Source organism: Nelumbo nucifera, chromosome 6 (genome assembly GCF_055504915.1).
Source record: "Nelumbo nucifera cultivar China Antique chromosome 6, China Antique-T2T, whole genome shotgun sequence".
NCBI lineage: Eukaryota > Viridiplantae > Streptophyta > Magnoliopsida > Proteales > Nelumbonaceae > Nelumbo > Nelumbo nucifera.
In genome coordinates, this window is record NC_142654.1 from 62141693 (window position 1) to 62202640 (window position 60948).

At 40.4% G+C, this 60948-nt stretch overlaps 2 protein-coding genes, 1 long non-coding RNA gene and 1 pseudogene across 10 annotated transcripts; all 4 read right to left on the bottom strand.

Annotated features, from left to right (window-relative positions):
• Positions 1-869: 869 nt before the first annotated feature.
• On the bottom strand, positions 870-1782 carry LOC104604316 (plastocyanin B'/B''). Its single transcript, XM_010268612.3, has one exon. It carries the CDS (start codon positions 1676-1678, stop codon positions 1178-1180), a length of 501 nt encoding a protein of 166 aa, XP_010266914.1. The 5' UTR covers positions 1679-1782; the 3' UTR covers positions 870-1177.
• Positions 1783-19070: 17288 nt separating this feature from the next.
• Positions 19071-27637, bottom strand: LOC104604317 (Zim17-type zinc finger protein). 3 transcript variants are annotated; one of them, XM_088890763.1, is made up of 5 exons: positions 27340-27635; positions 27168-27259; positions 26770-27027; positions 26483-26673; positions 19071-19315 (listed from the first exon to the last, which is right to left on the bottom strand). In XM_088890763.1, the coding sequence occupies exons 1-4, from the start codon at positions 27452-27454 to the stop codon at positions 26506-26508; spliced, it is 633 nt and encodes a 210-aa protein (XP_088746889.1). In that variant the 5' UTR covers positions 27455-27635; the 3' UTR covers positions 19071-19315; positions 26483-26505. The 3 variants fall into 3 exon arrangements, with proteins under 3 accessions (XP_088746889.1, XP_088746890.1, XP_010266915.1); XM_088890764.1 differs by lacking the exon at positions 19071-19315 and adding an exon at positions 21350-23101; XM_010268613.3 differs by lacking the exon at positions 19071-19315 and having other exon boundaries at positions 26365-26673; positions 27340-27637.
• A 10048-nt stretch (positions 27638-37685) lies between these two features.
• LOC104604318 (uncharacterized) lies at positions 37686-44961 on the bottom strand (annotated as a pseudogene). The gene is made up of 5 exons (XR_016077864.1): positions 44525-44961; positions 42737-42988; positions 40972-41115; positions 39921-40673; positions 37686-38475 (listed from the first exon to the last, which is right to left on the bottom strand). The product of XR_016077864.1 is annotated as an uncharacterized LOC104604318 (transcript).
• A 1951-nt stretch (positions 44962-46912) lies between these two features.
• Positions 46913-51012, bottom strand: LOC104604319 (uncharacterized). Of its 5 annotated transcripts, XR_736386.2 has the most exons (6): positions 50401-51012; positions 49008-49083; positions 48638-48732; positions 47532-47619; positions 47369-47446; positions 46913-47083 (listed from the first exon to the last, which is right to left on the bottom strand). It is a non-coding gene; the product is annotated as an uncharacterized LOC104604319 (long non-coding RNA). The 5 variants fall into 5 exon arrangements; XR_736385.2 differs by having other exon boundaries at positions 47382-47619; XR_736383.2 differs by having other exon boundaries at positions 47369-47619.
• Between the last annotated feature and the right edge of the window lie 9936 nt (positions 51013-60948).

Here is a 60948-nt window from a genome sequence, read left to right on the forward strand (position 1 = left end):
ATTGTTGAAACCTCCCCTAAAGTTTTTGGTTGTTGTTGAAACCTTCCCTAAAGTTTGGTAATTGCAATCACCTCTCCTGAACTTTTTGACATAGTTGCAAGTAGACCTCTTTGGTAGAATTAATTTTCTTAAAAAAAAGGCATGAAAATGTCCAAAATGCCCATGCAATTACTTTTAACAAAAATGTTTATTTTTCTAATCTTCTCTTCATATGAATCATTGCCTCAAACCCTTACAATCTCTTTTTTGAAATTGATTTATTCTCCAAATTTTCCTTCCATATCAATCACCAAAGCTGCCATAAATTCTCTTTATTTTTCTTGTTCATAAAGTTTGTATTTTTTTAGGAACCAGCCTTAATAGTAACTCTGCACGGGTATTTTAGAATCTCTTTTTTGAAATTGATTTATTCTCCAAATTTTCCTTCCATATCAATCACCAAAGCTGCCATAAATTCTCTTTATTTTTCTTGTTCATAAAGTTTGTATTTTTTTTAGGAACCAGCCTTAATAGTAACTCTGCACGGGTATTTTAGACTTTTTCATGCCTTTTTTTTATAAGATTCTACCAGAGAGGGTCTACTTGAAACTGTATTCGAAAGTTCAGGGGAGGTGATTGCAATTACTAAACTTAAACTTCAGGGGAGGTTTCAGCAAATTACCTAAAATAGAAAAAAAAAAGAACAAGGGGGTATGCCCACTTGACAGTCCAAAGCTGAAAAACAAAAAAATTATCCAAACAGAGCCTAACAAATTCTTCCAAAGTCCTAGCACCCCCACCCCACCCCACCCCACCCCACAAACTGTAAATGGAAAGGAAGTTGAAATTTTTCTTTTTTTTTTTTTCATTCAAAGCAAAAGGACATGGAATTTGCAAACAGGAGTAGTAGTATTAGATATACATAAAGGCTTGATATAAGAACAACACGAAATCTACAAGTTTAGATGGAGAAAATGAAATTACAGGTAGAAGGTGCTTTGAACTTTGATTCATCATTTCATATTCATTCATCCATTCTCTCCCTCAGCCCTCAGAATTCTACTATCCGAAAAGAAATAGAAACGAGAAAACAACAAAGCCCATGACCGACCTTAATCCTTAATTGAGTAGTAGTAGTAAAAAGAAAAGAAAAAAAAAATGAGAGCTAGACATCCTTACAAAAGGCATCCATGATGACTTAGTTAACAGTCACTTTGCCAACCATGCCAGCTCCCTGGTGAGGAGCACAGTAGAAAGTGTAGGTACCTTTCTCTCTCAACGTCACGGAGTAGGTCTCGCCGGGGCCATTGAGAAGGTTATCCTCGGACATGGAGATGGCACCGGCGTCGACGCCGGAAGGAATTTCGTCCTCGTCGAACACCACATTGTGGGGGAACCCAGCATTGTTTTTGAAGACGATCTTTTCCCCAACGCTTACACTGAAGTTGCTGGGCACGAACGCCAATCCTCCATCGTCGCTGCCCAGAAGGACCTCGATGGCCATGGCGTTGCTGGCAAGCACTGCGCTGGCAGCGGTGGCGACGACAGCCACTCCAACCTCTTTTAGCGAAGCCTTAACACCGACCATGGGGGCAGGAGAAGCAGCCACCTTGGAGGCACCGCAGATCTTGGCGGTGGCGCCGGCCTTTAGGCCGGTGAATGAGGGGATGGCGACGGCAGCAGAGGTGACAGTAGCCATTGTTTTCTTCTGGGGCGTAACGCTCTTGGCTGTGGCCTGTGGGTGGGGAAGGAAATCAAAGTATAAGATAAGGAGAGGAAGATTTTAATAGAGTGAATGTAAGGATGAGATGAGGGCTTGAGTTTGTGTGGTTATAGAATTGATGGGTGAGTGATTGGATAACGGATTGACAACAGGAGGGCGAGAGTGAGAGGGTTATCTTCTGCGGCTTCATCCCACTGGCTGGGATGGAATACTATCCGATGATGTGGCACTGATGGTTGAGAGTGCGAAGGAGGAGCTCACCACCCCACCCCACACCACACTAAACGACTGGAGGAAATAAAAACCCACTTTCTTTTTCCTACCTTACTCAGTCCTCAGTCCTCACACAGAAGAACCAAGGGGCAATTGAAAAAAACGTCCACAAAATCAGTATCGGGTCTGACCCGTATGATTTAGACCAAATTACAAACACCCCCATACTCGATGACAATTACCTCTTAATCTTTCATTTACGATAAAGATCTCCTGATTTTTTACTTTGCAACAAATACCACTTTCGTTAAAGTTTCATTTCATCAATTAAATTCTAGAAAAAAAAAATCTCATTCAGCTGTTTAAATTTTTTTCAATCCCCAAACTATTATTTTCTTATTTATTTGAATGCTTTATAATTTGATTAACTTTCTATATATAATATTGAAATCCTCTCAATTGTTCAAATGGATCCTTCAAATTTCTAGCTAGACTCAACATTCAAATAAAATGGTAGAGATTGCTTTTTAATAGGTATAAAGTTAAGGTTTCATTTGTTCTTTTTTTTTATTTATTGGAGAAAGGAGTACATATTTTTTTATATTTTAAGATGAAGAGACATTCATATCAGTGAAATGAAATAAGAATTTAAAACATTGTTTTTCTCTATCATTGAAATGATTCTTGTTATTCTAGCTAATTTTGTTTGGGAGAAAATGAAAGTATTTTTGGGTCAATTAGGGTTTAAGAAAAAAGGGTAAGAAAAAGAAAATAAAAAAAATCATGTGAATATTTTGGTAATTTGATGCACTTTGTCATCTAACTTAACAGATGGGGTATTGTCAAAAAGTGAAAGTTTAAGGTGTAATTGTCACTGATCCCATAATACATGGATATCGGCTTTCATCAGGGCAAACCTCTCCCCATGAAATAAAGCACATAAGTATGGAGGTATTCTCAATGCAAGGCAGTAAAGGATGCTCGAATGGGCTTTGCCCTGACTAAAGCCTAACTCTAGTACATGGGGGTGATGAAGGAAGATTTGGCCCGACCTCGTAACCACTCAACACGTGGCAGAGGCAACAGCTCGGCACAATAGTACGCCCAAGGCGCGAGCTCTAAAAGGAGGAACCAGCGGTCTAAGCTCCCCACAAGGAGCCTGAACTCTCCCTTTGACCCCGGGCTTTACGAGGAGCACAAAGGGCAATAACCCGAACTGACCCGCCCCAGGGCAGTTCGGGCCACACCTCTATCCGAACTCAAGACTTCACCTTGCACACCACTCTAGCACTTCGCCTCCAGGACACCAAACTGAACAACCGTACCTGACCTAACACCAAAGGAGTCCGTATCCTGAGGCGGCGCACCTGACTGACTTAAAATTTGACACTGAACAGCCGCACTTCAATGGCCACCGCCACCTCCAGTCACAGAGACAGCTCCGATAAAGAGAGCAGTGGCGGTTGTCTGCCCCAGTAGAGGTGATGACACCTGAACTGGCAGAAGTGCAGAGGTAATGATACCCGACCTGACAGGAGCTTGGGAGTGAATGCGCGAAGTGGTTATAAAAGGCTCCCTTCCCCCCCAAGAAGGAGGTATGTGATAACTTTGCGCCATCTGGTTTTTTATCTTGCCATTGAGGAAATACTAACTTGAGCTTCGGAGCACTCTCATCGGGTTCTTCCTCGAAGATTTCTCGCTTTCTCCTCTGTTTCAGGCACCTTTTGCTACAGCCCGAGGCAAGATCGTTGACAGCTAGGACCGGTCGGATTGCACACCATCAATTGGCGTCGTCTGTGAGAAACGCTGCTAAAAGCCTCCCTCTAAAACTCTCATAACCCCTTTTTTCCAAAAAACCCCAACACTCATGGCTTCTTCCAGCAATGTCGGACATGGCACGGAGATGAACGCCACCAGGGAACAACTTCAAGTCCCCGTGGTGTGCATCGGACAGTTCACCATCCCCCTTCCGGTGGATGGGATCCCCAGCTTGAGTACACCACGAATAGTGGCGCCCGTGAACCTTCCCGTCATGAACGTCCCCCTCCCTCCTCTCCCTGTCGAGACAACCTTTACCGAACCAACTGTTGTTCCCCTAGCGACTAGCTAGAACCAGTTTGATGACTTGATGTAGTGCATGTGGGCAATGCAAGCCCAAATGCAACAGTCCCAACAGCATCAGCTCCAGCAGCACCAAGTACTGCACCACATCTCTCAGTATCACTATCAACAATAGTTCCCCCAACTGCCTCTGAACCAACCACAGCTTCCACCTTGGCACCCTGCTCCAAAGCCGGTTAAGCCCTCCCCTCAGGGTGGATTCCATCACCGAGGAGAAGCCTCCCAACTTTAGAACCCCCCCACGAGTCAGGCCTCATCCCCGGGCCGGGGGGAAAGAAAAGTCGCCCCCGCCTCGCAGCTCACTGACGGGTCGGGAACCTCGCCCGCCAAGTCAGCACCTCGGCACTCCAAGTCTGAGCTCCCGCCCACAGAGAACCGATTCAGCATCCTAGCAGTGGACTACCAACAGTCCAGGCCCATTGAGCTTGGCAACACAGAGGCCAGCAGCGCCAGTACCAGGACCACTCAACAACGATGACGCCGGCGAAGTCACCGAACTGCCACCCATGTCCTGCCCGAGCTCCGAGGTAAAGAAGAGACAAGCTCGGATGAGGTAAAAGCTGCCCCTATTCTCTCAGTTCCTTCCCCCCTCTCATCGGAACTCCTTGCAGTCCCCATGCCCAGAGATTTCAAACTCCCCCCTTTAGACAAGTATGATGGGTCCTTCGACCCCAACGACCATGTCGATGCCTTCCAGTCCCAAATGCACCTAGCAAGGGCCAGTGAATCATGCATGTGTGTGGCCTTCACCACCACCTTCAGGGGGGGCCCGCACCTGGTACAGGAACCTGGCCCCCGGGTCAATAAGAAGCTAGACCCAGTTCGTGCAGGTCTTCACCGCACACTTCATTACCAGCAAGCGGTGCCCCAGAACCGAGGAAAGCGTCTTCGGAGTAGTCTAGAGGGAAGGAGAGTCCATCCGGGGCTACATCAAGCGGTTCAATGACGCGTGCTTGCAGATACCGCGGCTGGACCCCGCGGTGCAGCTCGCGGCAGCCAAGAGAGGAGTGACACACAAGGAGTTCAAATGGCACATGGTAGCTAGCCAACCCGCGACCGTAGCCGAATTCCTCAATCTCGCGGATAAGTTCATGAGAACAGAGGAGGAGATCAACCAAAGGATCGAAAGCGGGATCGAGAAAAGGAAGAGGGAAGGCGAGCCCTCCAACCCAGATGACAGAAGAAAAAACCTAGCCCGGGAGATGAAGTCGAGCCAGCCGTTCCGAGCTCCCTTAGCAGCTCAGACGGACTACACACCCTTAAACACGAAGCGGGTCGAGATCTTGATGACGATCAAAGACGCCCCGTACGTAAAATGGCCACCTCGCCTAAAAGGGAACCCAAACGAGAGGAACAAAAACTTGTACTGTAGTTTCCATAGAGATCACGGTCATAGTACCGAACATTGTAATAATCTTCAGAACGAGATAGAGGGACTCATCCGCCGCGGCTACTTGAGAAATTTTGTACAGCATAATAATAATAACAATAATAATAAGACAGGTTGGCAAGGGGAGCACGGTAGGGATGCCCCCGAATCCAGTAGCAGGCCGGCTGAACCGTCGCAAAGACAACCTCTAGAAGAGAGGCCAATTCGGAGAACCATCCACGTGATAGTGGGAGGTTCGGTGGTAGCAGGTTGTACTTCGACAGCGGCCCGGGCATCAGTTCGCGAAGCTGCCCGAGAAGAACAGAACTCTCCGAAGAGGCCGAAGACGGAGGAACCGATTTTCTTCACGGAAGACGATGTGCGAGGGGTCCACTACCCCCACGATGATGCGCTTGTCATAAAACTAAGGATCAGCGACTTCGAAGTCAGGCGCGTACTTGTTGATTCAGGCAGCTCGGCGGACATTCTCTTCAAGTCGGTGTTTGACCAGCTTCAGCTGCAGAGAAGCGAGTTGAAGCCCGCGAACACTCCTCTGGTGGGCTTCAGTGGAGAGAAAGTCAGACCCCTCAGGAAAATAACAGTACCTGTGGAAATCGGCACATGGCCCTATGCGGCCAGACTCAACCACGATTTCCTGGTGGTCACGACCCCCTCCCCATACAATGCCATAATAGGGCGGCCAATCACTCATGTCCTACGAGCAGTGGTCTCCACCTACTACTTGGCAATGAAGTTTCCTACAGACTTCGGTTTGGGGGTAGCACGGGGCGACCAGCTTGAGTCCTGCAAGTGCTATGTTGCCGCCCTGAAGGGAAAAACCAAGGTTGCCGACGACCTCGAACTAGAGCGGCCACCGAAGCAAGGCGAGGAATGAGCTTCGCCCACAGAGGAAACGGTCGCAATCTCAACTTCAACTCCGGACCCGGCTCAGACGCTACAGATCGGTGCTTCCGTCCAGGAACCTCTATGAACCGAACTGGTGAGTTTCTTACTTCAAAATTTAGATATTTTTGCATGGTCCGCGACCGATATGCCCGGTATTGACCCCAGCCTTATAACTCACAAACTTAATACTGACCCTGTAGTCAGACCCATTAGACAGAAGAAACGCAACTTAGCCCCAAAGCGCTGGAGGGCAGTCGACGAGGAGGTCGAAAAGCTCCTCGCAGAAGACTTCATAAGGGAAGTTCATTACCCGAGCTGGGTAGCCAACCCAGTGCTGGTAAAAAAGGCAAACGGCAAGTGGCGCATGTGCGTCGACTACACCGACCTGAATTGAGCTTGCCCGAAAGATTGCTTCCCCCTCCCCAGAATTGACCGCCTAGTGGACGCGACCTCGGGACATGAGTTGCTAAGCTTCTTGGACGCCTACTCGGGTTACAACCAAATCAGGATGGACCAGTCCGATGAGGAAAAAACCACCTTCATAACCGAGTTCGGCCTGTACTACTACAAGGTCATGCCCATCGGACTGAAGAATGCTGGAGCGACCTTCCAAAGACTTGTGAATAAGTTGTTTCAACCCTTAATTAGCACGAAGATAGAATGTTATGTAGACGAAATGGTCGTCAAGACACAGTTCTCACATTAATTAATACAAGACCTAGATTTTGTCTTCAAAATTCTGCGTCAATTTAGCATGAAACTGAACCCAAACAAGTGTGTCTTCGGTGTCACCTCGGGTAAGTTCCTAGGGTACATCGTCAACTGGCGTGGTATTGAGGCCAGCCCGGACAAGATAAAGGCCATCCTATATATGAGACCACCCCGAAAAGTAAAAGAGGTTCAGAGGCTAAATGGCCGCATAACTGCTCTGAGCCGCTTCATGTCCAAGTCGGCAGACCGCTGCCTGCCTTTCTTTAAAGCAATCAAAGGCAAAGGGTTCGAATGGACCCGAGACTACCAGCTCGCGTTCGACGAGCTAAAAAACTACCTCGCTAGTATGCCGATCTTAACCAGGCCCGAGGAGGGCGAGGTCTTAGAACTGTACCTCTCAGCAAACGACGAGGTGGTCAGTTCGGTACTAATAAAAGAAGTAGATCGGGTCCAACGACCCAACTATTATGTTAGTAAAATTCTGCAGGGAGCAGAGACGAGATACCCGCAGATAGAAAAGTTGGCATACACACTGATAATTGCAGCTCGGAAACTCCGCCCATATTTCCAGGCTCACAATGTCATCGTCTTGACTGACAAACCTCTGAGGCAAGTCTTACTCTAGCGCGAGGTTTCCGGTTGGCTGACGAAGTGGGCCATCGAGCTCAACGAGTACGACCTCCAGTATAAGCCACGAACTGCTATTAAGGCCCAAGCCTTAGCAGATTTTATCGCCGAGTGCACGTTCAGCCTCGAAGTCAATAGGCCGGTTGAGCCCGAGATCCCCAGTTCGGGTGAGCCCGGAGCTCCCAAACCAATAGAGTACAAACCCCGTGAAGTAGCAGCCAAGGTGGCATCTTTCCTAGTTAGGCCAAACGCGAACTGGGATGAGGAGCCATGGATCCTTCACGTAGATGGCTCATCGAACCAATAGGGCAGCAGGGCTGGAATAGTGCTGCGCGGCCCGAGTGGCACGAAATTGGAATACGCGCTACGCTTTGAGTTCACGGCATCCAACAACGAGGTGGAGTATGAGGCATCGATAGCCGGGCTGAACCTAGCGCAAAAGGTAAGAGCAAAACACATAGTTATCTGCAGTGATTCCCAGCTTGTGGTCAACCAGGTTATGGGCGAATACGAAGCACGCGAGCTAACTATGATCGCCTACTTGGCAAAGGTAAAGGAGGCTCTGCTCAACTTCCAGTCACACTTCATCAAGCAAATCCCGAGGTCAGAGAACACTGAGGCCAATGCCCTGTCCCGATTAGCCAACATCATTCACAACGCCATGAGAACCGTGTACATAGAGGACTTACCTCGGCCTAGCATTCTCGGTGGGGCAGAGGAGGTCGCTCCCATCCTTGAAGCAGAGCCGAGCTGGATCGACCCACTTGCGAGCTTCTTGCTAGATGAGACCCTCCCTGTGGACCGCAATGCAGCCAGAAGGGTGCAGCGCCAGACAGCCAAATATGTCATAATAGACGAACGGCTGTACCGACGGTCCTACACGCTCCCTTACCTGCGTTGCTTGCGACCTGCCGAAGTCGAGCTCGTACTCCGCGACACTCATGAAGGTCTGTGCGGCGGACACTTGGGGGGCAGAGCCTTCGCCCAAAAGGCACTTCGACAAGGGTACTACTGGCCAACGATGAAGGCAGAGGCCGTTGAGCTTATCAGAAAATGCGACAAATGTCAGAAGCATGCCAATATCCACCATCAGCCTGCCGCCGACCTTAAGTATCTAACCAGCCCATGGCCCTTTGCGCAATGGGGCATCGACCTCCTGGGGCCATTCCCGCCAGCAACAGGTGGGAGGAAGTTCCTAGTGGTGGCGGTAGATTACTTCACAAAGTGGATAGAAGGTGAACATCTTGCAACAGTTACAGCTCAAAACGTACAGAACTTCTTTTGGAAGAACATAGTATGTCACTTCGGGTTACCTCGGGTACTGATCTCCGACAATGGCAAGCAGTTCGAGGACATCAAGTTTCAGAAATGGTGCCAATATATTGGGATTCGACAGAACTTCACACTGGTCGCGCACCTGCAGGCAAACTGTGAAACAGAAGTAATGAACAGAGTTATCCTCTGCGGACTAAAAGCGCGACTAGACCGAGCTAAAGGGTTGTGGGCGGACAAGCTACCAAGTGTAATATGGGCTCACCAAACTACGGAAAAAACCGCCACGGGAGAGACCCCCTTTAACCTCACCTACGGCACTGAAGCGGTAATCCCAGCGGAGATCAAAATACCTACATTGCGACTAGAAGCATATGACGATCAGACAAACGGAGACGAGTTACGTACCAACCTCGACCTACAGGACGAGGTAAGAGACATCACGTACATCCGGACCGCAACTTACCAGCAAAGAGTAGCTCGGTACTACAATGCCAAAGTAAAAAAGCGGAACTTCTGTGTCGGCGACCTGGTTCTCCATAAAATCATGGCACCTGAGCCCGACGTGGGCAAACTTGGACCGAATTGGGAAGGGCCCTACCGAGTAAAGAGAGTGCTCGGGGGAGCATACGAGCTCGAAACTTTAGAGGGCAAAAAAGTACCCCGAGCGTGGAACGTCGTTAACTTGAGACGATACTACCTATAGATCACCAAGCAAAGTGGACTAAGTCACTACCAAAGCCTAAGGGCTAGAATGCCGAGCTAACAAGGACCTCGGCATGGGCAAGCAAAGGCAAAAAATGTCAACCAAAAGCTCAGGCAAAGTGCTAACAACGAACTAATAGGGACATCGGCAATTCGGTCAGTTTGGAAGAAAGAGTGACCAACACTTAACCAAAAGAAAATCATTCCATTGCAAAATACTTTGTTTACATTTCCAAAAAAAACAACAGAAGCGAGCTCACAGGCCCGGAGGTACTTCTTCACCATCATAAGGCACTTTAACGATACCCGAAGGTCCTGCCTCGTCCTCAGAATCCGGTTCACCGTCAGCAGCGTTGGCCATCTCCTAAGTAATGCGCGAAGTGGTTATGGCACTAATATCGAGCTCGGGGTACGTATTTCGGATCATCCACCGGCTCAGTTTAAAGCCCCTTCTGTACGAGCCCACCATCAGGTCGTCAAAGCGCGGCAAGGCGATATAGTCCTCGACTGCCTTCTTCTTGGCATCCTCGATGCCCTGAGAAAAAATCTTTGTCCTCTCCCTAATATCCTCTCGAAGGTATTCAACTTGATGCTGCAAGTCCAACCTTAGGTTCGCCATATGCTTCACCACCACTCCCATGGCCTCGGTGTCTCTCTGAGAACTCGCCAGTCTGGCCTGTGCAGCACGAGAAGCTGCTTCAGTAGCCCGAGAAGCCGTCTCGGCAGCACGGGAAGCCTCTTCGGCAGCTCGTGCCCGCCTCGAGCTCCTTTTCGCTTGGGCCGCTAAGGCATGGATGGAGGAGTTCACCTACCAAAAGGAAAAATAATGTATTCAAAAGAGCAATAGCAAGAAAGGTAATGACAAGAAGCCCGATAAGAAAGTCGCTAACTTACCACCATGACATGAGAGGCAGCACGCCCGGCTACATGGTTCAAAGGAAGCTCGGTCCACGCCGCGACCTCCTCAGGGTAAATGGCCTCCCTACTTTTTTGAAGAGCATAATTCGGCGACGACACGCTCCTGAACTCGTCTTGGCCTCCCGAGCCTAAAGGCCCAACTCGCGTATAAGCAGACTCGGTGTAAGCAGGAGCCCCCGTATAAGCAGCCTCGGCGTAACGGGTCCACTGACGGGTAGCCCGGTACCTCAGACTCCACATCCCGGGGTAGTTCGGCACGAATCCGTTTGGCGACTCGCTTCCTCCTCTTCATGACATGAAACAGGTTCCCACCGCGAGTCTTCTCTACGTCCATCGCACCTGCAAAAAGAGCTCGGCATCAAGAAAACGACAGATAGGAAAGCAAAACAAAAGGCAAGCCTCTGAGCAAGGAACCTACCTAAACTCAGACCGGGCTCGATGAGCTTGGCCTCCGTCAGATAATGGTGGCATTTTAGCCCAAGTCGTGCCCATTCCCGGAGGCCCTTCGCCGTCTCCCTATCAAGCGTAACACCGGCATCGGGGGCAGCCGTCCCCCACCTGGTTTGAAACGGCCACCCCATTTCACTTCGCACTCCGAAGTAGTCCCGTTTTCACGCCGGGACCTTGTTGGGTAAATCGTTTAAAAGCTTAAACCACGGGCGAGGAGACAAATAGTACGCCTGCCTACGCCCGAGAAGGGGACCCGCTTGCTTCTTAAGCATTAGAATGGAAGAAAAGATCTCCAGGTCTAAAGCCAAGATCTGTTCGCAAAAGAGGGAAATAGTCCCCACCAAGTTACGAATAGAATTCGGGTGAAGCTGGCCGACGGTAACGCCGAAGTGGTTCATAACCTCGACGATAAGGGGGTGGAAAGGTAGGCGCAACCCAGTGACGAGCTGCTCCCGGAATATCACGATCTCAACGGGACCGTGTTCCCAAGGGAAGTCGCCCGAGGGTATGAAGTAAGTGTACTCCCTAGGCAAGTTGAACTGAGTGATGAGGGAGTAAAGCCCCCCAGGCGTCATGGTCGAGGGCGCAAACTTGTCTAACGTCCGGCCTCAATGGGAGGAAGACGCCAAACTACCCGAGGCGACTCGGCCTACGGGTTCGAATTCTTCCTCGAGCTCGAGCTCTACCTCGGGTTCACTAAGGTTGTCGGGGGGATACAACTCGGTTCGTAGAACCTGCATCTGACCCCCTCGAAGTACTGTCTGACCTATCCGAGCTAGACATCGGGAGGAAAAGGATACCAGGAAGAAAGTAGACTCACCCGGAAAAAAGGCAAACGGACTACGAAAACTTGGACGCGAGATAAAAAATTGGACGCGAGCTCAAGAAGCAAAACCCATGAGAATGGCAATGAAAAGCGACTGGGTCCCCCACTATTTATACCCACAAGTGACCAAAAACCGACGGTTCTGATCGAGGCGAATCCAACGGCCCACGATCGCGCTGATCGCACGTCTCCTAAGACCGAGACGTGACTGGTCGCACGTCTTTTGAAACTGAAGCAGCGCCGACGCACATCTCCCCGCATTAAAGGCGGCAGTGGCGTGTTTTTTTCAAATTTGAAATAACGCCCGCTGTCACGTCTCCCAGCGGCGCATTTTTTTAAATTTTGAAATAAATGCACGTTGTCACGTCTTCCAGCATTTATAAACGGATTGGCGCGTGTCCTGGCTTTTTGGCACTCGAGAAACCCAAAAATCTCCTGACGAACGCGCACTTCGCGCTATCAGTCAAACCAGTCTGAAGTACGGGTAAAATCCACCCGCCACCTCGTGAACTCCCCGTGCCAAGGCAAGCCCCTTAGCGCGAGGAGTGGGGGGCAATTGATGAAGGAAGATTTGGCCGACCTCGTAACCACTCAACACGTGGCAAAGGCAACAGCTCGGCACGACAGTACGCCCAAGGCGCGAGCTCTGAAAGGAGGAACCAGCGGTCCGAGCTCCCCACAAGGAGCCCGAACTGTCCCTTTGACCCCGGGCCTTACGAGGAGCACAAAGGGCAACAACCCAAACTGGCCCGCCCCAGGGCAGTTCGGGCCACACCTCTATCCGAACTCAAGACTTCACCTTGCACACCACTCCACCACTTCGCCTCCAGGACACCGAGCTGAACAACTGTACCTGACCTGACACCAAAGGAGTCCGTATCCTGAGGCGGCGCACCTGACCAACTTAGGATCTGACACTGAACAACCGCACTTCAACGGCCACCTGCCACTGCCACCTCCAGTCACAGAGACGGCTCCGACAAAGAGAGCAGTGGCGGTTGTCTGCCCCAGCAGAGGTGATGACACCCGAACTAGTAGAAGTGCAGAGGTAATGATACCCGACCTGACAGGAGCTTGGGAGTGAGTGCGCGAAGTGGTTATAAAAGGCTCCCTTCCCCCCCAAGAAGGAGGTATGTGATAACTTTGCGCCATCTGGTTTTTTATCTTGCATTTGAGGAAATACTAACTTGAGCTTCGGAGCACTCTCACTGGGTTCTTCCCCGAAGATTACTCGCTTTCTCCTCCGTGTCAGGCACCTTTTGCTCCAGCCCAAGGCAAGATCGTTGACAGCTAGGACCGTCCGGATTGCGCACCATCAGGGGTCTTTGTAATTTACCCTTGATTTTATTTCCTATCATGATGTTGTGACTATCTCAAATGCTATAAAAATGATTTGACTTTTGACACAAAAATGATTTGAACACACCACATTTGGGAAATTTAGTTTGATATGAATACACCACAGGTGATTTAATTTGATATAGCCACACCACATTTTGCATTCCATGTACATGGGGAATTGATGGAAAATTGGAAACATGAGGAAGACTTTATTATTTGAGGCAGTACTACAAATGGATGATAGATAGACTTGATGAGGGCGAATTTGGCCCTCTGATGATCTTGTGACACTTGGCACCTCAGAATAAGTAGGAGACACCCGGGAACACTTTGGCAACAACTTGCCTTTGCTAAGTTGATGGTGTCCCACCAGGCATAGCCTAGCACAGGCGCGGCCTAGCACGGGCGTGGCCTGACACAGGTGCGGCCTGGCACACGCACAACCTAGTGGCCTGGCCCTGGCGCAACCTGGCCTTGGCACCAACTGGCAACCTGGCGGCCTGGCATAGGCGCGACCTGGTGTCCTGGCTCAAGTGCGACCTGGCGGCCTGGCCCAGGCACCGACCTGACAACCCCGATGAGCTCACCATTGTACCCCGCATTTTACGGGATTGTGACTCGTAACGGCTATATTATCTCACCCACTCCCCGAGTCAGGCGGGAATGGGCAACTTTACCAGTTGGTGGCTTTATCCCCACCTAACACGAAAATAGGTCCCATCACAGTGGGAATCCAGGAACTGCTCCACCTAACCCATGAGGACTCTAGTATATAAAGACCTCACCCCCCAGAGGGAAAGGGGGGATGGATGGTAATCTCTGCTCTCTAGCTCTCTCATTCTCTTATATCATCTTCAAGCTCTCTACTGCTATGCAGTGCTAACTTACCCATCGGAGTGTCCCCACCGGGTAAGCCACCCCGGGTACTCTGACATTTGGTTCCTTGCAGGCCTCTAAAAGAGCAACAAAGCTCATCAAGGAAGCTCACCACCAGGGAGCTCGGCATCAAGGTAGCTCACCACTAGGCAGCTCGCCACTAGGGAGATCCACTTTATCCTCCGAGTCACCGACCACATGGGAGCAGACGAGATGACGACGTACTTAGCCAAAAATTGATACATCACAAAAAAAAAAAAAAAAAAAAAACTGATACGTAACCAGAAACGGTTACATCATTTGGCATCGTCTGTGAGAAACGCTACAAAAAGATAAGTTCTCATCCTACAAAAGCTAAGTCCTCTTCTCCCAGAAAGCTAAGTCCTCACTTTTTAGGAACTGAAGCTCTCGCTTTATGGTTTCCATTTTTTATGAACTCAAAGACTATGCAGGGAGCTAACAGACTAAGCAGCTCTACCAACTTTACTTTCAATTTGGATAAAACCTCATCACTTTTTAGAAACTGGCGCGACCAGGTACAGGCACAACCTAGTGGCCTGGCCTTGGCACGAACTGACGAACTGATAAAGACTCCCTCATCACTTAAGACCCAGTTGCCTCTTCGGCATGGGCAAAGTCCAAGAGTGGACTACGAGTCGCTCCCAAAGCCTAAAGGCTACAATACTGCACAAGACCCAGCCGCCTCATTGGCATGGGCAAAAATCAACAAAAGTGGACTATAAGTTGCCCCCAGAGCCTAAGGGCTACAGTACTGAACTGGTAGAGACCTTGGCACCCGGTCAGCTCGACACCTCACAGGAAGCTCAGCACCCGGTCAGCCCGACACCTCACAGGCAGCTCGGCACCCGGTCAGCTCAACACCTCACAGGCAACTCGGCACCCAGTCAGCCCGACACCTCACAGGAAGCTCGGCACCCGGTCAGCCCGACACCTCACAGGCAGCTCGGCACCCGGTCATCTTGACACCTCATAGGCAACTCGGCACCCAGTCAGCCCGACACCTCACAAGCAGCTCGGCACCCGGTCAGCCCGACACCTCACAGGAAGCTCGGCACCCGATCAACCCGGTCAGCCCGACACCTCATAGGCAGCTCGGCACCCGGTTAGCCTGACACCTCACAGGCAGCTCAGCACCCGGTCAACCCGACACCTCACAAGCAGCTCGGCACCCGGTCAGCCCGACACCTCACAAGCAGCTCGGCACCTCACAGGCAACTCGACACCTGGTCAGCCTGACCCCTCACAGGTAGCTCGGCACCTGGTCAGCCCGACACCTCATAGAGACCTTGACGTCACTTAAGACCCAGTCGCCTCTTCGGCATGGGCAAGATCAAGGAGAGTGGACTACGAGTCGCTCCCAGAGACCTAAGGGACAAAGTACCAAATTAGCGGAGACCTCACCGCATAAAACCTAGTTGCCTCTTCGGCATGGGCAAAATCCAGGAGTGGACTGCGAGTCGCTCCCAGACTAAGGAATTGAATCAGCGCTTACGAGCTCATCGAATTCCGGGCCAAAAGGAGAAATCTACTCCCTTCGCCGAGTTATTTTCGGCTCGGGAGTGGGGGGCAAATGATGAGGGCGGATTTGGCCCTCCAATGATCTTGTGACACCTGGCACCTCAGAACAAGTAGGTGACACCCGGGACCACTTTGGCAACAACTTGCCTATGCTAAGTTGATGGTGTCCCACCAGGCGTAGCTTGGCACAGGCGCGGACTGGCACAGACGTGGCCCGACACAGGCGCGGCCTGGCATAGGCGCGACCTGGCACACGCACAACCTGGTGGCCTGGCCCTAGCGCGACCTGGCCTTGGCACAACTTGGCAACCTGACCCTGGCGCGAGCAGGCGGCTTGGCACAGGCGTGACCTAGCGGCTTGGTTCAGGTGCGACCTAGCGGCCTGGCCCAGGCACCGACTTGACAACCCCGAGGAGCTCACCATCGTACCCCGCATTTTACGGGATTATGACTTGTAACAGCTATATTAGCTCACCCACTCCCCAAGTCAGGCGAAAATGGGCAACCTTACCAATTGGTGGCTTTATCCCCACCTAACACGAAAACAGGTCCCATCACAGCAGGAATCCAGGAACTGCTCCACCTAACCCACGAGGACTCTAGTATATAAAGACTTCACCCCCCAGAGGGAAAGGGGGGATGGATGGTAATCTCTGCTCTCTAGCTCTCTCATTCTCTTATATCATCTTCAAGCTCTCTAATACTATACTGTGCTAACTTAGCCATCGGAGTGTCCCTGCCGGGTAAGCTACCCCGAGTCCTCTGACATTTGATTCCTTGGCCTCTAAAAGAGCAACAAAGCTCATCAAGGAAGCTCACTACCAGGGAGCTCAACATCAAGGTAGCTCACCACCAGTGCCCAAATCAGCCCATTTTGAAATTAATCTGATCGTGCTGGTGAATTCATCCAAGGTTTTTCTGTATTTCAGTCAACAAGTAAAGGCATTAACATTTTTTAAAATAATTTATTATAAACCATTTACACTTCGAACATTTGAAGCACCCCAAAATATTTGTGATATTTCAAAGTTCCTATTAAGAATATTCTAGAACTAATGAAACTTTTGCCTATATAAGTTCAAACCAAGCATAGTTCTGTTAAGAATAAAATCTATGGGTTCACCTATAAATATCAAACACATGGCGAGTTACGAGTCACAGAATTGCAATTTCTGTGGATTGGAACACATGGCGAGTTATGGGTTCACCTTTACAGCCTTGCATTGGAAATATGTCTTACTGTACTTCTGTGCTTTATTTCATGTGAGATGTTTCTAATGCAAGGCTATAAAGTTTGTTCCAAAGGGCCTTGCACTGACTGAATCCAATTTCCGATTGTAGTATTTTGAACAAATTGGCTATCTTTTAAATATCCACAATTCTTTTGTATCTTGCATCAGATCTGGTGATTTATCTATGAGTGAAAAGCTTAGCGGTTTCGTGCATATGGGATTAAAGATCAACCATTCGACGAGGAAGTAATTATAAAATGTAATGGCTTCCTTATTGAGATATTCCCAATGTACAGATGTAGCGTTTTGTGGGTAAGAGTGGGTACGATCTTTATCGTAGGAGATCCTATTTCAAATAGGGACTTTTGGTTTTATTGTTTATTCCAAAGAAGGAAATTTCTTGTTGGCTGCAAATAAATCCTTTAATTTGTTTGTTATTTTGGGCTCTAAAGTGAAATTTCTTACTGCTATGATGGTGTTTTGGTATTATTGTCATTTTCTCAAAAAGAAAGACCACGACTTGAAATTCAATTAAGTAATTCTGAGTTCTGTGAATATTTTAAATTGTTAATTGTAATGTTCAGAGAACTGAAAGAAAAAACAGAAAGGTTTAGAGGCTTAAATGTATATATAAATATTATATATAATATATTTTCCAATTTTGGGTTCAACTATGATATTGAAAAGATATGATATCTGAAAATTTTCTGACCAATCAACTGGAATTATAAATGTAGTAGCCAATCAGGTGTTATTTATCAAAATTCATGGATGGATTTTGATTGGTCAAAACTTTTCCCATACCATATCTTTTCCGCACATGATTACACTTGCATAGTTGCATGTGATGAATGGATGGCTAGTTTCTAAATGATGGTGTATTAAATCAATATATCTATATCTATACTATTATTAAAAGTGTAAATGATAGTGTGGAGCTTTTGTTTAATTAAAATATCCTTATTTTTTAATTTGGTCCCTCATAAATGTAATTTGAATCACTACATTTTTCCTTATTCAATTCACTCTCATTAAGTCATTATTTAAAGTATTAATTCCTATTTCTGTGTTTATTAACCATATTAAAGCAAAATAAATGCGACAAAGAATAATTGTTTCTATTGATGATAGAAATAAAAAACAAATTTAAAACCAACCCCAAAAGGATTTTTTTTGTTAGTTGACAAATCAACAATTCAACCTTTTTGGTCAAATGTATCAACATTTGATACCGTAATAAAATAATAATAATAATAATAATTGAAAAAGATCAAAATATAAAAAAGTACAAAATCTAAAAAAATTGTAAAAACATTTAAGCACATTTTTAATATCATATATCCATCGTTTTAAATAAAAATAAGTGTGACAAATAAAAATAATTCTTATAGCCATAGAAATATAAAACATTTGAAAACATATTAATTACTATTATCATCATTATAAAGAATTGTCCCATGCAAAGTACATACACACTTAAAGAAGCATAACAAACAAAGAGATGGATTAATAGTAATAAGGCAATACACATAAATAAGAGGTTTCTATTCATGTGGTGACCTGTGGTTTTATAAAACCAAGACCGGTTCACCAATTTTTCAGTTAAACCGGCCAATCAACCAATCCTAGCCAATTTTACATGAACTACAACCAGCTTATTTAATGGTTAATAAAATGGATTTTTAGCATATAAAGGCAACTTTTAGGGTTTAATATCAATAAAAGTAATATATTTAAAAAAATTTAAAAATAGGTTAACTTTTTAAAAATAATATCAATAAAGGGCAAAAACACTATTAATCTTCTTCTTCTTGCCATTTGTTCACCAAAACCGCAGTTTGCCGCCATCCACCACCGTCGTTCGCTGCTGCTCGTCGCACCTCCGTCCACCTCCGCCTCCGCCTCCGACAACGTTGCCGGAGGTGGCGGCGGCGACACCGGTGGTCATTCCTCTGCCCACTACCGCCGCCACCTCTGTTTCCACCCATCTCCGGCAATGTTGTCGGAGGCAGAGGCGGAGGTGGTGGATTTGGATAGAGAAATCACCAGTGGCGGCGGGTGGTGGCGGACAACGGCTCTGGTGAACAAATAGCAAGAAGAATGAGATGAACAGTGTTTTTGCCCTTTATTGATATTATTTTTAAAAAGTTAACCTATTTTTGAAATTTTTTTAAATATATTACCTTTATTGATATTAAACCCCAAAAGTTGCCCTTATATGCTATTACCCCTAATAAAATTATTAATCTAGCAAAAAAGAATGGTTAATAACATGGAAATATTTGTTTTGACCACTGTAGGATATATTAACGGAGAAAATCATGGTTAATCGGATTTTTACCATAATTGTTTTCATAATAACATTCTAGGCACAAACTTCTTTTTCATAGACACAAACTTTCCTTGTACGGTAGTCATGTGACATATGTTTTATTCACACAAGATGACAAGAACCTTCTCTCGACCTTTTCTCTTTTATTTTCTATCCAAGTTTCGAAATGTCAGATCTGCAAGGAGTATCATAAAGGCAATTTGAAGAGGCATATTAGATTTGTTTTGGATATGTATGGATTTGGTGGAAAAATTAAGAGACACATTCATGGATATATTAGAAAATTCAAATAGATTCCAAAATTACATTTATAACAACACCAAATATAAGTCTTAGACAACCATAAATGATGTATATAAACATAAAACAACACATACTCTAATAGTTTATGATAAGGGATAATTTGGTCCTTACATGTGGCTTCTAGATGACATCTCAATGTCAAGTTAGCAAGCTAGCTTAGTAAAATTAGCTCTGAGCATTTCACCCAGGCCGACCTCTACCTTGGCGGGATCGAACTTGCTGACCTCGTAGGATTACGACGAGCTGTCCTAGGAGCCGGTCAAGCTATAGGGACTTAAGGCGACCTGCTAAGGAGAGCTCGCTAACCACCCCTTACAATTCCACCTCGGCTTGGCCGAATTGGTAGTGACCTGTTCTAGGAGCCGGACGAACTGAGAAGACCTAAGGCGACCTACAAGGAAGAGCTCAATAACCGTCCCCAACAACTCGTTACCAAAGGCGCTGATAGCGCGACCATTAGAATGCTTACCGTGTCACACGCCTTGACTTCACTTGGACCAATCGTAACTCCCACAAAGATCTCTCAACTGACACCTTAATATGCCTGAAAAAATAAGGAAACAACTCTACAAAGAGAACAAGACTATTACCCTGAACCCCCAGAACCCAGGAGCCTATATAGGACATCTAGATCCACCCAGAAAGGTATGTGCACTTAAGCTCTCTCACACATTCCCACGAAATTCCCATACTGACTTAAGCATCGGAGTCTTCTCCTAAGTAAAACCTACCCCAGCACTCTCACCCTTCTCTCTTTACAGCTCTTTCCAGCTCGAACACACAGCTACCAGCTCGATCGTGCAACTTGGCACTGCCAGATCAGAACCTTGTTCGGGCCCAGTCATAGGACACGAGGGAAAGATCAGATTGCGCATCATCAGTTTATATTAGTTTATAAATAGATAATTTTTTAATATTTATAAAGACATATTGGAAAATGTATAACCATATTTAATATTTATAAATACATAAAATTTTAATAATCAATTAGTCCTTAAAATTTGTTGATAGGCATGCACTAAGAAGAGAATATATAAATTAAAATTTAGAACTTATATTATAACCAATGGTTGAAGCATGGCATGGGGGTAGGTAAAAACTGTTTTTTTCTCTTATAAATACATAAATTTTCAATATTTATAAATACTAAACATAACCCTTTTTTCGTGCTTGTGCTTGGTATAGCCTTTGGGTTTATAAAATCTCAATGATGGTCCATCAAATGGAATCCTCAATAAAACATACGAAAGCTGTCTTTTCTATGATTCTTGCAATTAAAGCATATTATACTTTCTTTCGTAGACAAATTGGCTACACAAGCAAACCTGTAACCCCACCCCAGACCCAAACCCGGGTGAAAGGGGATTCAATCCTAAGTCTCCGTGCTACAATCAGCCAAAGACCTTACCAGCAAGTTATCTGACACCTTCAAAGTCTATGAAAATAAAAATCTTCAATAAAAAAACATCATCATCATCTAACCCTTGTCCTGACTATACAGGATAGGCTATATGAATCCTATCCTATTCTGCCATTCTGTTTTTTAAGTGCCATATCCAAGTTTAAACCTGTTGCTGAATTTCTTTAGCACAACGAGCTGCTAAAATGTTCTAATTGGCTTAGAGAGTCTCAAAGGCATTTTGGTGATCAAATTCTATAGATGTTTGAAGTTTGAACCAAATGCCCCTCAAAGACTCCCTTGGCCAGGCATAGCCCTACAGCACTGTGTTTTGTTGTTGAAGATTCAAAAAGAGATCTGTGCTCCCTGAAGAAGATTGAAATTATTGTTACATTCTCTCTTATTTTAGCACATTTTCAAATCCTCGAGGGTAGCTAGTCATCCTAAAACTTGATGGTAATCATAACATTCTCTCTTGTAGTAAGTGTAAAATGCAAAGGAACGGGCTAACTTATGGTAACTGATGAAGGCAGATTTGACCCTCCACTAACATCATGATACATGGCATCTCGGAACAGCTGGGTGACACCCCGGAACCAGCTAGGCAATAACTTGCCTTAGCCAAAATGATGGAGTCCTATCTAGCGACCTACCTCCGCCGACCTATCGACTTGGTGACCTGCCTCCGCTGACATAGTTGAAACCTAACTGGCGACCTCGTCCACAACTCAGGGCGGCTAGCAGCACCTCTTCCAGGGCCGACCTATGGTACCTCGTTAGTACCAGCCGAAGTGACCTCGACATGAGGAGCGACCTCCCTCGAGGGATTGCCGACCTGATTGAGATTCAAGTGGCAACTTGCGAGAGGTGCTCACCAACGAATTCTGCATGCATCCCGTCACTCCCGGGTCTCTCGGAAGTTGGCTTCCGCATTAGGTGTTCTGGAGGAAACTGAATAAGGTGCAAAGACTGATCTATGTTTACGACTACCTCCAAGGACTTCAAACCAGTTAGGCACATCTTCCCAGAGATCTCAGACGCGATGCATGAAGCCTACGCCAAACAATGCCTATATAAGGGCCCTACCTCCAACCTCACAAGATACATGCACAATTTAGCTCTTGCAGCTCACTTATCTCTTTCGCTTTTAACTCTCTCAAAAATCTCTGATTCACTGACTTAAGCATCGGAGTGCCCACCCGGGTAAAGAAACCCGGGCACTCTAACACTGTTTCCTTGCAAGTCGCCCCAGTAAACTATACAACTCGTCATTGTTCAGTTAGGCACCAGAGCCACCTTCCGGGTAAGAACTCTTCAGTCAGGCATCCGAGCCACCTTCTACGTAGGAACTCTTCAGCTAGGCATCTGAGCCGCCTTCCAACTAGGAACTATTTAGCCAGGCATCCGAGCCACCTTCCAGCTAGGAACTGTCTAGCGCGGCGTCTGAGCTGCCATCTAGTAGGGAGCTACCCAAATGTGCATCATCATTTGGTTCCGTCTGTGGGAAACTCTACACAAAAGCTAAGTTCTCACCCGTTTTTTGAGCCTCAAATAATGGCATCCTCAAACAACAATAACAACGTTTGGATCAAAGGAACCCCTAAGGGGGCAAAATCAAAATGATTAGCCCAAACAAGTTCTCGCAGTCTTGCTTGGACAGAATCTCCAACTATGAAGCCACCCCCATAGGTCAAGCCCTACATGCTCTCTGCGAGAGTTGACGGCCAACATAATGTGAGGCCACCATCGCAGGTTGAGCCCTCCGTAGTTCCCGTGGAAGTTGATAGCCAATAATAGGTCGAACCCTACATGCTCTCTGCAAGAGTTGACGGCCAACAGAATGTGAGGCCACCCCCGTAGGTTGAGCCCTTTGTGGTTCCCGTGGGAGTTGATAGCCAACAAACTGTGAGGCTGCCCCGCAAGTCGAGCCCTCCATGCTCTATGTGGGAGTTGACGGCTAGCAGGTTGTGGAACTGCCCTCACAGGTCAGCCCTGCCAAGGTGATGAAGTGTTTATAGGTCGAGGTACTAAGAGCAAACCGGATTGTCAAAATGTTGACAACCTAACGAACTCGCTTTGGCGACCAGCCTCCACCGCCGACCTGGTGATACACGTACTCAGCCCGGACGAGCCTCGTCAGCCTTGTTCGCGAGGTCTCCCCTACAGGTCTAGCCCTTCGCGGTTCCTGTGGGAGTCGACAGCTGACAGATTGCAATCGCCCTTGCGGGTCAAGCCTTTCAAGGTTCCCGTGCGTCCGAGCTGCCCAAATGCGCATCATCAATAACCATAACAATATTCACATATTACAGCATATTACAGCCCAATAGTAATTTCAGACTTTCTGAGAAAAGGTGAGCTAACCAGCGAAAATCTTGTTCTATGTATTTCAATTGGATGATCCCCTTGCAGTCACCGTCAACCCAAACTCAATTAAATCTTTGTTCGAACCATATGGGATTGGCTACAAGAATCTAATTCTACTTCCACCATTCTACTCTTCAGTGTCATATCTATTTTTTAAATTATAAATACTCAAATCAATCAATTTTCATTACTTCAAGCCAGTCCTTTCCGACGTGCCTCTAGTTTTTTTATTTTTGATTTTTTTTTTTTTTGGTAACTCGACCTACCTCTAATTCTTATAAATCCTTTATATGCACGTCTTCAACTCTTAAGCCCAGGGGGTAACAGGAAGGGGTACCTAGTACAACTTGTGGGTTTGGGATTCGTTAATTTTTCAATGGGCCCAATCAGGCAGCCCGATTAACAGCCCTGACAGGTCGGACTCTACCCTACTAGAGTTGTCCAGTGACCTCAGAAAAGATGAATACTAGCTCCGCCCTGCCCAAGTGGTAGCGTTTTCTTTTCCATTATCTATTTCACACCTACAAAGGCCTAAAATGACTAGACACAATTAAGCCAGAACCTTTCACTAAAAAGGATTAACAGGATAAATCAAACCACGGATTTTACTTAAGCGCATGTATATATTATTTAAAAGTTAAAACGGCCGTCTACCATAAATCAACTTGCACGCAGCCTAAAAATTACCCTGGGAGGAAAAGTAAGACACTGATCATTTCATAAATTCATGATCAAAAACCAAGCCTTGTAATGGGGTTCAGGATTTATGGAATTAGAAAATAACTTTAAATCAAAAACTGTAACACGATAGATTGTGCTCCTCTAACCTGTATGTAGCTTCCTATTTACCAAAAAAGAAAAATGAATTATCAAGTATCTGATTGCTTTCTTGTAAAAAAAAGTACTCGGAAACTACAGTTCTGATCATGTTGTCTCTAACAACTAACAAGGATTTCATTTGTAGAGCTACACCCAGTAAGATGTTCATGATATTCTTGTTTTTAGTTCACTTTAAAAACATCGTTGAATAGATCCAGCTGGTCAAAATTTGTTAGTTCTATACTAAAACTTCTAGCCTTATTAAGCCTTGCAAGTGATTGCATTACACAGTTCTTACAAAAGCGGATTTTCCCCACTTTCATCCGTTGTTTCCTGTTACTCAAAGAATCTTAATTTGCTAAGATGGCCCAATTACTTCCCTTATCAATCATCAATTGAATAGGAAGAACAACGGTTACCAACTTGGGCACCTGTCCTACTTGACATCAGTGTATTCAGGACAAACCCCCAATGAGATGATTATTATCGTGGAAGTTTTTTATGGAACATCAGACAAAATACAAAAAGCAAACTCCAGAAAATCCATATCTTTAACCAGGTAGTTTGCCCTAGTACCAAATATGAAACACTGTAAAGAAAATTTATCAATGCTTGCACTTTCCTCTCTCCACGCACCTAAAGAAGCAACGCAAGACACTAGTAATGCTAATCCAACATGTGATAACATGCATCTAAATTGAGTGCCCCTTCTACTCCCAGAGACTCCTCTTTTCTAATTGTTCACTCACTCCAGTTCACATCCAACAAAGCCAGCTTGAATCACTGTTCCATTATGTTTTCTTGTCCCATCCAATGGATGAATCACAACCTCAAACTGTTAGAACAGGGAGGCATCGAATACGGAGCAAACACTGTAGAGAGTAGTTTGGTGACTTTGGTCTATAAAGATCCCACAAAGAGAATGGTTACTCATATTTTTGAAAGGGCTTCTAGGAATAAAAGCTAATCTTGTAAGTTCAAATACCAAGGTAGCACAGAAAGGCTAAATCAGTAGATCATGTCTTCATTTGTAGTTCTTTGCTAAAGCATGACAATTTAGCCCAGTTCTTGGAATGCATGTTACAGCTTGAACTTAATACTCATTTCAGGTTTTCTTGGAGTCTTAAAGACTTAAAAAGAACCCACATACCTAATTCGGAAAGGAAAGGTGTATCAACCTTTTTTGCTATTGTTATGTGTGATATTTGAAAGCTCAGAAATGATCTATTGTTTCGAGAAATACAGCCAAATCCACCCTAAATCATTCAAAATAACTCGCTCTGTATGGACCAGATGCTGCAATTGAAAACTAATAGGCCTTTCAACAATACCAGATGTTGCAATTGAAAGGAATTGGTCTGCTGCTTGAAAATGTGTTAGACCAGAAAACTGATTTGCTATGTCAGGAACCCATACAGCACTGGAATGAAATTAATTACGATGGGAAAATATGGATTCATATAGTTCTTTCATAAGAACTCACACTGATCTCTTTTATGGCAGAAAAATGTGTCATCAAAGCATGTCATTGAAACTTAGAAAATCGAGTTAAAAGCCCTGTTGGAGGGTCTTCAATTAGGGGAAGCACTTAGATACCACCCACCAAATTGATTTTCAGAATCAGACTCCTACATAGCAGTTGTACATTAAAGAAACAGGAACCTAGTAGATTGGAGCTTGCAGTATATTGTTGATAATTTTTGTGACGTTCAAGAATAGTTTCCCGGAACTCGGAAGCTTCTTCTAACTATGCAAATAGATTTGTTAAAAATGTCGCCCATGACACTAGTTCAGCTACAAACAAGATAGATATACAACAGCTATGAAATGAAACCCAACCAGAGGTAAGCGCATCAACAGTTTACAGTTACCAGATGTAGCAACAACCTAAGTGTTTACTCTTTTACAAGATGCAATGACGAACACCTATTTTGGTCAAGGAAGGATTTGACTAGGGGTGTGGTAGTTATCTTCTACAGTCTACAAAAACAGGAACAACCACAATGCAGAAACAATGAAGCACTGAACATGGAAAAGCATGCGACTTGACAGATCCCAACAAAGATAAAACCAAAATGTGCTCTTTCATTGTAAATACAGTTCCTGATTCAGTGCTTATAGCATGGTTGATTAGTTGAAGGGTATTAGGGTAGAGAATCTAAATCTTCAAAAAGTACACTGACACTATGTCCTTCCTGAAGAAAGCAAATGAGCAACACAACCCCAAGGACCAATAAAAGGAAACGATGATACAGATGAACACAAAGTCAAAGACGCCAACTATCTAGACAGGAAATATTCTCCAGCAATTTATCTAAGGCCTATCTAGAATAATCTCATACCACAATATGGACTATAATTATATATGAACATAAATAATAAACATGGAATATTTACAATGGCGATGATATAAGCTAACAATGCATCGACAGTACAAAGTTACATGAATGTACACACCGTCTAACAGCCACCCTTCAACCTCATAGGATAGGGAAAACATCATCATTGTCGTCATCCATGTCCAGGTACTTGAAGCTAACATCTCCGTTCGGATCCCTGTAACTGAAACTCGGGTTCACGTAGCACTTCATCTCATGAAAGAGATTCAGATTATCGACCAGCTTATGGAACACGTTGCATCCACAACACTACATAGAAGAAATGGGAAAGATGCCATATTAGGAATCCTTATAACGATGACATGTGCACAAATGGAAGAAAAGTCAGAAAATCGAATAATTTACCTGCACGAAGACGGTACCGTCGGTGTAGGCGTGAGGATTTATGGCACGAGTAGTTCGCTGGCCACAGACGTTACAGGTGAAGGCCACGCGCATTCTCCGACGAGGCGATTTAGTGAAAAGAGACCATGGGAAGGTCGAGATCTTCTCGGTGCTGGACTCAGATTCCGCGCCAGCAGGAACGGAGGGACCTTCCATCCCAGAACCCGTAGTCCATCCTCGGCCCGCTGCCGCACTCAGAACCAAACCCATCGCAGCATCCTAATATATCAAAGAATTCCAATAAAATAAAACAAAAAAAAAACATAAATTTAAAAGCAGAATAGAAAAAAAAAAAAGAAAAAAGAAAACTAATAGAACGAAACCGAGTAAAAGAAAAGGAAACACAAGAAGAAAGAGACCTTAGAAAGGGGGGAAAGGGGCATGCGATTGTTCAAGAGGGGAACGATGTTCATTTCGTTCGAATTCGTTTGTTCGGCGTCGCCGTCCTTATCTGATCCGAAATCTAAGACTGTTAAAAAATTTTAAAATTTTGAGAAAATGATGCAAAAGGGAAAAAGGAAATGATCGTACTCTTGGAGGCGATGGGGAACCGAAGAGGCTTGGTCAAGAATTTCTTTTTTGGAGAGAAAATCGAGAGAGGCGAAGATGAAGACATGATCGTCGCAGAAGACCCTAAGGTTTCCATAGCGATGAAGGAAAATAAGTTTCTGTTCTTTTCCTCCTTCCCCGATGTTCAACCGTCGTTGCAGAGAGCTCCGGCGACGTGCAATGTAGCGCGGGATGCCTTTCACTTGTTTACAGGTGTCTCTTTATTCAACAAGTGGTTATGCTTGGTGAAGTTTGGTCGCACCACGACTCTCTCCCCCATTCCTCAAGTTGGTGATCGTGAGTTAAATATCTAGCAATATCCACCGCCTAGGAAAATGAGAGGAGATCACACGGTCGCTGCAATTTCTTGTTATCCAATAAAACACGGATACGTCATCGTTTAAATCGAGGAAGCATATCAGTCGGTTGTTATTAAGGGTAGATGTGCAACAAGAGCGGACTGGGCCTCGATTAAAATTTTATGATCAACCTAGGTCCAAGTAACAGCCTGGAAATCAAGCCCGATCAGTTCGAACTAAAATTTAAGACACATGAGTTGGGCTCGGGCCTGCTCCACGCTTGAGCTGATTCGTTAGATTCAAGTGGACTCAATGCATTAAAATTTTAACGTCAGTAAAAAAATGGGATAAAAGATATAAGGGCAACTTTTAGGCCTATCAGTAAAAGTAATATTTTTAAAAAAATTTCAAAAATATAGAAACTTTTGAAAAATACTATCAATAAAGGGTAGAATTTGTTCATCTTTTTCCTCTTGCAGTCTATTCACCAGCGCCGCCACTCGCCGTCGCCTCTGGCAACACCTTCACCTATCTCTGCCCACCTCCGCCTCCGCTTCCAGCAACATTGCCGGAGGTGGGCGAAGGCGGCGGCGACAACGGTGCTGGTGGTTATTTCTCAACCCAACGCCGCCACCTCCACTCACTAGCGCCGCCACCGACTCTGTCTCCACCCACCTCCGATGACATTGCCAAAGGCGTAGGCGGAGGTGGGCGGAGGTGGCGGCGTTGGGCAAAGAAATAACCACCAGCGCTGCCGCCACCGCCTCTGCCTCCGCCCACCTCCGAAAATGTTGCTGGAAGCGGAGGCAGAGGTGGGCGGAGGCGTTGCCGGACGCGGCGGCGGACAACGGTGAGTGGTGGCACTGGTGAATAGATTACAAGAGGAAGAAGATGAACAGTGATTTTGTCCTTTATTGATATTATTTTTCAAAAGTTATCCTATTTTTGAAACTTTTTTAAAAATATTACTTTTACTGATATTAAGGCCCAAAAGTTGTACTTTGACACATATCATGTATACGTCACATATATGTGAACATCTGTCACACCTTGATTGGTTAGTGTAGTCGGAGAAAGATTTGTCAATTAATGTTGGGCCAGGCTAAGTCAGGTTGAAGTCAATCCTAACCCAATCCAAAGTTCTTGGGTTGGATTGAGATCGAGTTGGGGTTGGGTGCCAGTTGAGCTGGATTAGGTCAGGTTGAGATCAACCCTAACCTAATCCAAAGTTTTTGGGTTGGATTGAGATCGAGTTGGGTTTGGTTGCAAATTGGGCCTGGATAGGTCAAGTTGAGGTCAACCCCACATTTTCCCCCTTTCCCCACTCTCCATCCCAATGGTTGCCCCCTTTAATGGTCATCCATAACTCCCCTTCCCCCAATCCAATTGGGCTATGTTTGGTTTAAAGAAAAAGGTAAAGAAAGGAAAGGAAAGACAGGGAAACCTATACAAGGTTTGTAAAGGTTTTCTCACATTTCTCTTCCTTTCCCTACCTTTTCCTTCAAAACTAACATAGCCTTAGGTTTTGGCTTCCCTCATAAAAAAAATTTAGCTCCACCCCTGCTCCCATTAATAATATGGGTTTTTATAGTTCAGCCCACTCCAAGAATAGAGCTAGGATTTCTAGAGATAGACTGAATCCTGCCCATGGATTGATGCCAAATACACAGACATGATGCATTTATAGGGGAACTACTAATAAACTAGGAATAAACTGCAATTCAGATTTCCGAGGGGAACTGCAGTCCAAAAATCCCTTAATAATACAGGAGGTGTTCTCGATGTACAGCTGAAGCATACTATAAGGTCGGTGTGAGGAGTGCTCTGGGAAGAGCAGATCCGGATTCGACTATCATATATGAGATGTGCGGGTTGGTAGAATATTGGAACTTGTTTTGTTTGCAAGTGGTATGGATTCATTAAAAACTGAGTTGCCTATCCTTCCATTTGGACGTGGCAGATTTCCCATGAACAAATCCTACTCCAACCCAGCGTGGACTGTTAGACAGCACGACTGTGGATAAGCTGGCATTTCTTTCCATCTTCAAAGCAGCACACAAATCATAGACCTTGAGCACGAAAAGGGGTAAATGTGTCAATTTTTCAATTTGCAATGATACCTCTGCAATACATGAAGATCATCAATATCACAGCTAACAGATTTCTCAAAGGGGCCTAAGTTTGCATTCCAAAATCTACATGTTACTGGCATAAGAATACCTTTCTAAGACACTACACCCAGCATAAGCATATCAGCTTACAAAGCTCTAGGGCAAAACATGAGTTCTAGTCATACTATTGATGATAATCCAGCATGGATATTTTTTTATTGTTTAGATCATGTTTTTTAAAACCGGATTGGACCAGACAGTCAGACAAGAAAAACTAGGAACCATTCACCTAACCAATTCTGTTTTTTCTCAAAACCGTTGATTTTGGTCAGCAAACCGTTGAATCGGTCGGTTAACCATTCGAACGGTTTTGATCGTTTTTCAATTTTTTTAATTTTTTTTTAAAAAAAAAATTGTTAGAACAGGCCGACCGTTCAGGTCGGATGGTCCAACCGTTCAGGTTGAACGATAACTGGACCCCTAATCGGTTCGGTCACCGAGTCGGTTTTAAAAACCATGGTTTACATTTTTATCTAAAGCTGCCCCTCTTTTTTCCAAGATATTCTTAAATTTACCCTAATATTCTTTCTATTAAGGCCTTATTCACTTTTTGGGAAGTTACTTACCCTAGTAAATGTTTCTTGGGAAATACTTGCCCGAATAAATGTATTTACTCTGTTTGGTTTGTAGGATGGGAAGGGAAAATATGGAATATTCCTTCCTTCCCATGTTTGGTCTATGGGATGAGAAAAAGGTGGGATTATACATCCCAATTCTTGGGATGTGGAATCCCACCATTTTGGTGGGAAACATGTGGGAATGAAGGGGAAACTTGTTCCTTGTAGTATTTCTATGAATTAATACTAGATCCGTGACCCCAAAATACGTTATTAATTATTTAATATGATATTAATAAAAGAAAATAATAAATAACTTAAATAAATGATTAATAAAAATATTAATCAATAAATAATTTAATAATTAATTATTTTTAAGAATAAAATATTAAAATTATTAATAAAGTCATAAGTATTAATAAATAAAATTTTAATAATTAATATCATAAAAATTATTAATGAATTAATAATATTTAATAATTATTTAATTTACTAACTAATTAATAATTAAATAATTATTTTGTAATTCATAATTTAATTAAAATAAATTAAAAGAAATAACTTATCAATGAAAAATAATTCAATAATTTATGAATAATTAATATTAAAATTATTAATTAAATCATGAATATTAATAATAACTTATAAACTAATAAAATGTATAATATTAATTCATTAAAACAATTAATTAACTAATTATGGATTTTAAATAATTTATATATAAATAATAATAAAATGTATTATTAACTAATTAATAATTAACAAAAATAGTTAATTATTAATTAACTAAGTAATTAATGAATAAATAAATAAGGATTTTATTATTAATTTAACTAAGGATTCAATAAAAATAATTAAATAATAAATATGTAACTAGGGTTGATTTTCCCACTATTTTCCCTTTTGCAACCAAACAATGGTACATGAAAACTTTCCACCCATTTTCCCTTTCCCATCCCACCAAAATCTTCCCACAAACCAAACACAATTTCATGTTCCTTATTTCCTAGGTAAATAAGACAATGACCATTTTGGCCATTAAAAGTCATTATTAAAAGGGGTAATTTTGTCCCATCCAAGTATTGACAACTTTTCCCAAGGTGGGAAAATTACTTACCCACATGGGAGATGAGTATCACTTACCCGGGTAAGTGATACCCAGGAAAATTAATTTTCCATCAACCCCACATAAATCTCAAAAAAGAACATAGGCATCTTGGTCAATAGGAATCAAAATCCCACTGACCAACTTCCCCCATCTCAAAATCCAAAAAAAAAAACAATGAACAGGCCCTAAAAGAAAGACATTGTCTACAAAATCATCACAGGACCCCCTCTGTTCATCTCTATCCTTTTAAATCAAAATACCCTTGATTATTCACTTGATGGTTGATCTAGAGGTGAACTAAAACCTATTTAGTCTGAGAAATGAATGAGAAGGTGAAGTAAAACATTGATGTTTCGTAAAATGAATCAACACAAAATAGAGGAAAAAATGAACTAAGAGTAGAGTAAACCTATGATGTCAAAAGGTATGATATTAGAAGAGCTTTGAATTTTGATGAATACAACTTGATTGATTAACACTTCTATGATACAGGTTGATTGGTTATAAAGTTTTCTAGTATCATGTCTTTGTAGAGTATCATAGTGAAGCCTCAAAAAAAATTAATTAAAATCATTGATTGGTAGGTCAGGTTTAATTTTGTGAGCCACTTCTGTCATGGTCACCATTGGCCACCTAATGGAAAGATGAACTATTATGGACATAGCAAAATCTTTAAGAGCAATAGGTATATTGAAATCTAATGGGTGATGGAATTCACAAGCTCTCAACTACTTCTTCCCTCCCAACATAGTGATGAGATAGTGAAGATACATTCTTTCACCCAGTTACAGAAGAGACCACATCTCTGCCCCATAACATCCCGCCATACAATGCCCCACAGCACATCCTCGCCATGTATTGGAAACATCTCCCATGATGTACTAGAACCGATGATGCTCTCAATACACAGCGGGGATGTGCTGTAAGGCGTTGTGGGGAGGAGATGTGAACTCGTTACAGAAAGATGAACTGTCGTGGAGACATCATATTGTCTCAAATCTCAAGTACAATGTCAAATCTGCTTATAAATTTCTATTGACAATGTGGGCTTCCGGGTTAAGGGACAATCTAAACAAACGAGGGAATGGAAGAGAGAGGGATCTATCACCCCCACCAAAGATCAGTCGACACTTACTTTTAGCATCATTCCAAATAAGTATGTAATATGAGCAAAGAATAGGGGGTAAAGGGAGATAATACCTTTCTTGGGAGACCATGCTTTCTTCCTTCTCTTCCCCATTTTCTTGGAACTTCTTGTGGTGCAAACCACTTAGAGGCCTAGAAACCCATGAGCTTTCAAACCTCTTGTCTCCCTTGTTTGAAGTCTACGTTGATCCCACTAAACAAGACAAGAATTTGGATGGACCATCCCTCGGGCCTCTTCTCGACCAATTCTTTTTGCAAGGTGCTTAATCTTGAGTCCCCTAATCTTTCTTTTCCAATGAAGAAGGTTTGGAACTAATGGGTCCCTACCAAAGTTGCCATGTTTGTTTGGGAAGCTTTAGAGGTGTAAATCAGGCTGAGACAGGCTGTGCTTCCCTCCTCTGGAATACTTCAAAAGTTTGGCCCAGCATAAGCCCAAGCGGGCCCAGTCTGTATCCGTCCAGTTTTTCTGACACTTTGATTTTTTTATTATTATTTTTTTTTTTTGCTAAGTAAAGTGTCAAAGTGATAAAAACTTTGGGAAAAATAAAAATTAACAGAAATACTTAAAAAATACAAAATAGACAATAAATTAGAAAAAATATAAATTTTATTTCATTTGAATTTGAACAATACAATGGATGAATGGAATATTGGAAATAGAATAAAATATAAAAAAAAAATATGATAAATTTATAAATTGAAAATGAAAAATTACAGTGGTATTGTTGATAAAATGACAAACAATTTAAATAAAACTGAAAAAATTACTATAATTTTAAAAATGTTATACAATTATTGAGTATACAAAAAAAAAATGTTGACTTCATCATTTTTCTTCATGTTTCACCTGCATCTCCTTGACACTGATCATCATCTGCCTTTGGTAAAACATCAAGAGAAATGTCATGCCCTCCTTTATCTTATAGTCTATCCTCAGCATCCAATCAATCTTTCAAACATATGCACATCTCAAAACTTTCATCATTCATGCAACTTCTCTTGTCGTCCAACACCCTAGTACCTTCACTAAAACAAGACTTTGATGGAACTGTAAACACCAAAGAGATTAGTAGATCACATGCCATGTCAACAAGAATTAGATAATTTTTTTCCTGTTTACTCCACTAGGTTAAAATATCAAAATTATTTATTTCCTCCAAATTGAAGGAATCACTTGATTAAAAAATTTTGCTTGTAAATAAAAATTAAGTTCAATAAATGAACCTATTGACGAAGTGATAGTAGATTTCTACCTTTTACTTATTAGAAACCAAAATTTTTCTATTCCACTTCTGAAAGTCTAGAACTAGATGTTTCAAAAGTGGAAGTTGCAGCAGTACAAGTTGAAATTTTCACAATATGTAGATTTCAAATAATTTACAATCATATAAATTGTAGATTGCAAATAATAAATTATTAATTTCTTCTTTTTTATTTCTGATTCATTATTCATATTTTCACAATATGATTTAAATATAATATTTAAAACATTTTTCCTAATCCTATGATCTAATATTGCAGCTAAGCAATATAGAGGAGAAATATTTTTTAAATTTAAGTTCTATTATTTCAATAATACTTTTAAAACTTGAATTATTTCTATGTTTTGAAAAATATTCACTAAACATAAATAAATGATTAACTAAAATCCAACTAGTTGTGTAATAAACACTAGAAAGTTAATTAGTTGTATGATAAAAAATTTGTGACAATTCTTTTATACAAATTGTCATTTTTTGATCATCTTCAGTTATAAAATCATGTGGCAATTTTTTATTATAAAAAATAGTAAGAATATCTTTGTATGAAATATAACTTTCTAACATAGAATAGGTAGAATTCTACCTATATTGAACATCTAATACAAAATTTTGATATTTTAAACCATATTTTTACATAAATACTTAAATTGTTGTTTTTTCTTGTTACATAACTTCTAATATATATAATACAATTTCTAACTTTAGAAATATGATGAGAAATAATATTTAAAGCATCTTAAAATCATGAATTTAAGATGTGGCATTCACATCTAATATGAAATAATTTACCATTTACACATGATTTTAATTGAGACTTTAAAATATTTATTGTTGAATCAGTATTACTATCATTATCAAAACTAATAGAAAAAAGTTTATGTTCAATTCCATAATTATGTAAAGTATTTAAAATACTTTCAGCAATTGATGGGCCAGTATGTGGCCATTCAAGCCTAGTAAAACTTAAAATTCTTTTTTGTAAAAGCCAATTTTCAGTAACACAAATATAACTTATATTTAGAAGTCCAGATATCAGTGAAGTAATTGCAACTTTAGAAGTAAAAGTTAATAAAATAGAAATTAAATTTTATTTATATGTAAAAAAATTTAAAGTATCCAATATAATAGTATTTCTAGAAACTTTTTTAAATTGGGGATTTATATAATGTTGTAAAAATCTTTCAAGCTAGTATCTTTAGCTAATAAAAATGGGTGTTCAGCATGTACAATAGATTTTGCTAATTCTTGCCACATTTTTCTTGAGAATATTTAAAATTACCAAAAAAACTCATGCCCAATTTGTATTTATGATAACTGTTTCCCTTCTTCTTCTTCTTCTTCTTCTTCTTCTTCTTCTTCTTCTTCATTTTTTGATGACTAAGAATATGTGTGCCCAAGTGGCTAATACCACCCTTGCTACCATAACTAAATCCACTCCTACATTTATGGCAAATGATTCTTTTTCCCTTGCCCACAACTTCTTCTATGATAAATACTTCCCAAACAAGTCTAGTCAACTTAGTGCCCTTCTTTTTTTTTCCCTTAGTAGCAGTACTAGGGTGGAAACTCCAACAATATCAATAGCATCCATATCAGTGTTAGCACTATCATACTGTAATTGAACATCATCAACATTGAACATGTTGGAAAATTGGTTTCGGGAGGAGCTAGGCATTTTTTTAATTATAACTAAATAAAAATTAATTTAATCGCAACTTACTTAGACTATCAATTCGGAATCTTAACTTGATTTCAATGGTTGAAGCCTCTAAGCCTTCCAAATTTCTAACTTGAAATACTTGAGCAAGCCTTCTTCTTGTTGAAACTTGAATAAAGTTGAGAATTGGAGAATAAAGAGAGTATATGAGAGTATGAGAAAGTATGAGAATTGGTGTGATAAGAATGGTAGGGGATGGGAGTATTTATAGGAATTGAAAATAATTTAATTATCCTAAATGCCTTGAAAAATTAGTTAGTTGTTGGGAGGGATGTTTTGGTCATTATAAAGCTAATTATCACTTTATCCAAATACCCACAAACTAGCTGTTGGGGGCATTATTATCATCCTCCCTCCCCCCACCCCCCCAAACCAAAATACATAAATCCCCCCCTAACTAGTTGTTAGGTAATGCCGGCCCATGGGCCTAGAAATGCAAGCCTGACATAGCTTGTGTGTCACCATGCTGAGTCACCGACGACACGACCCAATTTATAACTCTAGGAAGCTTTTCTTTTTTTTATTTTTCTATTTTTTGAGAAACAAAGAAAGAAAAGAAGAACACCCTAGGGAGGATCAAGAACCTCACTAGGAAGCTTGTCTGGGAAAGATCAATACCTGCAATGCTAGGCAAAAGAAAAGATTTGGCAAAGTTTCTCTTTCTCCTCATGCATGTCTCTTGTGTTTGTAGGTTTGCGAGTGAGTGAATCATCTCATACTTCACTATTGTGTTACTAGAAGCATGGTTTCCAAAACCGGACCAGACCGGATGGTCAGATCGAAAAAAACCGGGAACCAGTCATAGGTTCCATTTTACCCCAAAACCGTTTTTGGCCAAAAACCATTAATTTGGTTAGTGAGCCGCTCACCCAGGCAGTCAAACTGTCGACCCAGACAATGCCTACCTTTAGGGGTTATCCAAATTTGACCATCTCAGATGATTCCATTTGCACCCCTACCTTTAGGGGTATGGACGTAAAGGAGTAGTTAGAGCTTAGAGGTAAAAAAGATATAAACCAGATTTCCTATAAACAAAGAGTGCGTGAACACACTGAGAGCACACCTCTCCCTACTTCCCTCACACTGTCTCAGGGCTGCTCTACCGCTATATTCTCTTTTATAATTGTGGATTCAATCATCTCAGAGAAAGAAACCAACAAATGAGAAAGTCAAGGAAAGAGAGAGGCTATTTATTTTGTTTCTAAATGTTAAAAACAAAAACAAAAAAAAGCAAAATAAAAAGAGGGGAGACAAAGGTGATTTCTGTTTGCACAATATGGGGTAAATGGTCTAGCGGATTGTGGAGAAGAGCAGTAACAACACCATTCTGTTCATCATTGATTCTCCTGTTTTCCCAAGCATTATAAACTCCCAGGGTTAACGAAGCTCGGTGGTCCAAGGAGTTATTATTTTTGAGAACAAAACAAAAAGTTGGGCTATGTTTGGTTTGAAGGAAAAGGTAGGGAAAGGAAGGGAAAGGTATGAAAACCTATACAAAGTTTGTGAAAGTTTCCTTGCCTGTCCCTTCCTTTCCCTACTTTTTCCTTCAAACCAAACATTGCCTTAAGAATAATCTAATCACAAGAGATTTATATTCACATGTTATGGTTCCAAAGGATTTGGAAATGGAAATGAGAGAAAGATCTTAGGTAAACATATCACCGTGAACAGAGAAAATGGCTGGAGAGGAAAATAGAACAAGTGGAGTGAACGGCGATGATGGAGAAAAAGGGGCTTGGAGGAGAACGAGATGGGTTAAGTGGCAACACTTTCATTTTTAATAAAAGAAAACAGAAAGAAAGAGTAAGGATTTCGTATGTTTAAGGCTTCTTCCATCTACCTACTGCTACTGCATGAAGAATCTAATTGAAGAAAACATACTCTTGTTAACAATGAGACATTGAGACCCGTTCTCCAAGCATCGTAGGCCCAAACCATGCACTTGGATCTTGAAAAAAAACACATGTAATCAGGTTTTTAGGAATGTATTTAAGCAAAACCTCGAATACTTAGAGCCTAATTCAGTTAAAACAGTTATACTATAGTACAAAAATACTAGCAATCGAAATACTGAAATATATGACTATTATATATACCCAGCCAATCTACAGTTAAAAAGGAGAAATTTCAAGTGAAGGAAATAAGTACTAGAAATAAAATACAAAACAATCAAGAAAAGTAGCATGGCAGGGCTCACTGCCCAAGTTCAAACAGTCCAATTTATTCCCTGCACTATGTACAATTTTTTTTTTTCATTCGCCAGATCAAATGGATCATTCCCACCAGCAACATCAGTTAACTATACAGTCCCCTGCATTGCTTGAGCTACCTCCCCCATCATCATCAGCGCCATCAAAGTTGTCATTAATAGCCATTAAAAGCTCTAGCAAGTCCCTGTTTGCCATTGCATCTTCTTCCCCACTTCCATCTGAGCCTGATCTCCTCCTTCGCCTCCGCCTTTGTAATGGGATGAGTTGCAATAACAATTCTTCAGGATACGAAAAGTTTAACATCCAGCCCCTTCTCCTCCTCTCTTTCGCCTGGATATTTGAACCAGAGTACCATTGCCAATACCACCACAAGTATCATCATTACAAATGGTTAAGATTGTCATGGTCATCATCAGAAGCAGCATCAATGTCATTGTCATCAACACCATCATCATCATTGTCGTCGTCATCATCATCATTGTCATTGTCATTGTCATTGTAGTCATTGTCGTCGCCGTCATCATCGTCAGAGCCACCATCGTCGTCATCGTCATCATCGTCATAGCCACCATCATCGTCGTCATCATCATCGTCAAAAATAAAGACATTGTGACAGAGGAAGCGATCAATTCCATCATGTTTCTTAACCTTTCCAACAAGTAACAGCAGAGAAATCAGAACTTCCTCTGCTGCTCATAGTAATTCTTAGATGATCCATATCCTAGGTTTTAGACTCTTATCCTGTCTAGAGTCTATAATAACATGGCCTGTACCTGAAGAGTGCACAGGTACAGGCACTCGGACACCATGCTCTACCAAGTCAAATGGCATAATGGAAAATTGACATTGCAATCATGGAAGTCTGATCTAATTTACCCCAAAAAAAACATGGAAATCTGATCTAAGGTGAAGGAAGCATCTGGAACAATATTCCAAACAGTGGAGGAGAATGTAATAGTTTTATTGACACCATCAACTGTATGGGTTAGGCTTTGAGTGCAAAACCTCGCCTAAGTAGTACACATCCAATGACATGTTCAACTACCTACATGCACAAGATTATGTACAGCCATCATCTCAGCAACTGTCAGGTTCAACTTCAGGTTTAGACGGTCAAAGAAATAATTGATCATATTTTCAATTCTCGATTCTTAAAGAGTAAGAACGTGCAAAAATAAGCATCATGCAAACAAAGCATTTTAAAGAAAATTTAATTCAGAAACACAGTTATGTGCATACCACATCATATGACACCTTGTCACCTCATTCAATTATTGCTCAAATGAAAAGAGATAATGCTAAGACAAAACGCGCACAAATAAAGAGAAACAATCTGGGAAGAGTTAGAAATCTTTTGCCCGAAGGAAAAGTTTTTGGAAGATTTCATTCAAAATAAACATAACATGGTAAGTCTACAAAATCATTTAGTAAAAGAACAGAACTCACTAAATCAATAGAATATAAACTAACATAGCCTGAAAATTAATTTGAGGAGACACAAGGACACCATCTTGTGAAAAGGAAAGGGCATGCCAAGGAGGGGTGGAATGGTTTGCACAATGCAACATGGTAGGGCAACCATTTTAGGATACCTCTGCCTAAATTGATAACGTTCTCACGGTGGCCGGACTCAACATGGTGTTTGTGTGATACATGGAAAAAAAGAAAATGAGTAGAAGCAAATCATTCAAAATGGATGGTTATGATTATCCGGTGAGGTTGATTTCCAGCAAAAGAATCTCAGGTCCAGATGCTAACATCAAATCAAGGGTCCCTAAGCATGGTTGTCCTTTGGGGTGGGGGTGGGGGGAAGAGGAAGAGGAAGAGGAAGAGGCAGGAACCTACTATATGAAATGGTATGCACTTTTTTACTGACTGCCTTTGGAAGAAGATGCACAAGGGCCAGGATCATTCAACTGACACTGAAGCCCAGCCAAGATGCACCAAAATTAGGTTCTACTCATTCTTCAAAAACATTCAAGATACAAAAGAACACTTTGTAATCATAGTATTTGCAATTCGAGGCAACAAAATAACTAGAATCATATCTCAGGATTCATGATGCAAGCAATTAACAAGATAAGGGATTGCACCGGTTCAACTTTTACAGGTAGGGTGGCTCTTTCAGCGCTCTTGGGAGTCCACAGCTTTATGTCACTCTCAATTCCACTGCTGGCAAGCATGGTGGCATGAGGGTGTGATTCAATACAGTTAACAACATCCTTGTCTGCTTCCATAGCACGTAGGAGCTGTCCACCCTTCTTCCTCCAAATAAAGATATGACCACAGTCGGATCCACTTACTACATATTCACAATTAGGGCCAAAGAAATTCACACCCTTCACCGTATCTCTATTGATATGGCCTTCATAGACTTGGGGCTCAGCTATATTACCAGCACCCTTGGATGATGAAGATGCTGGGGAAACAGGATCAGATCCCATTCCAGCAGTATTACTGTCCACAAATGGTCAAGATACCTGAAGTGGATCAGGTCCAAGTCCCATATCCCTTGTGAAAAGATAGATGTTATCCTCATTGTAAGAGACAAGCAGCTCACTTTGGTCCGAGAAAGCCAAACCTGTTATTCCCACCTGCTCATCACCTATGAATTTTGAAGGACAGAAGCAGTCTGTGGGTTGACCAAAATTGGTAGATCCATCCCACCTGTACTTCCGGATGTCATAAAGTCGAGCATATTCATCAGATCCCGCAATTGCAAAGAAATTTGGATTCCTTGGATCAATTGCAATTGCATTTAGATGGACAACTGGCACATATCTTGATTTATCATCAAAAGATTTGCATGTGAAGAGCTCTGTAGAAGCTCCAGTCCTCAGATCAAACTGCAAGAAGCCTTTGTTAGCATCACATAGAAGTACAAACCATACAAGAATAGAAATCCAAAGAAAAGTCAAGATGGACGGGGGGAGGCTAAAGAAAGGGTTCCATTGGGCATATTCTTGTCAAACTAAAAGTCATCCAAGAAAACACATGATATCCTGTATGACCTACATCTAATTGCCAGATACCACCATCCTTAAGGTCCAATAGGTACTTCCACAGATTTATTCCATGAGACAAAAAGGAAATTCAAAGTCAATCAAAGATGAAGAGGAGGGGAGAAAAAATATGACAACTTACATGCTGAACCACCCCATCCTCACCACAGGTGTAAAATACGTGAGGGTTTCCAGGTTCAATAGCCAACTTGTGAGCCCTTCCCTGATGCTTTCCCAACGTTACCGTCTCCACTCGTCCACATTCTGGGATCTGAGCATGCCTCACCTAAAATTTGGAAAGCATAAGACAATTCTCATTAGCAATCTACATTATGTGGACCAAAAGAAGATATCTATGATGGTTCTTGAAGAAAGAAAACTAGATCTATTTTAAAAAGGAGGAACAAAGTATGGAATGCTCAAGTCTGGATGATAGGGCCAAGATCAACTACACATCTTGGAAGGTCTAGAACACATTAACCATGATCAAAATCTTAGTCCACTCATCAGTTAGTTAAGGGTGATAGGACCAAGAACTTTTGTGATCTACTACAAAAGTTTAAAAGATACTATTAGACCTACTTCACATTTTGGAACGTCCAGAACAAATTAGCCATGATCAAAATCATAGTCAACGTTTTTTTGGTAATAAAATAAAATTTATTAAAAGAAAAAAAAGAAGAAACTACAGAGGGGAGTGACCAGAAGTCACTCGAGAGAGAATAGAGGAAAAACATAAGTACAATACTCAACACAGACACTCCAAGCCAGCCTAGCCTCCAAAAAGCCAGCAGAAACCAGAGCCCACATAAAAAGCTCAAAAACAGCCTAAATATAAAAGCTCAAAAACTCAGGTCAACAAAGACAAGAAAAAAATAAAATCCCACCATCATACATTTAACCTCGAGAACAACCAAACAACCACAACCATCTTAAGAAACTACAGCCTTTGATCTGAAAAATACTAATGCCTTCTTACAGCTTTCTTGATCATCAACAACTTCTTGTTTGGTCCAATCCCAAAGAGACTCCTTTTTAGTCTGGCAAAATCCTTTGAAACCAACATATTTCTGTGTTCACTTTGTTTTTTAAATCTTCTATTTGCTGCAACAATCTTCCTGGACTCCAATGGGCAAGAAGAGTTCTCATTGATCCTTTCCAGCTCCAGAACTATGTTTTTCTCAAAAAAACTGAGCATCAACCAATGCTGTAGTTCTTTCATTATCAGCATCTTCTGGTCTAATCATACTCAAGTCATTATAACTCTCATTAGTCACAGGTAGATGTGTTCGAAGATCTCCATTATTCGCCCTTACAGCCATCTCGCATTGTTCCTCTAACTCTTTAAACATTAGTCAACATTGGTTAGGATCAACCGAGCAGGATGAATTTTTGGCTTAGAAGACACCATATGGCTCTGTTTGATGCACATAATTGGAATTGGATTTTGGAATTCCAATTTTAGAAAATCCATGTGCAGAGATTTAAATATTTTGCTTGGATGGAAGTAAATTGGAATTGGAATCAACTTGCTACATGATCAAACACTGTATCAAATTTCATCTTCAAAACAATATCTATAATAAAACACTAAATCTTCTTGTATAGACAGCAAATAGAAGAAAAAAAATAAAACAAAAAGTAAGCAAGTGCGTACGTATGTATGTGTGTGAGTGTGGCTTGCAAGCACCTGTAATTTATTTATATGGAATTCAGTCATTAAAAGGTGAGGACATGAGGCCCAAGCCTGCAGTGTACACACCATATTTACTACAAAAAGAGTAAATGTTAATTCCCATCATGCTATCTTGAATAGAAACCCCTCCTACAAGAGAGGTAGATAGCTAATTAGCTACTTCCCATCATGGTATCCTAAATTGAGTTCCCTCTTACACAAATATAATTACCTGGCCATCTGCCGCACAAGTGACAATGCTACGATTACCAGTATATGGAATAATTTTTGCTTGGAAAACATTGTTGGTATGCCCCGAATGAAATGAGAGTTTGACATTCCCAGCATCCCAATCCCAAAGAACAACCAGCCTGTCATCAGATCCTGAGACGAGGATGTCACCTTCTGCATTAAAACTCACAGTATTCACACAACCTCTATGCTTTTCAAGTTTTTTGTAGAGATCAAGTCGCAGCACAAAATTCTGAACAGAAAAGCAGCAACAAGTTAATGCAAAGGAATATGGAATCTTATACAGTAAGACAATACAAAGCAAAGAACAGTATGTAAGGAAATATCCACTCATCACACGGTAATTAAACCAATATGTAAGGAAATTATACAATATACACTCATCAAAGAGTTCTTAGTAATGACTCTGGCTATTGTATCTACCATCCTCTCAGCTATTTTTTTTCATCCCCCTGCATTACTTGACACCTGTACACCTGATGCCAAAATACCTAATGCTATCTGTTTAAGGTTTGGATGATGTCATCAAGTATTTTTTAACTTGACATTGAATCTACGTAAAAGGCCATTTCTCAGTGCTGATAGCAGCTATGTAAAGAGATTATAACCATGCCCTTTGATTAAAACCCATAATACATTGCAGAAAAAGGTTTAAAGATAAACTTTGTTACTTAATAACATTTTATAGGAAACATGGCATTCATTGTGTGCTTTAGCTTCTCATTCAACATGAATGAGCAAAGAGAAAAAAAGAAAAGAAAAGAAAAAATGTCGAAATCAAATAGAAGTGTCCTTCAAGAATCCAGAGTATCGAAGTCTTATATGTGTTCAAAACATTCACTTCATCCATTAAGGAGAGTCCATGAAAAACCGTCTGATCAAGTAAGCAGTAAGAACGTCATGTCCATGAAGTAAAAAGGCAAGCTCAGAAAATGGACTAAACAATATGGTTGGATTATTTTTATTTGATGAAGCACGAAATAATGCACTCCCAATAGCATCATGTTGTCCACGCCTTTGTCAGCTGCTCTAAAATGGTGAATATTAAAGCAAAGGAAGAGGAAATTTGAGATGATACATTTTAAATACTACGAATATTGCAAGTGCAAGGTGGGTTTTCCTTTTTTTTATTTTTCTTTCTTTTTCTATTGATCGGTAAGGTGGTTGAGAATATTTCAAATTTTGTCTATCAGATTTTGGTTGTGGAGTCTATGGAGATAGAATAGAATGCACTTCTGCTTCCTTAACAACCCTCCCCAGATTATTAACAACAATGCAGTTAAATTCTCCTTGCGCAGCACAATTTAACCCCCTAATCGGGATTCACCCCTAAAACAATTAAAATCATACATTATAAAAGGGCATTGACTTGTGTAAAGGCCGAACGTGAAAATGCAACAATCAGGTTATAAAATTTTGCTCTTCATCAGATTCAATTTTTCTCCTTTTCCTCTCCTCCCTTGTTAAATCTGTTTTTATCTTTGGTTTAAGTTAAATTTGATATCAAATACAGAGATTCTACTAACAAAAATAAAACATCAGGCTTCTGCACAGACACAAGACCCATCATCCGATCCAAATCACCCATGGATGTCAGATGAAGGTTCTTTAATAATAAAAGATTAATCTTTTACATCAGCTATACAGACAGAGAGAGAAGGGGGGTTAACAATGTTATACTCTGAAACAAACTGAAAGGGCCCCATCAATGCAAAGCACGAAAGAAACGCATATTGATAAAGGTGAACAGGTTATTAAATGGGAGTACCTCAGAGCCTCCAACACGATGAGCAAATTTTCTGGGTGAGAGCTCGCCGACCTGTCGTTCATATACATCCAGGAATTCCTTTGCAGGGTTTGTCTTTGCCCTCTTCAACATCCTGCCCATGCTTCTCTGTGGCGATCTACTGGCAGTACAATCAATTGATCGACTTCGGATGATCGTTTCAACAATATATAAGAGGTATGGAATTCCTCAGGTCGAAGGCATCATAGACGACACGGATTCGCTGTGGCATGGAAGAACTGCACAAACAGGTCCTCCTCCTCCTCCTCCTCTATCTCTCTCTTTCTCTAGAACTTAGATTTTTAGTGAGACAGTTTCCGTCAAGCTTTGTATAGAACTATCGATAACAGAGACTTCCCCCTTTCCTCTCTCTCTCTCTCTCAACTATTGTCGTTCTGTCTTTCTCTTCTTGCTGACTATAACCAAGCATGTCGGGAATGGCCACGTACATCGAATATTTGATAATAATCATAACTCTATTTCGGATACAAGTTTAACCAGGATGAAAAAATGTTTAGTGTCAGGTCAATCGCGGGCGGATCTGCTGCCAATAAAAACTCTCCCAACACTGCACCAACATAATCTGTGGCCGCACGTCTCATATGAGTCCCAGTCTTATGGTGAGATGTGCGGACACAGATTATGTTGGAACCGTTTTGAAAGTTTCTAAACCAATTTTTTTTTTATGGGTGGCCCTAAATCAAAACTGCTTTTGTCTTTCCGTGGATGAACAGATTGAGGTTAATGAACATGAGTCATGGCCATGCTCGACCAAGATGGGCTCGGGCCAGCCGGCCACGTACTAATCTACTATCACTCATTAGGGAACTCGGATCGGATGCAGAAAAATTCGCATCTGATATGATTAACTTACATCCAAATTGATCGGATTTAAAGACTCGAATTTGAATTCGAATCTGTTAGGATTCGGATTTAAAAATATCAAAAAAGTAAAATTTTATTTATTTTTCAACTTTTTATATAATAAATTCATATAAATATAACATATTAAATTTATTATATATAAATTCATATATAATATAATATATAGGATATATTTTTATAAATTAAATATAATATAAAATTTATATATTAAAACTAATAAATATTATAATATAATCGGATTAGATGGGGTGTGTTTGTTTGTGATATAAACGCAAATATGTACTCTGCATAATTATCTTATTTTCGGTTAATAAATGCAAATGTGATTTGCATTTTTAAACTGTTTTTGCACTCATCTTGTTTGGCCAAAAAATGTTTACGATATAAATGCAAATATGTACTATGCATAATTACCCTATTTTCGGTTAATAAATGCAAATGCGATTCGCATTTTTAAACTGTTTTTGCCCTCATCTTATTTGGTCAAAAAATGTTAGAGTACAAAATTATGAATAGCACAAAACGTTACACTACCTATGCTCCAATTCCTTAAACTTTGGCCAAAAAGCAAATCAATGAAGAGCACAAAATTGAATCCAAAAAATAGGTATAGTAATGCTCTCTCCTTAGAGTACAAAAATGTTAAAAAATACGCAGATTCGGCATTTGCATCACAAACAAATGGAGCAATGGGGTCAAATCCAAATCCAACCCGATTATTAATCGGATGTAGATTCTAACATTTGAATTCGATTTGATTACATAAATACATCATCCGAATCCAAGATAATCGGATCGGATGTCAGATCGGGCCTCGAATTTTCAGGTATCATTGACAAGCCTAGCACTCGTACATCAAGAAGAGGCTAAACTTGGGCCAAAACTTACACCAACTTTTTCTTAAGAGTGTAAACAACACATAAACTAATTTTCAATTATTTCTTGTTATATATAAGCAATAAACAAATAAAATAATGCAAAACAAACAACAAAAATTCCATTTATTTGATTAAGAGTGCAAACAACACATAAACTATCAATTGCCCTTCACATAAAATTAAAAATAATATTAAATTTGACACCTAATACATAAAAGTTTATATGCTTCCTGATAATATACGGGTTGGGTTTAGCCTAATACTATACGTGATATGGGTAGGATAGAAATTGCCATCTAGCTTCATCAAATAAGAAATTCTTTGAGTGGTCACAAACAATGATGCCCATTAAACCTTTAGCGTTGGTGATTGTTGCACCTACATTCACCTTAATTGCTTCAAGAGGTGGCATTTGCCAACAAAAAGTGATAGACGGAGGATGATGAACAACAGGACCATGACTAGAGGCCTTGCCACAGAAATGATATGATTGACATGATAAGGAGCTTTTTGTGATAACTTGTATATGGTTAAAAGTAGTTCTTTCTAAAACAACACTATTCCTGACTAAGCAAATGTTCCATATCATTATGACCCTCAAAGAAAATAACCATAATCAACATTATGATTTTCATCGTCAATCTGTCACCAATACACAAGAAAGTCAAGAATTGAATAATCAGAGAATATTGTGGGACGAAATTGTAGCATGGAGCCGAACCAAATTGGAATTACCACTGGCATGCAAGCATAAGATGAATCAATGTTTCCGTACTCGCTACAAGAAAAAACAACCTAAGTCAGCAATCACAAAACTGCCTCATTCCCAGCGGTTCTAACAAAAACACTTAGGGGGTTCTAATCTTCAAATGCGACGGCCAGAACCACCAGGACAAACTTAGATTATGTTTGGTTTGAAGGAAAATGTAGGGAAAGGAAGAGAAAGATAGGGAAACCTATACAAGATTTGTAAATGTTTTCCTACTTTTCTTTTCTTTTCCTTCAAACCAAACATAAGAGGAAAGCAAAAGGAATAAATAGAAAATAGAGAAGAGAAACCGACCACTGATATTAACCTCCTTTCTTGCTTCTTGAAAAGCTACCAATGAACATTAATGAGGCACAGTGTTTCATCAGTCGCCTTTAAGAGCAAACCATTTTTATAATCATTTGTAGTCTAAATATCTGGTCAACACTGCTTAAAATTCAGGCCAAAGAGAACATACTTTGGGAAGATAGTCCGTTTGTCTAATTTCCTTGAGCATCACCCTTTTTGTGTAGGAGGTCTTTCTTTATGATCTCATTTTGCTTTGCCTAAAACATGTTTGGAATGGATACAATTAGCTTAAGGGGGTAAATAAAGAAAGAAAAAATAAATAGAAAAATGAATGCCCAAGTAAATGAAAAAGCCCTAGTTGATGCCACTGCACCAAACTTTTTGACAAAGAGCTAAGTAATGAGTTCTTGGGCACAACACTTTTCTTCCCATACAAATGCTTTACTCCCAGATCCGAATATCATAAACCACACTCCTTACTTATATCCATCTACATGACAATTAAATCACACCTTTTAGCAAGTAGTGAAAGGCCAAGCAATATATTACATCCTTTTTGATGAAGCGCGATCTGACTGCTCCCTATTGGAGGTGATTTGGCTTCCAGTAAACGGCGGACTAGGTCGATCTGCAAAAGAAGAATCAGAGAATCCGGGGTTGTTTGCCCGGCGAGGTCGCTCCGATGCTTAAGTTAGTATATTTGATTGCGAGCTGAAAAACTTAAACTCCGGGCAAACAACCAAGGAGCTAAGCTTTTCATCTTGCAATCAAGTATACTGACTTAAGCATCGGAGCGACCTCGCCGGGCAAACAACCCCGGGTTCTCTGATTCTTCTTTTGCAGATCGACCTAGTCCACCGTTTACTAGAAGTCAAATCACCTCTAGCAGGGAGCAGTCAGATTACGCTTCATCACTTTTTTATTTTTATTATTTATTTATCTATTTTGTTAATTATTGTACTCTTTGTCTTACTAATAAGAAACATGCCAAAAAAAGGTTTAACAAAATGCATTTGGAACAAGAGAAATGACCAAGGAAAACCATCTTATTTTTAATTCCTTATAAATTGTTTCAAGCTTTCACTTGGTCAAATTTTGATGACCAAAGAGTAGGATTTTTTTTTTAGCAAAACATTAAGATAGTGACAATTATGATCACTAGTTAAGAATACAGCACAAATCACTATGAAACATGACTCTAGAGAAAGTGAAAAATTGGTCATGAAAAATGAAAGCTTCAGTCACCTTGCTTCACCTTAGGGCTTAAAGGCTAACCTTCATTATGATGAGTATCAACCACTTGTAGTAGCAGTTCAGGGTCTATGACTTCAATCCTACAAGCTCTATCTTTATGTGCTTTGCATCAGAAACTGAACAAGAAATACCATATGAAGCAAAGATAGGTTAAAAAAAAATACATGGAAATGGCACTAATAAGAAAAGTGATAGAAAACAAGATTTTAAAAACCTCATAATTCAAGATAATCTTAAGTGGAGGCTACATACCGACAAACTAAAAACCATTCACCATTGCGACAGATTATCTTAAATCATACCAAGTTTGTTATGAAAAGAAAAACCATATATTTGATCTAAACTTGCAGTATATCTTCTCAATGTCTTTTTGCAAATACCAAACTCTTACTTGTTAGCAAAAATTATCTATCAGAGAAAGAAGAGCTACATCAATCACTCCAATCTCCATTTCTATCCAAGAGATCCTACAAGAAAAAGACCATAGAAAGTATGTTGGGCTGGCTAAATATATACTAATAAAATAAGTAAACATATTCAACCAAATTTCAAAATAAATTTCATGATTCATCTGTAAGGGACATTAAACGTATACTAACATCAGTCACTCCAATACCTTTGTACCAAAAGGCCTATTCTATAAACCAATAGGAATCAATTGTATCTTCTGCAATACATGTTTCTCGAAAAGGTATGGAAGAAAAATTCAATTAAACAACCATGTCAAATAATTTGTTGAAGCCCAAACGATACTAGGAAGAGTAAAGGGAAAAATAAAGGACAAAAAGTGGTGGACATGACTACTAAAATTGACTAAGACCATTTTGCTCAAAAAATAGCCCCTGGAATTCACAAGAATCAAGAGAGAAAAGTGAAGTGAAATTGTGAAAATTGAAATCTCTTGATAAGTTGTACACAAAATATTTAAATTTATGTTTAGTTATATCCATTTCTCAAACACTCATAGATAAGTAAACACTAGAGAGAGAGAGAGAGAGAGAGAGAACCAGCTAACTTAAAAGTAGATTGGGTTGAAGGAGGTTGAACTGTATTCTTCTTAAATGCACCACTAATGGTTGTACTATTATATTGCAAGAAGTACTTAAAAAAAAAGGATATGGAAATTAAGAATTAACGGAAAAAGTCTGTACTGTAAAACAATTCAAATATAGTAAACGAGAATTAATTTGGGCTTCACATTCCTCCTACTTCACAATAAAGGCTGAAAACAAAGAATGATGAATATGAAGTCTAGGAAATCTTCAATTTCATAGCGACAGTGGGAGAACTTCTTTTATTGGTACTTTGAAATATTTATAGAATTAACAAACTTCAACCTAATATACATGACCTCAAAGAAGAAGGTGGCATACATTGAGAGCAATATCTTGCTGCCTAAAATTCTTCATTTCCATCACTATAAAAATAATCATACCTAATTCCATTTTATCCTGAAAAACGATATTGTAGCCATTAAAGTATAGAGATAGGACAAAATAATCCCGATTAACCCATTGGATCCTTTAATTCCCATGTGAAAATATAACAAAAAATTAAGCTCAGTTCATTAAGTAATTAAAACAAACGCTATCTTACCTCAAGGGGACGAAAGGAAGTGTTGGATACCAAGAAAATGGCAAAAAATAAGGCATTCAACAAGTCAGGTTTGAACATGGTGGGATGAAATACAGGGAAAATGAGAAATCAAATAGAAAAATATGGAAAATGCATGCTTAAATATATATATATATAAGAAAATAAACAGAGCAGGTCGTTAGAGGTACCTCATGTTCAACAGGATTGATCGAGCACTTAGATATCTCGATGGGCCACTAACTAAAATCCTCCATGATCGTCTGTCACTAGCAACCAACTACAAGAAAACAAGGGTGATAACCCTCCAGATATGCCACCTTCGAGTCCCTGTTTTGATGTTAGGATGGCTAACCCAAACTTGTTGCTGCAAGAAATCGTTGGGCTGTCTCGCCTGCTTGAGCACCTAGCATGTCCATTGAGGTTGTTTCCAATCAAATTCCTGCACGATAATTAAAATATTTTCCAATAGTCAAAATATTGGAAAACGAAAGCAAAAGCTTGAGCACCTAATTTTTTTTCCGATGGCATAACCCAGAGATGGCTTCCAATCAAACTTGAGCGGGATCAATCTAAAATCCTAAGCCCTTGATCCAAGTGAAGAAGAAGAAGAAGAAGAAGAAGACGACATGTTGATAAAGGGAATTGAAGTGTTTAGGACCCAAGTACAGGGTAATAATCTGAGAATTTTCCCCCCAAAAAAATGAATGGTAGGTACCACTTTAATTTGAATAAATTTTTTAGAAATAGTTCACGACCAGTTCAAGAGAAACCACTGGGTTACAACACAAAACTGCCGCCCCGTCTTTTATTTTATATTGGTTTAGTTCTTAGCTGGAGGTCATATAAGAATCTTGTTTTAGATGTATCTATCTCACCTGACACCGGGTTAGGCCATTTTTCTTGTAGAGGCTTAAACATAAGCCATTATCATATCAATACTCTAAACCACCGCACATATGGAACATCGATTGTGTTATGGTGACCGATATTTTCAATGTGTGACTGGATGAGCGTGGCCAGCAGATCTGAACTCCCTGCACATAAAGTTGTAAAGTGGGTTTGATGGATGGGCTGTCCCAGCCTACATCATCTCAAACCATGCATGGCTCCCCTCTTAAGAGATTTGTGTTGAGCATACATGATTTGCCAAGTCCCACATGCCAACACAACACAACATGCTATAGTGTGGACACAGAAGAGAGAGAAAAAAAGAGAGTTGTATTAGATTTTTGGTGCAAGTAAATGCAACTCATACTATTTCCAATACCTTAGGTTACAATTGGACACAAGTTTTCAAGTTCAGAAAAGAAAGGAATATATCTAAACTTGGGTTGAGGCCTCGGGTAGTTAAAGCCCAACCCAAGCCCCTTTTACATTGTATGATATACTAGTGAGGACCCGTGCAATGCACAAAATTTAATTATCAAAGAAAACTGAAACAATCAAAACTTATAATTAAGAAAGGAATGCAATGTTGTTTAAAATAATTAATCTTTATTTTAGTAATTTGTTACGAAAATAATTTAGTAATTTAGGATTAATTATATTAATAATTTAGTAATTTAATATTGCTAATTACTTAATAAAATAATTATTTTTTTCATATTATCTATTAGTGTTCCATTTTATTTACTTTATTTTATTAATGATTAAATGTTATAATTTTTGTTAATATTACTTAAGCATTAGTAAATATATAAAATTAGGCTATAGTCATAACAAAATTAATATATATAGATCAAATTTTTTTAGTCATAATTAAATTAATCTAAACCCAAGCTCGAGGTGTAAGACTTCAGGTTAGGCTCGGGTTTATCCTCATCATGACCCAACCCTCCCAAGTTGCACCCCTAAGAGCAATGTGACATTTGTAATTAGGTTGGATCCCATCCAATCTAATTTTGATAGTGTATTAACAGTTTTTAAGGTTGTCTGGCCTAATAACCTTGCCGACACCTTAAGTGTAATGATATTTATCTAGGCTTAGGACATGGATAGGGTTGCCCGTGTTAATTATAAAATAGTGATTTATTTTATAAATTAAATTATTTTATTTAATTTTAGTTATTATAAAAAATATATAATGCATCTATCTATATATTAATATAAAACTTGTTATCTAAAAATTATATAATTACCATATATGCATTTAACTTCCATGTTGAGCTTAGGGGTTGCTTAATTTGGGCCCTATCTGCCAAGGCCATCATTGGACTCCAAAAATCCAATACCTAATTAGACTTTGAATCCCATAATCCCACATTTAGATGTTAGAACTTGCATTTGATTAATAATCGGAGTGGATGCAAATTTAACCTCATCTGATCTGATTAAAATCCATGTCTAATAAAAAATTATTAGTATATGTATGTAGTAGAATTATGTATAAATATAGATGTTATGTGTAATTATATAAAGTTTATAATTAATAAATTTGTATTGTATATTTACATGCATTTATTATACACATATAGTTCAAAAATAATTGGTTATTTTACTTTCTAATTTCTGGGATCATTTAAAACACAATAAGATTGTTATGGATTAAATTTAAAATACAACATAATAATTAGATGTGGATGCAGATCTAAATATTTCATAATCGGATGTTGATGCAAATGTAGTTGCATTTGATTTGAATCTGATTTGCTTACAGCCCTAGTGCCTGCATTATGTGTGGGCTTGGTGAAGATTTGAGCTAGACCTAGCTCAAAAGAAAATAGTTGTTTGAGCCTAAAAAAAAAATGCAAGATTGGGCTAAGTTAAAAATGATTTGTTACTTCTCATTATAATTTTAATTATCCTCTCAATACTATTTTTTATTAATTTCTTAAATTTTAATAGTTGACAGATAAAAACTTGCTAAAATTTAATATTTTTATTAAGTTTAGTAATTTTTTATTAAATTTAGTTATTAGGTTACAAATTGTAATTTTTTAACAATTAACCAATTAAATAGAATTTGAATATGGATAAAAATTTGGATGAGAGTAAAATTCTCTCTTTCTTTGGAATACAAGAGACTAGTAATAGAATATGCCTATAGAAATGTGAAAATGGTGGGAGTTATGTCTTAAATTAACTCTCTCTCTCTCTCTCTCACAAACACATACATTATTTTTAGGTTGGGCCTAGACTTGTTAATGGGCCAAGTAACCCAATAAGATCGGGCTCAAGCTTTAAACATCAGGCTTGGTTGTTTTTCAGGTCGAGCTTGGGCTTTCCCAAATAAGCTTGGCCTAAGCTCAAGTCGGCCCAATAATATTATATATAGTAAAAAATATAATATATATTAACAATACATGATATATATATTATATAATATTAAAATTAGTAGTGACAAAAGTATTATATATTATAATATATAAATTATTATAAAATATATAATATATGATTAATAATATATAATTAATATAATATATAGAATATTATAAAATAGAAGACAAATCTATTTTATGGTCTATTTGGTTCATAGATAGGATCGGAATTGGAATCCTTAGGAATCAGAATTAGAGTCCCTATTCTTGACACCTGTTTGGTTCATTGGGAATCGAAATTGGATTCCAATTGCTGTTGTTTGGTTCATTTGGAGTTGGAACTAGAATCAACTAAAAATTCTCTTAATATTTTATTAGTATTTATTAGTCTATAATAATTAATATCATAGTATTTAATTATAATGAATATTTTATATTAACATTTTATTTGTACTTAATATCATTTAATTATTAATAACAATATTTTTTTATTTTATTATTTAGTAGTATTATTATAACTAAAATTATTTTGTCCTTACCACAAAATGTATTGCATTAATATTTTATTTATACATTATTATTATTATTATTATTATTATTATTATATATTTAATAGTTAATATCTTTGCCTGATGTTATTTTATTATTCTCTTCTTATTATTTAATAATATTTTATTATTTTATTAATATTAGGATTGGGGGGTTTGTATCATGAGTTCTTTAGTCCTTAAGGAGGCCTAAAATATCCAAACATCCTTACATCCCCCTCTCTCTATTTCTACCAATCTTGAGCAGTACCTGTACTTTGGCTCAAGTGACAATTTGGTCCCCGAACTTTAAAATGTAACAATTCAGTACCCAAACTTTCAAAATGTGACAATCCAGTACCCGAACTTTCAAAATGTGACAATCCAATACTTACCGTTAATCAGTTGTTAAGTGACATTTGAAAAGTCAAAAATGTCCTAAGAGTGCCATCTAATTCTATTTATCAACCATCTAATCACTTAACGGCTGATTAACGAACTGGTTAACGGTAGGTACTGGATTGTCACATTTTGAAAGTTCGGGTATTGAATTGTCACATTTTGAAAGTTCGGGCATTGGATTGTCGCATTTTAAAGTTTGGAGACCAAATTGTCACTCGAGCCAAAGTATAGGGTACTGATCAGGAATTTTCCCTATTTTATATTTTTAAAAACAAAAGAAAATAAGAAAAAAATACAAAAAAGAAGAAAATAGATGGGTAAAATTATTAAACTACCCCTAATAAGCTAATTAACAAATTGTACCCTTACTATTTAAACATTGTCTTAAACTACCCCTAAGTTTTTTAACAATTGATAGCTCTACCCATACCGTTAGCATCCACTAATGTCCCATCAAAATCCGTACACACGTGACACCACATGATGTATAATTTTTTTTTAAAACCTAATACTACCCTCCATCTCTCTTCTCTTCACCTCCGGCCTCTCACTCACTCACTCACTCACTCACTCACTCACTCACACACACACACACTCTCTCTCTCTCCTATTCCATCACTACTATTGTTGTTGCAGTAGATAACCCCTCCACCTTTGGCCTCTCTCTCTCTCTCTCACTAAAGAGCTTCAAAAGATTTGCAACGATACTCCCAATTTCCTCCCCAATGGCATCCGAAAGTTTGCCCTTGCCGAAAATCTCCAGAACAAGCACACCTATAGTCTTTTCAGGATTGCTTCCCAAAACGTCCCAAATCGTTAGATCTAATTCCAATAAGCTTTGGAGAAAGGTAATGATGGACTCCACTCGTTGATTATGGAAATTGTTGCGGAGAAAGTCACTTCAGGCCTTCAAATTCCTACTTTTACGAAGCTTCCCAAGAAAGTTGGTATTCTCTCTTTGAAAGGAGGTAGGGGTGCAAATGGATCGGATTCTAATCCGATCCAAATTCGAATCCGATATGAAATTAGCGGATTAGGACACTCCCTTCATACTTTCGAATAGGGTCGGATCGTAGAATTGGATTTGTTTGGAATTCGGGTCGAATTTGAATCACCCTGCTTTAATTCGAAAAGATTAGATCCTATCGAACCCTTCACATATATAATATTATTTTTTTATAATTATTATAAAATAACAATTGTACCATATTTTAATATTTTATTTTAAAAGTAATATAATGCAATTTAATTAATTACATAAGTCTAAAATTATAAATTTAAAAGTAAAAACCCTATCGATTGAACAAAAGGAGTCCAAAGACCCATTCTCTCTCTCTCTCTCTCTCTCTCTCTCTCTCTCTCTCTCTCTCTCTCTTCCTCTATTCTAACTTCTAAGCCTGAGAAGTGAGAAGAATCGAAGAACCCTAGCTGTCGCACACAACTGTGTTGCTGCCTATCGCCATTGCCGATGATTGTCGTCGGTTGCGACTTGCCGATCGGTTCAATCTTCACCATCGCTAGTCGCCGGTTGCCTCGCATAGTCACATTCAAGTCTCAACAACGCTGTCAGTAATCTTTCATCCCCCATCTTCTATTTTATTTTACCATTTTCCCTTTTCATTTCTAAATCCATCAAGATCACCTCACACGGTCGCACCTCACTTATTTTTTGTTCTTCATTTCCAGATCTGAGATTCTATAATCATTTATTTCCGAACAGACATAGAGGTGAGTTGAGCTTTTTATTTTGTTAGAAAAAATAGGTTTAAGTTTGTTGAGATTTTTATATGAATTTTATCATATGGAATAGGTTTAGCCATTTAGGTTTGTTCGAAATTGATTTTGTTTAGCTGTTTAGGTTTTTGTATGATATTGTTATACATAATCTATTTGAATATGGAATGACAAATATGATTTTTTTAATGTTGAATTGAATTTTAGAATAGGTTTGGTGATATTCAAAAAGGATATCCAATGAAAAGGTCCGAACTGAACTTGAACCACTGAATACAAAATCCGACGGTTCATATTCAAATTTGAATCATTTGATTTTTTTCTATCAAATTGAATTTGAATCCACCTTGATTTGATCCGTTTGCATCCCTAAAAGGAGGGGATCCCCTATTCGTCAATCTCCATCGCAGCGTCACCGATGGAACAACATCAATAGCAACAACGATAATCTATGTACCGGTTTTGAGTGTGACCCATCCGAGAAGCACTATCTCCCTCCTCATTATTCTCCTAAACGTAATCGACAACCACCATGGTCATTAGAAGACAAGCTAATGAGAGGTAATTTGGTCCTCCCAATCAAATAGCGGCATGTGACCTATAGTCGACATTTCAATGTTGAGTCAACAAACCAGCTCGACGAAATTATCTCGGAGCACCTCACCCAGGTTGACATCCACCTCGACAAGACTAAACTAATAGACCCCGTGAGATTACGATGAGTTGTCCTAGGAGTCCGTTGAGCTGTAGAGACTTGGGACGACCTACGAGGGAGAGCTTGCTAACCACCCCTTGCAGTGCGCCGCCAAGAGCACCAACGCTTTGACCATTAGAACGGTCCGCTGTGTCGCCTACCTCGACTTTACTCAGGTAGACCATAACCTCAACGGAGATCTCGTAACTAACGCATTAACACGTCAAGTAAAACGGAAATGGCCCCACAGGGAGCTCAGAACCATTACCCAAAGGACCTTGAACCCTATGACCTATAAAAGGCACCCAATCCCACTTAAAGAACTCTCGAATACCAACTAACTTAAGCATCAAAGAGCCCTCCCTGGCTAAAAGACACCTGAACATTGTCACCTCCTACTCCTTGCACCACACATCATCTCAGTCATCCAAACATCAGCTCGGAACTTACAACTCGACCTAGCCAAATAAACATCCTATCAAAGTCCGAGTCACTACACACGAGGGAGCATCCAAATTGTGCGACCTCACAAGCAATGCCATGACAACAATCAACCGAGATATCTCCTCTTGCAAAGAACGAATTTGGGCCATGGAGAGAATTGGCCATGCATATCCCTTCAATTTGTGGCCTAAGCCATTGTAGAGATGTTCTGAGAGCGTAGCAATCTTGCTTGGGCTTTGTTAGTGAGTCATTCTCGTGACGATCTTCGCTTCTTTCATGTAGTCGCTCTCCTCTAGAAGGAACTCCATGATTGTAGCCGATTCAATCTAGCCGGAATGATGCTTCAACTCGTGTGTTAGTGGGTTAGTAAATTCTGACTTCTCGTGATAGAACAAGGCTGAAAGGGTTTCCGCAAGCAGAGCCAGGATGTTGGCATCGAAAAAAACTGTGGCAACCACAGCAAAGCCGACTGCAGTTCCATTGACAAGAGCTAGACCTTCACTAGCTTGCAGCTCGAAAGGAGCAGAAATTCCAATCGCTCTAGTGCCTCTTTGAATGGCTAGCAATCGACTGGGATTGTATATAGGGGATCGAGGTGGAGAGGGAATGGATGAAGAAGATTACAACCCAGGTCGCCAACAACTCTAAAGGCGAACAAAAAAAATTTTGCATCCCAACTATATTGTGTAACCATAAGAGCTAATCCATGTCGTCGACAACGAGAGAGAAAGATCGTGGTGCTCAAATGGTCATCTTCATCTCACTCTTTTTTATTATGTTTTCTCCTCTATTATGAGATCTACAACTTATCGGAGAAGGTTGGACACCACGATCCAATGGTGAAAGATACTGATTATTACAATGTTCTTGGTGTCAGTCTCAGTCCTTTCATTTTTCAAGCATGTTGGACTTCCTATCCCCAACCTCATGAAGGTCCTCTATTTGAACCCTGGAATCTTCAAACTCATGGTTGATCCATGCAAAATGGTTGAGCCCAAACTTCACATGTGGGACTACATGGAGTACTTAGTTTTCCACTACCATGTTGAACTTAGCGGAATTTGGAAATGGGAGGCTGAACTTCTCATTCCAAGAGTGGCAACTTCCACTGTGTAAATGCTTGTGGAGCACGACTTCTAAATGAGCTCAAGCTAGGGCTTAGAAACGCTTCCAACATAGTGATTGGTGACGAAGGCAATAGAGGTGTCTCAGGTAGAGACGGAAACGGAGCAACGATCTCATTCCTATCTTTTTGAAATTTTCATGAGTTGGGTTTTATTTTGAAAGTTTGAAGAATAGTAGAAGGCAAATTTGACATTTTGTTTTTTTTTTTCCGTTAGCACTTAATGACAATGTCAATTGTTAGAAACAGTAAAGAGTGCATGAAAGATGTAGTCGGAGTGAGCTAGCGAAGACATTTATAAGCTCTACAAGTGAACAAAAGTACTAAGTAGGGAACATATTTGCGTACCTGGGAAGCATGGCAGCATAAGGCAGAGTCACTGGGGGTTTGAAAACCTAGGCAGGTTCTCGCAAGGCCTAAGGCTAAAATCTCTCGGAGTAGAGCATCGAGTTGTTGATTCTACTATTAGTGTTGAACACGTTGCAATATGTTACCATGGAAGTGCGGTTCATCAAAGACCAGGGAGTATTCTTATATTATTTTCTATCTTTATGATCTGTTTACGTAAATGTTAAGAGATTTCAAGACACTTGTCCTTAATTATGAAGTCTATAGTTAAGTAACTAATTCTGATTTGTTCTAATTAGTTTTAACTCTCCTTGAAGTCATTTATTTCTGATGTAGTGTGGTTTGGCTGCTCTCCTATGCTAAGTGACTCAGATGCTAATTCGGAAAATTCCTTATCTGGGTCGAGCTATACTAGGCCGAGCTGTTATATTCTACAAGAGAGGGTTAGAGTGTCTAGGTTGTCTTTACCCGGGATGGGCATTCCGATGCTTAAGTTATAAAATGTTTGAGTCTTTGGAGAATGAGAGAGCTTGAGAATTTGAGAGTTTATAATTGCGTGTACCTTCACATGTAGAAATGAGCACCTTAAATAGGTGTCAATGGTTTGAGACTCCTTACAACAGATCTCATCTTCTTGTGGAGCCGTTTTCGCATAGTCAGTGGAGTTATTACGCCGGTTATGTGTTTTGTGCAGAGGTTACAGTCCATCCGAGTTACTTAAGTGCTTGCAATGCAGTAGGCCGGTCTAACGGTCGAGGCATTAATGTTCCAGAGATCTCGGGCTGGTAACTTATCTTCAGGACAAGTCATTGGGCCCTCCTCACAGGTCGCCATTGGTCCCTACAACTCGACCGGTCTCTGAGGTAGGTCACAATGAGCTGGGAGACCTGTCAGCTCGACCCGACCAAGGTGGAGGTTTGCCTAGGCAAGGTGCTTCAAGCTAACTTGCTGAGCTAGTTCGCTTACTCAGTGCCGAGGTGTCTTCTGCAGGCCACGTGTTGCAATGTAATTCGGAGGACCAAATTACCCATCATCAATTTCTAAATAGTTTGGTGGTCTTTTCACCTTTATTTTCTTTTGGTTGTAAGTTACGTTTTAAGCTTCTTTCTGTATTTTCTTTAGTTCTCTTCTTCTTATTCTCCTTTCCTTTCGTCTATCTTTGGTTCTTCTACTCAGTTTCTTTCTTGTTTTAGGTTTTTGTGCTTTTTCCTTCCCTTTTCTTCGGACTCTTCTCGAATTCTTCCTTACCATGGAAAACCTTGAGGCATTAAATAAAGCTTTCCAACATCTGCTCCACGGTAACGGTAACGGTAATGCCAATATAGATGTAGTTAATATTCAACCCCTCATTCCTCCTAACACTAAAGAAAGTTGGCACATGTCTCTCATTTGTCATCTTTTTCCTCATCTTACTGTCGGTTTGATGAGGTTGTTCAAGGACTTTATAAGTTGTGGAACTTAGACTCAAATCGTCTTTTGTTAGCACCTTTCCATCGCGGACACTTCTGGCTAAACTTTCGTTATGAAGAGGATTATGAGAGGGTTAAAAACAATGGATTGTGGACTCTAAATGGTCAGTGGGTCTTGATGCAACCATGGGTTCTCAGACGTCCCCAATATGCTTGGAACCTACAAGAGATTGAACTTTGGGTTCAAATCCATGACCTGCCTTTTGAAACCCTTTCAGTAGAAATAGGAATACCCATTTTCGAACACTTAGGTCCCACTCATTTCATCTCAGTGATTCAGAACTATATTCACGCTAAGGTCACTTTGTTAGTCGATCGACCTTTAAAAACTAGTTGCTTCGTTAGTGTTCACAGTTGGATTACTTACCGTTATGAGGACTTGCCTTGGACTTGTTACTTATGTGGGAAAATCGATCATCTCTTCTGTCACTGTTCTCAATCTCTTCCTTACACGTCAAGTTGATCTTTTGACAAATTTTTTAGTCGGCGTCCAATGAATTTGCTGGGACCTTGGCTCAGGGTTGAACAAGCAATGCGATGCTTCTGGAAATGGCCAAGTTTTAGAGATTTCATGAATATTCCTACTAACTCCCCTCCGTCTCCGGGAAACCTTCAAGAGGAAGCAAGCCCAGTTCCACCTTTGACAAGTCAACATCATAATCCTGTCTGTACTGCAACTTCTCTCACTCCAAATCTATTGATTGAGTCAACTTCATTAGCTCCTCCCTTAGTCTGGGT

Coding starts and splice junctions, on each gene's coding strand:
- LOC104604316 (XM_010268612.3), bottom strand. CDS start 1,678: ATGGCTACTGTCACCTCTGCTGCCGTCGCCATCCCCTCATTCACCGGC.
- LOC104604317 (XM_088890763.1), bottom strand. CDS start 27,454: ATGGAAACCTTAGGGTCTTCTGCGACGATCATGTCTTCATCTTCGCCT. Junction 27,028..27,167: donor CCCTTTCCCCCCTTTCTAAG/GTCTCTTTCTTC, acceptor TTGATATATTAG/GATGCTGCGATGGGTTTGGT. Junction 26,674..26,769: donor ACGGTACCGTCTTCGTGCAG/GTAAATTATTCG, acceptor TCTTCTATGTAG/TGTTGTGGATGCAACGTGTT.